A 72,089-nucleotide genomic window follows, 5' to 3' on the forward strand; every position below is an offset into this window, starting at 1 on the left:
ATCTTTAACGTGCGTATTTGATCTTCTACTTGCAAGTATACACACGAAGGAGGTTCAGGCAGAAGCAGGTCTGCACATTTGTTGACCTGGGAGATCGGAAAAATCTCCACCCTTTATCCACCAGGCGCCGTTACCGAGATTCAAACCCGGGACCATCAGATTGAAAGTCCAACGCTTTAACCACTCGGCTGTTGCGTCCGTCATTTTAGTATCCTAAACTCTGGAACCTGTACAAATGGATTTTTTCCCCCGCGCGTTCTGCAATGCAGGCGTAAGGGAAATGACATATAGCGGGTGATGAAGGGTTCGGATTGAAAACGACGGAACGTGACTCATAACTATGAACACGAATCGCCCTTGTCGACTCAAGGCACCATGTTTTGTTTACATTTGCATGGTTTGGGGACCAAACAATTGAAAGATCGGCTCTCAGATTGGCACAAACCGAGTAAGCGCGTCATTGCAGCCGATTTTTGACTCACTTGTGTAAACAAAGTGAGTCTATGTTTTAACCCGTGTTCGGTTGTCTGTGTGTCTGTGTGGCCGTGGTAAACTTTAACATTGACATTTTCTCTGCAACTACTTGTCAGTTGACACCAAATTTGGCATAAAAATAGGAAAAATCCAGTTCTTTCCAGTCATCTTGTTTAAAACAATATTGCGCTTCTGGGATTGGCACAAAAAAATAAAGAATGAAGCCTAATTATATGCAAACTGCATTTACTGTTATATTTATATTTTTTGTATTCTCTAAACTTGGCACTTTGATCTGATATTCGACCCAACAGCTAGAGCAGTCATTATTATCATTTTTTGTTCAAACAGGAACTTCTTTTGCTAAGCATGGAATTTTTATTTATTTTGCAAACGCTTTGGTGCAGATAGTAAAAAGGGGAAATTACTCTGTAATGCTAGTGGAGTTAATTTGCTTTAAACTGATCTTTCTCATCTTAAACATTACATTTTGAAACAAGAGAGGCAAGGCCTTCAAGACTCACTTGTGATGCACTTTTTTTTAAAAAAATCCAAGCTTTTTATGTATTGAGTATAATTTCAAAATGTAATGTTTAAGATGAGAAAGATCAGTTTAAAGCAAACTAAGTTCCCCAGCAGAGTAATTTCCCTTGTTCTGCTATCTACACCAAAGCGTTTGCAATAAATAAAACTTCCATGCTTAGCAAAATAAGTTCCTGTTTGAACAAAAAATGATAATAATGACAGATCCTTTGTTGGGTCGAATGTCAGATCAAAGTGCCAAGTTTAGAGAATACAAAAAATATAAATATAACAGTAAATGCATTATACTCAATACATAAAAACATGGATTTTTTTAAAAAGTGTATCACAAGTGAGTCTTGAAGGCCTTGCCTTTCTTCTTTGTTTTGTTTTGTTGTTGTTGTTGACGACCTGGGAAGTTGGCTGTTCATTAGGATATGGTCTGAATATTTACTGAACCCAAAGCAGGCTGGACTAATCAGACACCAGGTGGACATCAGATGAAGGTCTCTGTGGGGGAAACAAAGGGGGAAGACTACTCGTTCCCAGTGAAATGATGGGGTGGCTGTGTGAGAACGACAGTGATGAATAGCGCTGATTTCCCAATCCGATAGGTGTGATTACAATTACAATAAGGCATATGAAAACCACAATGACAGACTATCCAGTTACAGCGTCCAATGCATACGACCTTACCCGTGGTTTAAAAAATAATAGAAGTCAGTATAAAACTATGTCACGATGAACTAAAGCCATCTACCAAAAACTAGCCCATGTGTGTTTGTCGGCTTAAGCGTGGTTTACCAAATAGCAACTCAGTGTATAGTATGTTCTGAAGAATGAAAAGTGGCCTCTTTACCTGAAACAGGCCACGGTGTTACACAGCGTTTTACTCAGTGTATAGTATGTCCCGAAGAATGAAACATGGCCTCTTTATCTGAAACAGGCCATGGTGTTAGTGTTTTACTCAGTGTATAGTATGTCCCGAAGAATGAAAGGTGGCCTCTTTACCTGAAACAGGCCATGGTGTTACACTGTTTCACACAGTGTATAGTATGTCCCGAAGAATTAAAGGTGGCCTCTTTACCTGAAACAGGCCATGGTGTTACACAGTGTTTTACTCAGTGTATAGTATGTCCCGAGAATGAAAGGTGGCCTCTTTACCTGAAACAGGCCACGGTGTTACACAGTGTTTTACTCAGTGTATAGTATGTCCCGAAGAATGAAAGGTGACCTCTATCTGAAACAGGCCATGGTGTTAGTGTTTTACTCAGTGTATAGTATGTCCCGAAGAATGAAACGTGGCCTCTTTATCTGAAACAGGCCATGGTGTTAGTGTTTTACTCAGTGTATAGTATGTCCCGAAGAATTAAAGGTGGCCTCTTAACCTGAAACAGGCCATGGTGTTACACAGTGTTTTACTCAGTGTATAGTATGTCCCGAATAATGAAAGGTGACCTCTTTATCTGAAACAGGCCATGGTGTTAGTGTTTTACTCCGTGTATAGTATGTCCCGAAGAATGAAACGTGGCCTCTTTATCTGAAACCGGCCATGGTGTTAGTGTTTTACTCAGTGTATAGTATGTCCCGAAGAATGAAACGTGGCCTCTTTATCTGAAACCGGCCATGGTGTTAGTGTTTTACTCAGTGTATAGTATGTCCCGAAGAATGAAACGTGGCCTCTTTATCTGAAACCGGCCATGGTGTTAGTGTTTTACTCAGTGTATAGTATGTCCCGAAGAATGAAACGTGGCCTCTTTATCTGAAACCGGCCATGGTGTTAGTGTTTTACTCAGTGTATAGTATGTCCCGAACAATGAAACGTGGCCTCTTTATCTGAAACCGGCCATGGTGTTAGTGTTTTACTCAGTGTATAGTATGTCCCGAAGAATGAAACGTGGCCTCTTTATCTGAAACCGGCCATGGTGTTAGTGTTTTACTCAGTGTATAGTATGTCCCGAAGAATTAAAGGTGGCCTCTTTACCTGAAACAGGCCATGGTGTTACACAGTGTTTTACTCAGTGTATAGTATGTCCCGAAGAATTAAAGGTGGCCTCTTAACCTGAAACAGGCAATGGTGTTACACAGTGTTTCACACAGTGTATAGTATGTTATTAAGAATGAAAGGTGGCGTCTTTAAACAAGCCATGGTGTTACATAGAGTTTTACTCAGTTTCAGTTTCAAGGTGGTGTCACAAGTGTGCTGACTACTCCAATCTGCAATACATCTGCGAGGGGAAAAAAAAGCAGATATCTGCCTGACTTACGCATAAACTCCAACGCGCTGGTCAGGACTTCAAAGCCAACCCCAGGTTTGCATCAAATGGATAAAAAAAGGAATGAAAAAAAGAAAGGTGAATACATATAAATATAAACCAAAATTACGGTGAAGGCGAACGATCAAAATTAAATAAGAAAAAAAAAAGTGGCCACGTCCAGCGAACGGTTGACGATCTCAAGACCCTGAAGCACACTTGAGGTTCCATTCAGAGACAAGGCCAGAGCAGACAAGAGTGGTGGTTCTTTGTTGCTGACCCTACACGTTCTTGTTGCTTACAGTCCAGCCGACCGCGCGGGCCATATCAGGACTGTCAAACCATACAAATGTTCAACCGTGTCAACACAATACTGCCAAATCTACAAAATAAACAAAAAAAACAATAAAACAGAAACAAACTCACAAAACACAGTTCATGATACAGTATCCGAACCATTTAGCTCCACATGAAAAATAAGACTAGGCCATGCTCAGGACGCCAGCCATTCCACTTAATTTATCATCCCAAGATTACAAAGAATCGTAAAAAAGGAAAAAAAAAACAACAACAAAAAACAAACCAACAACAACAAAACAAACAAACAAACAAACAAACAAAACAAAACAACAACAACAAAACAATACTTCAAAGCCAAAGAAAAAATACATAAAAAGGCCATACAGGCAAATAATCCAGTGTTTACATCTCACTACCTAATCGCCAGAGCAAAACAGCACATGTAGTACATCATAGACTGTGGAAGAGAGAAGAAAGTGTTAAGGCATGCTTGAAAAAAAAAAAAAAAAAAAAGAAAGGGGAAAGAACTGGGAAGGCAGAAGAACGAGACAACAGTGAAGAAAGAAAAAAGGCAGAAACAAAGAGAGCGATAGAAAAATAATTTTCTAGCACATAATTCCCAGAAGGTGGTGATGCTATTTATTCTGAAAGACCCCTGACATCCCCACAGAGGCTGACCCAACAGGCCAGATGGCATGAGGGACAATAAGTACGTACGTACGTTCAGCGAACTTGTCCACACACACACACACACACACACACACAAAGGTGCACGTGCAACAGTTTTGGCAGTCCCACAGACGCCCAGGTCCAAGCAGTGTCATACTGACCGGAATGGGTGAAGACGTTAGACCAGGACCTTTCGCAGAGGAATCACGTCGTCGATGGTTCACCCAAGTTGTCTGAACATCGTCCCCTCTCTGCCCACTTTTATAGAATACATTGAGGGGGAGGGAGGTGAGGAAGGTTCTTCCACGTGACTGTCACTGGCCAATCCCAGCGGTGAAGTGTCGTGTGCAAAATTGTAATTTGCGGATAATTATGAATAATGTTGTTTTTTTTCCCTGGAGATCGGCACTTTCCTGCTGTTTATTTACTGCGTTATTTTCGGTCCAAAGTAATGGCCTCCGAAACCAGTCCTGGAATGGCCCTTCGCCGTCAGCTGGACTATAAGCAACCTGATTTGATGTGACCTCCAAAACGTTTCGCTTATACACTTGAGCGCGCGTGCGCTCGCACCCACACAAACACACACACACACACACACACACATATATATATATATATATATATATATATATATATATATATATGTGTGTGTGTGTGTGTGTGTGTGTGTGTGTGTGTGTAATATATATATATATATATATATATATATATATGTGTGTGTGTGTGTGTGTGTATTCGCATGCACGTGGTCACAAATACACACATACACACACACTCTCTCTCATTCGTGCTCTCTCTCTCTATCTGTCTGTCTCTATGTAAGACAGAAATTGTTAGGAAACAACTGACAGAAATTTGTATTGAGTATCGGAAAGGATACGTTGAGTTTAAAAGGAAAAAAACGAGGTTTTAAAGAAGTAAGAATTAAGAAATTGTGTTCATGACCCCATGGTATTCTGGTTAACAAACTGGCCGTTGAGACATCTAAGAAGGACAGACATTGAATCCAGATGATACCTGGGGCAGCACAATTGGTTTGGATGCTATTTCCTGATTATATTGTTCTTGTGTCCGTTACAAAATTAAGTCAATGTCCTCAAACATGAAACAGAGAGACTATCTATCGTTAACTCTACGTAATTCGTAATGGCAAGTACAGGTAAACCCTCCACCTGCCATAAAATGACGTTAACTCACTCAGTACGGCCAGTCCTCTCTTCTCCTCTACACAGACTCCTCGAATGTCCAGTGGGCGTCTGAATGACCCAACCTTTAGCTTCCGTCGTCAGAATTGTGGTATTCTTTGTCAATATTCACTTCTTCAGTATAAGAGCCTTCCGCTTGCAATATTTTGATGATGATAATTGGGGTGAAACGCTGTTAACGTTGTCTCTTTCGCCGTTCGTATGGAGAGAGTTAACAGTAAATCTCGACAAGACCAATGTTATACTTTAGCAAAGGAGGTCCAGATGATACCTTGGTCATATGGAAATAAAAGTAGACAATACATATGAATATTTAGGAATGTTATTTACAACGAAATTGAGTCTGTTGTCTGCGTGGAATGAAACGAGCAGAAAAGGTGTAATCGAAATTATAAAACCCCTCAGATACTACGTTCGGCTGATGCGCATGTTTTCTTGAAATTTTTGGATGCACAAATTGAATCAGTCCTGGAAAATGGAGCTGAATCATGGGGACTATCAATAAATAAGTAGAAAAAGTACATATTTTTGCAATAAAGAGCTGATTTGGTGTCTTCATGTTTATCAAAAACAAATATTGTATGGCAAATTTTGCAGGTATCCATTTGTGAATTGCATGAAATATTCTCTCAGTGACAAGGCTGCCAACATCAAGATTATGTAAGCAAGCATACGGATGCTGCTGCTGCAAGAGGAGAAGGGCGAACAGAACTGGGTATTTCTTGTCAAGAAAACCACAGAACATGGAATCGGATTTCTTTTTTTTTCACCAACTTTTTTCAAGGTCAAGGTGGACTCATTTTCATCAGGTGTAGATAACACTGCAATTTTCAACAAATAACAGACATCATACTTAGCATCAGCATAGAATTAAGGACACATTGTGATTCGGACTTGTTTGTAGTGTGCCAAAGAGTAGGATCCGAGAACGGGTTTAGTGATAAGAAACTCTAGCGAGAGCTGGACAGCACAAGGTCTTCAGCGAAGAAGCCCCCATCAGTCAAGTCTCGGCCCTTAACTCCTTACACTCTATGGGGGCAGTGCTGCACCCAGGTCACGACTCCTGATGCCCTTGTATTGCCGCCTTTTTTTCTTTTCTTCCCCCCCCCCCTCCCGCCGCCCCTCACAAACCCTCTTGCACCAATCTCTATGGCGAGGACTTTGGCTTGGAAGCCAGCTTCTCTCAGGCTGCTGGCTAGACTAGTTTACTTCTCGGTTTCGGTTTATATCGGAATCTAAAGATAGAATAATAGCATGTTTCAAACAAAACTAGCATGGAGAAATGGAATGCTACGATAGATATAATTGGTTCTATTCATCCAAATCAGTATTCAAATAGTCCATTAAAATCATAACAAAATATATGATATAAAAGCTGCAGTGTTAGGCCTATATTGAGAGCACTTGGACTGATTGCTAACAAACGATGGTTCTTCTTCTGCGTTCACTCGTATGCACACGAGTGGGCTTTTACGTGTATGACCGTTTTTACCCCGCCATGTAGGCAGCCATACTCCATTTTCGGGGGTGTGCATGCTGGGTATGTTCTTGTTTCCATAACCCACCGAACGTTGACATGGATTACAGGATCTTTAACGTGCGTATTTGATCTTCTGCTTGCATATACACACGAAGGGGGTTCAGGCACTAGCAGGTCTGCACATATGTTGACCTGGGAGATCCTAAAAATCTCCACCCTTTACCCACCAGGCGCCGTCACCGTAATTCGAACCCGGGACCCTCAGATTGACAGTCCAACGCTTTAACCACTCGGCTATTGCGCCCGTCAAACGATGGTTCGATACAGACATTGCAGCAATATCTCCTTGTCCAGTGTGTGGCGAAATCCCAGCAGATGAAAAACACTTCCTGTTTATCTGCAAGGATACGAAGGAGATGCGAAAAAACCAAAAAAAAAAAAAAAAAAAACAAAAAAAAAAAAACAGACAAAAAGAATTGTAAAACTGTATTCAATACAGCTTCAGCACAGAGAAAAGATCTGCTCAGTATATTGAGGGTAGAGAAAGAAGATATGAACTCTCACTTCAGAAAATTAATATGTCTGATAATATACGCCAAATGTTAATTGTATCTCGAAATACTCATTAATCAATAAAAAATCAAGAATTCGTGCGGATTCTAAGAGAGAAAAAAAAGTAATGGTGACATTTGGACGGTCAGTTTGGTTTATTTATTTATTTATCTATTCATTCTGATATCTATGTGTGCCTCTGGTACGTGTTAAAATGCAGGCTTTTAGATAATATGTAGTTTGTTTTCCGTGTATTGTTCAAACTTTGGTGTCGAATGACTTGAGAAGAGGGATGTACCTCCATGCCACATGGACGTTTTTGGTAAAGACAGTGAAGTATCAAAATCTCTCTCTCACACACACACACACACACACACACAGAGAGAGAGAGAGAGAGAGAGAAAGAATCACTTGCCCCACCAGAGCGACACAGCTGCTTGTTGACGTTAATCTGTTGCGTGTTCTATAAACCTAAAATCGCACACACACATAAAACGTTTCATTTATCGTTTTCCGTTTTCAGTGTCATTGGCGGAACGATACAAGCTTGGTTATTTTGCTGATGATGCTGGCTCTGTCCTCATCAGTGATGGCAAATCACAGAGATCATTTCGTACAGATGAAACAGAAAACACCCGACACATAGCCTAGATTTCTCATCTTTTCTTTTTCCCTGTTCAGAATAAACCAGCCAGACTGAAAGATGGGCAAACACTTCGAAAGTTTTAGTATTAATGAATTCAGGTATCGAAGTTCGCGCGCGTGTGTGTGTGTGCGCGCGGCCATCACGGAGCGACAGGGGAGATAAAAAGGTCCAATGACACAAATCACCTTGATTGCAACAGTCCATTCTGTCGTGTCAAGTCGTGTGGGCTCTCCTATGGCAAAAGCTAATAAATCACAATGTGAGTGGTTGGATTTTGAACGTTATTCATAAGAAGGCAAAGTCATGTGTGCAATGGAATAATAAGAGTGGGGTGAAGCAAGGTGAAAATTTATCTCCTTTTTTATTTGCTGTGTACCTTAACGATATGAAATAAATTCTTTCAGAAAAAATGAGTGGTTTGAGTAGTGTACGAGAGATGGGCACCATGTATACTGAATTTTATGACAGACAAATTGACATTTTATATAAGACGTTTATTTTGCTTTATGCAGATGACACTGTTTCTAGCTGAATCAGCCAAAGATCTGCGAAAAGCATCAGATGCCTTATCAGATTATTGTAGCCTACGGAAACTAAAGGTAAATCCTTCGAAAATTAAAGTTGTAATATTTCCAAAAGTCCGTAAAGTGCCAACATTTGAATATAATGGTGAAACTCTTGAGATAGCTTATGATTTACGGTATCTTGGGATGAAATTCAGTTGTAATAACGCTTTCAATCCAGCACAGAAATATTTGTATGAGCGCAAGGGTAATGTTTGTTTATTAAAGAAATGTTGCAAGTTAATGTTACATATTGATGTTCATTTAGAATTGTTTGAGCAAACTATTGTACCAAGTATTTTATACGGCTCGGAGATATGGTGCCCTAAATGTGTGAACTAGCCAATAAGCTCCTGATTCAATTTTATAAGATTATTTTGAAATCAAGGAAGGCTACTCTTACACGAATGGTCTTAGGTGAACTTGGACAGTATCCTCTTATACTTACAGCAAAATGCCGACTACTTAATTTTTTTTTATACAAGCTGACAGACCAAGAAAACAGTAAAACCTCTCGAGTGTGATTTTCATTTCAGTTAACAGTCGTAGTAAAGCAAACATTGAGAGACCACAATATGCTGACTTCGAGTGCAGAAATGAATAAAACTGAAATGCATTATAACTACAGAATATACAAGAACAATTTTCAGTTTGAAAAATACATTACAATTCTCCCAGATAATCACAGAACTATATCTATGAAGTTTAGAACGCTAGATCACAATTTACTCATCCAGGAAGGCAGATTCTTTGGTGTTTACAGTAATGAGAGAGTTTGTAGAAAGTAATTCAGGTGATTTGGGAGTCGAATTCCATTACATCTGTGGGAGCTCGTACTTTTCAGACACCAGAAAAGCATTCACGAAACAATTTTATTATAAACGGTCCAATACAACTAATTTTAGTACACTTTTTGTGTTTTTAGAAAGAAGAAAAAAAGTGTTGAAGCTGGATTTTTTTTGGTTTTTTTGTTGGTTTTGTTTTGTTTTGAAAATTATTATTAAATCTGTACGATATTTTGATGTTCTTAGTCTTTTTCTTTTTTTTTATTGAGCAGGATAACGGTACTAAAACTCTACAAGTAATACATTTCAAGGCTCTCCTTTTTGTTACGTTTTTCCATACATTCAGTGGAGGATTATTTATTTGCGTGTGCACTGATGTGTCTTGCAGGTTTACGTTTATAGGGCTTCACGGTGTTTGTTTATGTGGTGGTATTCGTGTTGTCATGATCGCGCAGTGGTGCGCAGTCGATTGTGCGCTTTGTCACGTTTGTATGACCTTTTTGCTTCTCGTTTTTCGTTGTTTCTTCTTCTTCTTCTTCTTCTTCATCGTGCGATTGCATGTCTCGAGGAAGTGGACCTGTATTTTCTTTTTTGTGTTTCCAAGTACCCAAATCGGGTTTCTCGACTTAAATGTTTGAACCTTAAAAGCATGGGATACTTGTGCCATGCATTCAATTACTTCCTTTTCCCAGAGAACACGATGAGGATCATAGAAATATTTTGACCTTCTTCAGTGTTTGACAGAACTAACCAAACATATTTTAACAAAATCAAACACACTAGTGGTCACTTCGTGGCAAAGCAAAGAAAGCAACACAGAATCTGTCGATCGTAACATATCACATGCATGAAACATTGCAGTGTATCGTAATTACACTTGACGGGCGCAATAGCCGAGTGGTTAACTGAAGTGTTGGACTGTCAATCTGAGGGTCCCGGGTTCGAATCACGGTGACGGCGCCTGGTGGGTAAAGGGTGGAGATTTTTACGATCTCCCAGGTCAACATATGTGCAGACCTGCTAGTGCCTGAACCCCCTTCGTGTGTATATGCAAGCAGAAGATCAAATACGCACGTTAAAGATCCTGTAATCCATGTCAGCGTTCGGTGGGTTATGGAAGCAAGAACATACCCAGCATGCACACCCCCGAAAACGGAGTATGGCTGCCTATATGGCGGGGTAAAAACGGTCATACACATAAAAGCCTACTCGTGTGTATACGAGTGAACGCAGAAGAAGAAGAAGAATTACTCTTTTGTCACAAATAACTGCTTTGCCCCGGGAGAGCGCGTCGCTACAGTGCGGCCGGCAACACCCGTTTTTATTATCATTATCATTTTTTTCTGTTGCAGAGATACATCCTGATAATGATGTTCATTTTACAACAAGTGAGTGTATCGTGGCGCAGTTTTTCTACGATCTTCTTGTTTCTGGGTTTAACTCACTCAGTACGGCCAGTCCTCTCTCCTCCTCTACACAGACCCCTCGGATGTCCAGTGGGTGTCTGAATGACCCAACCTTTAGCTTCCGTCGTCAGAATTGTGGTATTCTTTGTCAACATTCACCTCTTCAGTATAAGAGCCTTCCGCTTGCAATATTTTGATGATGGTAATTGGGGTGAAACGCTGTTAACGTCGTCTCTTTCGCCGTTCGTATGGAGAGAGTTAAGCTGCAGTACACATGTACTTTTATCGTACACGTTGGGAGTGCTTCTGATGCTCTCCAACCTGCCCACCTTCCTGTATGAAGTCATGCACTTTGACATACAGTCGGTAAGTCGTTGGTCGCAATGAAGAATATCATATCAATAACCGTTGGTTGGGATTGTTCATAATAGACGCAATAGCTGAATGGTTAAAAAGCGTTGGACTTTCTCTGAGGATCCCGGATTCGAATCTCGGTAACGGCGCCTGGTGGGTAAAGGGTGGACATTTATCCGATCTACCAGGTCAACATATGTGCAGACCTGCTAATGCCTGCGTACACGCACGCAGATCAAATACGCACGATAAAGATCCTGTAATCCATGTCAGTGTTCGGTGGGTTATGGAAACAAGAACATACCCAGCATGCACCGAAAACCGAGTATAGCTGCCTACATGGCGGGGTAAATGAATACAACGGTCATGCACGTAAAATATTACATGTCTGTATGAGTGTGTTTGTGTGCATGACTGAAACCTGACTGAATGACACAGGAAACGAATGATGAGCGCCCAACAGCAGCTGTCAGTCGGCTGTACCCAGGTAGGCAGCCTGTTGCGCAAATGGCACCGTGTTCGTAAAGCGCTTGGAGCTTGGTCTCCGACTGAGGATATGCGCTATATAAGTATATATCCATATCAAATCAAATACTGATTGCGAATTTCTTCTTCATTTCAGAAATTTGGCAGGATTTAGTGTATACATTAGAGGTGTGCTTTGTTTACAGAATTTCCTATCCAAAAGCTGTGCAAGACAGTGAACGTGAAAAGTCTGACAGGTCAAGAAAAATAAGCAAAGGCGGAGGTGGCACAGGCAGATGTCTACGAAGAAATAAAACCAGTTGATCTCTTTCCTCGGTTTCTTTTAACTGTAAATTCTGACACGACCACAACCCCCACCCTGATGAACTGTGTGCAGATGTATACTGCTGGTGATTGGAAACAGAAATATGGTCTTTTGTGAACCCGTTTTTACAGATTTGTACGAGCCTATTGTATTTTCATTGTTTTGAAAACTTACATTTTCTGTTGATTCTACTGGTTTGGTTTCTAAACAAGCACGGGGAACTTTTCTCTGAGATTAATTGTTGCCTTGTGTTAGTTCTGGTCTGTTTCTCTGCCGGGGATGCCATCGAACCCTTCCAGCGCGGACGCTTTCTGGATCCCGATCCTCACCCGCCTGTATGTCTTCAGTGTGTGTGTGTGTGGGTGAATCGAGTTACACGTCCGTCGTCAGTATTGTTCCTGTTTTGTTTGAGTGTTTGAGTCTGTTGTCTGTCTCTAGGAGGAAGGTGGCAGAATGGTTAAGACGCTCAGCTGCCAATACAGAGAGTCCGTGAGGGTGTGGGTTCGAATCCCGCTCTCGCCCTTTCTCCTAAGTTTGACTGGAAAATCAAACTGAGCGTCTAGTCTTTCGGATGAGACGATAAACCGAGGTCCCGTGTGCAGCACGCACTTGGCGCACTGAAAAAGAACCCATGGCAACGAGAGTGTTGTCCTCTGGCGAAATTACGTAAAATGAAATCCACTTTCATAGGTACACAAATATGTAAGCATGCACTCAAGGCCTGACTAAGCGCGTTGGGTTATGCTGCTGGTCAGGCATCTGCTCAACAGATGTGGTGTAGCGTGTATGGATTTGTCCGAACGCAGTGACGCCTCCTTGAGAAAGTGAAAGTGAAAGTGTCTGTCTCTCATTTTGTCCAAGGTCAGTTGTGGTGTCGTTGACAGTCTGTTCGTTCAATGTTGTGTTTTCTATTTGTTGTTGTTGTCTGTCTGTTCAAAACCGATAATCGGTTGGGGTTTTTTTTTTTTTTTTTTCTGCAGTGAGGCTGCACACTGGGTCCCGAGCTTTGTGCCCGTTGTTCAGACACTGTCTGTAGTACTGTGGGTTTGGGCAGTCAGCTGCTGTGTGCCCGTTGTTCAGAAACTGTAGTACTGTGGGTTTGGGCAGTCCGCTGCTGTGTGCCCGTTGTTCAGACACTGTCTGTAGTACTGTGGGTTTGGGCAGTCCGCTGCTGTGTGCCCGTTGTTCAGAAACTGTAGTACTGTGGGTTTGGGCAGTCCGCTGCTGTGTGCCCGTTGTTCAGAAACTGTCTGTAGTACTGTGGGTTTGGGCAGTCCGCTGCTGTGTGCCCGTTGTTCACACACTGTCTGTAGTACTGTGGGTTTGGGCAGTCCGCTGCTGTGTGCCCGTTGTTCACACACTGTCTGCACTTCTGTGGGTTTGGGCAGTCCGCTGCTGTGTGCCCGTTCTACAGGCATCGCTGACACTCTGTTTCCGGTTGTTGCTGAAGGGTCTTCCACCTGGTACTGACTGACTGTAGAAGAGCCAATGTCCACATCTCTTGGCAGAGGGACGTCTGGAACTTGTATGTACTGGGCATTTCTGCCTGTCCTGATTGTCTTGCCATTCTTGTCCCTGTCCCTCTTCTGCAGTCGGTTTTAGTGTGAATGGTAACTCCCATCTGCTTGAGAAAGAGAGAGGGATTTGTATTTGTATTTCTTTTTATCACAACAGATTTCTCTGTGTGAAATTCGGGCTGCTCTCCCCAGGGAGAGCGCGTCGCTACACTGCAGCGCCACCCATTTTAAAAAAATATTTTCCTGCATGCAGTTTTATTTGTTTTTCCTATCGATGTGGATTTTTCTACAGAATTTTGCCAGGAACAACCCTTTTGTTGCTGTGGGTTCTTTTACGTGCGCTAAGTGCATGCTGCACATGGGACCTCGGTTTATCGTCTCATCCGAATGACTAGCGTCCAGACCTCCACTCAAGGTCTAGTGGAGGAGGAGAAAATATCGGCGGCTGAACCGTCATTCGAACCAGCGCGCTCAGATTCTCTCGCTTCCTAGGCGGACGCGTTACCTCTAGGCCATCACTCCACTGATGCTATCAGTGACCAGCTTTGTTAAAGGGGACTGCTCCTCCTTTCTGAGGAATCATTTGAGTTGGGAGGTCTCACCACAAACAGCTTTTGGTCTTTGACAGCCGCTTGTATGCCTTTAGTTCTCAGAGCAAAACCTCAGATAAATAGCTTATGTCTTGCGTCTTTTTGTCGTGGATTCTTCTTCTTCTTCTTCGTTCGTGGGCTGCAACTCCCACGTTCACTCGTATGTAACCGAGTGGGCTTTTACGTGTATGACCGTTTTTACCCCGCCATGTAGTCAGCCATACTCCGTTTTCGGGGGTGTGCATGCTGGGTATGTTCTTGTTTCCATAACCCACCGAACACTGACATAGATTACAGAATCTTTAACCTGCGTATTTGATCTGCTTGCGTACACACACGAAGGGGGTTCAGGCACAAGCAGGTCTGCACATATGTTGACCTGGGAGATTGGAACAATCTCCACCCTTTACCTACCAGGCGCCATTACCGAGATTCAAACCCAGGATCCTCAGATTGTAAGTCCAACACTCGGCTACTGCGCCCGTCTGTCGTGGATAAATTCTCCAGTGTCCCCTTGTGTGTTGGGCCCCTGCTAAAGAATTATAGCCTGAAACGTTTTCTGCGGCAGCGAACAGTTCCGAAGAAGTGAATTATTTATTTATTTATTTATGAAAACCCTGCAGTTCATTGTTTACCACAAAAACTGGTAAAATACGCTAATCTCCTGCATCAATGCCTGTCACCATTGTTAACATGTGGTGTATGTAGCAGATACAGGGGGAAAAAAACACGAAACAACAGAATTTGTTTTAGAAGAACAAAAAAAGCCATAAGAAATACTGACACAAAACACAGCTGCAAACCAAGAACAAAAAATTAAAATACAAAGGCATCCAGCAGTCATGACCTGGATGCGACCCGGCCCCCTTAGAGTGTAAGGAGTTAAGGGCTGAAACACTTGACTGAGGGGGGGGGGGGGGGGGGGGGGGGCTTCTTCTCTGAAGACCTTGTACTGTCCAGCTCTCCCTGGAGTTTGTTATCACCAAAAGAAAAGAAGGAAATCGTGAGTCAGTACTCCTGGGTTGGAGATCGCACGAAATCATGTCCAGTCGACTTGGACGTGAACACTGTTCTCCATAATTGAGACAATCAATGACAATAACAACACAGTCTACTTTATGGGAGAAACATCAAGACCAAGAGATCCTGTAAATTCACAAAAAAAGGATGTAGCATGAATAATGTTATACCACACATGTATAAAAAATCTTTTTAAAATTTTTAAAAAAAAGTTTTCTTTTTAGCATTTTAATATTTGATGTGATCGGTTATATCCCATATGCTGCTTAGAATATTGTGCTGCTTAAAATAAAGTAGACAGATATCATTAGCATGTTGTTTATTCACCTTTTTGTGTGAAAATGTTTCAAAAGACTAAACTTGCAACACACACACACACAGAAAAGACAAAAGGTAAAAGCACACAAATGACAAACATTCTGTTGAAATGGCACTGATCTTTATTATATTTTTTCAGGTCTTTCTTTTTTTTCTTTTTGAGAAGACAAACTACCAAAATAAATCATCTGCATAAACACCTCACTGAGGAAAAATACATGGAAAATCTCTTCGTAATATTTCACACATATGCACCAATACACATACACAACATATATATAAACATACAACAAACACACACACACATGCATACACAACACACATGCGCATACACACACACACACACACAACACATTCATAATACACATACACAGATTTATGGTTTCACATACAACATACACAACAACAAATGAAGTCAGTTTTCAGCACCACAACCGTATGCAACATATATTTCATTTGTACATCAATTTTGTGCATCAGGAATTCGACCATATTTATCATCACTGTCAGATCACTGCTGATTCTGCTTTTTAACAGAACACACTATTATGCATCCATGGGCATGTTCAAAAGGTGCACAACAGCAGGGCAAGCAAACACTATCACTTAATAAACAAGAAAAAAAAAAATCATATAAATAAATGAATGAATTGATAGATATAATAAAACAAAAAAGAAGAGGAAAAAAAGGGAGACAAACAGTTCTAAAGGTATATCATCGTTTCCCCAAGTGCTTTCCTCTACATTTTCAACAAATTATCTGTGACATCAATGGCTACAGCTGCACCTATAGCTGAAGTCTTTCACTCACATCACATACTCACATATTATGCATCAGAGCTGGTTGTATGAGTAATCTCTGCAGTACCAAGTTTGTTTGACATTAAACATTTTCTGGTCTTTGCCAACCCCATAGACCTGGGAAAATTCCTAATGCTAAGCAAATTTAGCACTGGTAAGTCTGCTTAAGCCAGCCAGCCCATGCCCTGTGCATTATTTGTGAAAGTCCAGGGAAAAGCCCAGCATAATTGCTGATCTGAAAGTACTTGGTCGAGAGGATCAATATTGAAACGATAAAACTTTCCGTTTGGGCCCAATGGATTTCTAGCAATGGAATTCATATTTGACAGAGTTGATGTGGGAAGCATGTTTCGAGAGAGTGGCGTTTCAGCCCAATGGATTTCTAGCAATGGAATTCATATTTGACAGAGTTGATGTGGGAAGCATGTTTTGAGAGAGTGGCAATAGCCAACATCCTCTCTCAATGTCATCCCCCAAACCCCATTTCCTCCCCCTTTCTATTTTTAATGAAGCTATGTGTGGATCTACAACAACAGAAACAATGTTTTTTTCTGTCCAGCAAAATCAGAAAACTGTTTAACCCATTCAACCCTGGGGAATTCACAGCCTCAGCAGCCTTCCATGCCACACTGACGCGTGGAAAAAAATGCAGAAAATATACTGTTTTTCCTCCAGATCATGTGTAGACACATCCAGAAATACTGTAGAAGAAGTAAGTTCCCTTTTCCTAATGGTTTATGAATAATTATGAAGAAAAACGTGAAAATTGTTTTAATGAGATGACTACTGATGCCAGAGCAATGCTCGGGCAGCAGGGCTGAATGAGTTAAAAGCTGTGTGTGGATCCACAACAACAGTGACAATGTTTTCTTTTCTGTCCAGCATAACAAGAAAACTGTCTCGGCTTTGATAACGTCTTTTGCAAGTAAAATAAGACTAAAGCACTTACACACACACACACACACACATGAGAACCATCACCATGGTCTACTGTATGTCCATTTCACCTGTGGTAGCTTAGTCATGCTGCTGCACTGCCATGATATGCTGTTATCCACACTGGCCAGAGGGAAGGTGGCACAGTGGTTAAGACCCTTCCTGTGCCAATACAGTGTCTGTGAGGGTTGGGGTTCAATGTCTGTGAGGGTTGGGGTTCAATGTCTGTGAGGGTTGGGGTTGAATGTGTGTCTTCATGTTTTACATTTATTTGCTTATTTATCATCATTGTTGTCTTATTTATTTATTTATTATTATTATTTTATTATTAGTATTATTATTATTACTACTATCTTTTTTATATTATAATTATTATTTATTTATTTATGTAAGCTTATCGATTATTTATTCACCTTTCTTTTTTTTTTTCCCCCCAAGGCCTGACTAAGCGCGTTGGGTTACGCTGCTGGTCAGGCATCTGCTTGGCAGATGTGGTGTAGCGTATATGGATTTGTCCGAACGCAGTGACGCCTCCTTGAGCTACTGACACTGAAACTGAAACTGGGGTTCAATTTCCAGTCTTGTCCCTTTTTTTTTTTGGTAGGTTTGACTGGAAAACCAAAACTGAGCGTCTCGTCATTCAGACGAGATGTCAAACTGAGATCCTGTGTGCAGCACGCACACGGTGCACTGAAAAAGAACCCGTGGAAAACATCAGGGTTGTCCGCTGGCAAAATTCTGCAGAAGAAATCCAGTCTGATAGGTACACAAATATATATATATGCATGCACTATAGGCTTGATTAGCACATTGGGTAAAGCTGCTGTAAGGCATTTGCATAGCAGATGTGTAGCATCTCTCTCTCTCTCTATATATATATATGTATATATACATGTGTGTGTGTGTGGATTTGTCTGAATGCAGTCTCCTTGAGAAAGTGAAACTGAAACCACCCTTGCCAACAATGTAATTATCATGACTGAATTTTCCATTCATTTTCCTTTCAGAAAACAAATATGCTTTAACAAGCAATTCTGCCTTTTTCTTTCTTTCTTTTCTTTGGGGGAGGGGCGGTGGAGGGGGGTCAGGAGGTGGGGGGGGGGAGAAAGGTTGTGGGGGTGGGGGAGGGGGGTATCGGGGAGGGGGGGGGGTAGGTGTACAGGTACTATTTGTTGGAAAAGAGTTCTGACTGTCAAAGAATCAATGTTTAATTCTGAGAGCTCACTGTAAAACTCATGATTTTATATTCTAGACACATTCTACACACAGATCAAAACATTTCATAGTTCTTGATAATTATCTACTCTGTAATAGACCCTGACACAGTAAAGTGGTCTGAGCTGGCATGTGACTGAGATATTTTGATATGTGTCCAGTAAAAACAAAACGCAAGGCGCAAGTCAAATGGCACGCTCCAATGAACACATGACGAACGAAAGCAACACATGTAGATCTAAGTCTGAAGCAAATCAGTCTGCCATGAGCGCGTTACAACACCTTCCACCTGCTGTTGACTCTGAGTCAAAGAGTCCCCTCAGTCAGGTCAGAGTCCCTTTGGTCAGCCCAGACCAAGAAGTGGAAGTGAACACATCCACTGTAGGGAAACGACTTCACACAGCAGAAAAATGAAGACACAATAACAGATGAACAAAACAGAAGTTGGGGAGAAAAAAAAAAGAAAAGAAAAAAAGATCCAGACTGGCTCTTCTCAAGGCACAAAATGAAGTACTGTAGCCATTTTTTTTTCTGGAAAGGTATCTTTGATCGGAGAGGCAGGTGTTGATTGGTCCGTCAGTCTACTACACCTCTTCTGACCCGCCAATCATAAATTTGCCAAAAAAAAAAAAAAAAAAAAAAAAAGTGACTTGTCCAGACTGATCACGTGCAAAAATGTGTTTGGTGATTTAAGGAAGCAGGACAGTAACAATGAAGACTGGACCAGTCTGAAAGATTGAAAGATTATAAACTGATCGTAAAACAGTAAAATGTCAATCGATGTATCGTGCTTAAGTTAAAACAGCTCCTTTTCCAGCACATGTTTGACAAACACTCGTTTCTGATAGTGAGCAAAAAACATCATTTGAATTGTTATGTATGTATTAGTAACCACCCTCTCCCGTCTCTTATCCCCCCCTCCACCACCCCCATTCTTTACAGTTTTGTTGTTGAACAACAGGAATCACACAGGTGAGCCATAAAGGCTTTGCCTCTTGTTTTAAACAGTTTTGTCCAGCTTCTGTTGGACTTCAGTAGTTGTTGTTTTTTTTCTGAAGCAATTCCTTTTCTTTCACAATGCCTCTCCACATTCACAACTTGGTTTTACCCCCTGAAAACAGAGTGTGGTTGTGGCCTCTATGGCAGCATAAAAACAGTCATGTAAGAAAAGACTCCCTGATTTGAGCTGGCTCTAAGGCCTCTGAAACGAAGCTGACAACTGACGACAGTTGCAGGATCAGGCGATACAGGAGATTTTTCTCCCCTTTGTGTTTGACAGAGGGGACATAACCCCCCTCTGCTCCTATATTTTCTATATTTGGATTCTTCTGCCCGAAGACCAAATATTTGAGTCAGACTGAGGTTTCCCGACGTCTACCGATGGTTTCGTACGCGTTTTCTTTCTGCTCTTGGCTGCCACTTTCCACACTGGTAACGGTTACTGGTTCCCGAGAGCTCTCTGTGAGTGAGGTTTCACATCTACGTCCTGTCATGGACGTACAGCCATCTGAGGACTTGACTGCTGCACCGCTGCTTGTCCCTGAGAACCGTACAGGTTCGTATCTAGGCCCCGTCACCCCTTCTTCTCTTGCCTCCTTCACTGTCTCTTGCTTGTCTGTACGTTTACTACAGTCAGCATCTGTGCTGTGGTCTGATTCATCAATAGATTCGTAGTTGTGCTCCTTCTCCAGGGTTGGACTGGCTGTTGGTTTGGATGTCACTTGTTCCGGCAACACTTCCTTCTTTTTGTATTTGTTCTTCAGCTCCTTCACCACAACTGGACTGGCTGCTGGTTTGGAAACCGCATGTTTCTGCATTTCCAAAGTTTCGTACTTGTTCTTCAGCTCTTTCACTTTTGATGCACCAGCTGTTGGTTTGGCAACCACATGTTTCTGCAACATTTCCTGAGTTTCGTTCTTGTTCTTCAACTCTTTCACTTTTGATGCACCAGCTGTTGGTTTGGCAACTGCATGTTTCTGCAACATTTCCTGTGTTTCGTTCTTGTTTTTCAAGTCTTTCTCCACAGGTAAACCAGACACTGGTTCGGAAACCACCTGTTTCGGCAGCACTTCCATAGTTTCATACTCGTCATTCTCTTCCTTCCCTGCACTGGAACTGGCTGTCGGTTTGGACACCACACCCTGTCCCGGCATCCCCATAGTTAAATACTTGCTCATCTCTGCATTCTCCTTGTTGACTGCTGCTGCGTCGTTGAACGGAACGTTACCGTAAACCAGAACTTCAGGTCTGCACACGTCTTTCTCCGGGCCCTCAGCAGACACTGCAGACACCTGCTCTTCTTCCTCGCTTCTCTCGGGGAAGTCCACAGACTCGTACACACTGTCCACCATGGCGTCCTGAATGGCCGCCGCGTTTGCGTACTCCCCCTCCTTCACCGTCGCGCTCTCCTTCTCCGACTCCGACATGCTCCGGAGCAGCAGTTCCTGGCAGCCGACGGGAAAGGTCAGGGTCACGTCAAGGTTCTGGAAGTAGTGCTTCAGGTTGACGTGGCGATGTCGCAGCACCAGCTGGTCCACGGACTCGAACACGGCCAGCGCGGCGTTGAACCCGTAGCCCCGCCCACTGGGCCGCACGACGTAGCAGTGCTGGACCATTCGGGGCTCGCTCTCCCCTGAGATCCTGTGTGTGTGTGGTGAGAAGCATGTAGTTGATGACATTAGTCAGGATTGCAAGATAAAAAAATTAACAAAAAAACTTTGTCCTCACACACACATACACATGTATATATCTTAAAAACTTAGATTGAAAACAACAACAACAAATAAACAAACAACACAACAACAAAACCCCTACAGAAACCAACCTAAACACAAAGATATAATAACTTCTAGCAACAACTGTATTAATTGTCAGCACCCTCTTAGCAACAGTTACGTGTTTTTGGTTTCTGACTGCATGAGTCACAACACTAGACATACACAAAAATATGACACTATATTCACACAACGACACAACATGCAAGCATACACTGACATGACACAGCACTTACACAATGGACATCACAAAAGGCAGGTGGCACTGGTCTGACTCGAAGACACAAAAATGTGTTAACACGCACACTGAGCACAACACAGCACTAACCCACTGACACGACACAGCACTTACACAATGGACAGCACAAAAGGCTGGTGGTGCTGGTCTGATATGAAGACACAATAATGTGTTAACACGCACAATGAGCACAACACGTGCAGCAGTTACATGACACAGCACTTAATTACTCATTGAGAGGACACAGCACCCACACAATGAACAGCACAAAAGGCCAGTGGCGCTGGTCTGACACGAAGAAACAACAATGTGTTAACTCGCACACTGAGCACAACAACAGCACATACACATCGACACAACACAATGCAATGAGACTGCGCTAAACACACTGACACTCTGCTCGCACAATGACAACGTGCTCACGCACGATGACAACGCATTCACACAACAACAAGGCACTGCACTGACACGAAGAAACAACAATGTGTTAACACGCACGCTGAGCACAACACAGCACTGACACAGTGACATGACACTGCTTTCACACAGTGAAATGAGACTGCACTTAAAACCGGATACGACACTTTGCTCACACAATGCCGATGCATTTACACAATGACAAGGCACTTCACTTACACAATGGCAAGGCACTGCACTGACTTGACACAACGATGTGTTAACACGTACAGTGCGCACAACAACACAGCACTTGATTACACACTGACACGCCACTACATTCACACAACTACATGACACTGCAATAACACAACGACACGACATGAAGCACGCGCTGACACAAAGACACAATTACAATGTGTTAACGCACTGAGCACAACAACACAGCACTTAGTTACACATTGACACTACACAGCACTCACACAATAGACAGCACGGAAGGCTGGTGGCGCCGGCCTGACACAAAGACACAACAATGTGATAAGCACAACACGTAAAGCACTTACACACTGACACGACACAGCACTTAAACACTGACACGACACAGCACTTAAACACTGACATGACACAGCATTTACACACTGACATGACACACTGAAATGACAAAGCACTTACACGCAATACAACATTTACACACGGAAATACAACACAGCACTTACACACTGAAACATGACACAGCACTTACACACTGAAACATAACACATAACTTGCACACTGAAACATGACACAGCACTCACACACTGAAATACGAAACAGCACCTACACACTGAAATACGACACAGCACCTACAAACTGAAACACGACACAGCACTTACAACCTGAAACACGACACAATCCTTACATACTGAAACATGACATTACACTTACACACTGAAACACGGCACAGCACTTTCACACTGAAACACTACACAACACTTACACACTGAAATACTACACACCTTTTACACACTGAAACACGACACAGCACTTTAACACATAACCATGACACACCATTTACACACTGACACAACACTGCACTGACACACTGACAAGATGAAATAGCTGTGTTAAAACACTGAGCACAACATGCACTACACAACACGTACACACTGAAACATGACACAGCACCTGCACGCCGAGACACGACACAGCACTCACACGATGGACAGCACAAAGGGCAGGTGGCGCTGCTCTTTGCGGCGCAGCAGGAAGGCCCCGTGAGGCAGTCCCTCCAGAAGGGACACGGCATCCTCACGAGAGCAGTCCCGCTGCCAGGTGCTGCGGTCAAACTCCCGGGTGGCCACCCGCGGCTCCAGCACCCGGTCCAGGTACTCCCTCTGGCAGCCCATGGCCACCATCTGCCTGCATGTGTTAGTTTCAGTTTCAGTTTCAGTAGCTCAAGGAAGGTGTCACTGCGTTCGGACAAATCCATATACGCTACATACACCACATCTGCCAAGCTAGATGCCTGACCAGCAGCGTAACCCAACATTTGCTTAGTCAGGCCTTGAGAAAAAAAAAGAAGAAAAAAAAAGGGTGAATAAATAATAGATAAATACATAAAAAAAGGAACTACTACTACTAATAATAATATGTATAAGACGTAAAAACTTGATGAAATCAACTATAAGTGTACATAAATAAATAAATCATTAAAGATAGTGATGATGATGATAATGATATGACTACTACTGTTAATGATAGTGATGATGATGATGATAATAATATCAATAACAATGATAATGATAATAATGACTATAATGATAATGATAGTAAGAACAATAACAACAACAACAACAACACTACTACTACTATTACTAATGATAATGTTAATACTGTTACTAATACAACTCCTTCTACTAAGAATAAGAATATTAACAATTTAAAAAAAAGTCATCATCATCATCAACATGATCATCTTCAAGAAGAAGAAGAAAAAGTAGTAGTAGTAGTAACTAGCAGCAGCAGCAGCAGTAGCAGTAGTAGTAGTAGTAGTAGTAGTAGCAGTATGAATGAATGCTTAAAGACAGCTAAGATAATGTACAAAAGAAAATGCACATAAAATGTACATAATAAAAAGAAAATGTCTGGAAATGTATGACTTTTTGAGAGAGGAAGAGAGACAGAGGGAGAGATAGATAAATAGAGAGAGAGGGGGAGGAGAGACTGAGAGTCAGACTCACACACACACACACACACACACACACACACACACACACACACACAGAAGGAGAAGAGGAAGAAGGAGAAGACGACAAAGAAGAAGAAGGAGAAGCGGAAGAAGGAGAAGACGACAAAGAAGAAGACAAAGAAGAAGAAGCAGAAGCCAAAGCTGAAAAAGAAGGCAACCAAGAAAAAGAAGATGACAATGACAAAGAAGAAACAGAACAAAAAGATAAAGAAGATGAAGGAGACGACGATGAACAAGAAGAAGAAGAAGAAATAGACGACAACGAAGAAGACGACAACGAAGAAGAAGAAGAAGATGAAGACGACAATAAAGAAGAAGATGAAGGAGACGACGACGAACAAGAAGAAGAAGAAGCAGGAGACGACAACGAAGAAGAAGAAGAAGAAGAAGAAGAAGACGACAATGAAGAAGACGACGAAGGAGACGACAACGAAGAAGAAGAAGACGAAAATGAAGAAGACAAAGGAGACGACAACGAAGAAAAAGAAGACGACAATGAAGAAGAAGAAGAAGGAGACGACAACGAAGAAGGAGACGACAACGAAGAAGAAGAAGGAGATGACAACGAAGAAGGAGACGACAACGAAGAAGAAGAAGGAGACGACAACGAAGAAGAAGAAGGAGACGACAACGAAGAAGGAGACGACAACGAAGAAGAAGAAGGAGACGACAACGAAGAAGAAGAAGGAGACGACAACGAAGAAGAAGACGACAACGAAGAAGAAGAAGACGACAATGAAGAAGAAGAAGGAGATGACAATGAAGAAGAAGACGACAACGAAAAAGAAGAAGACGACAATGAAGAAGAAGAAGACAACAATGAAGAAGGAGACGACAATGAAGAAGAAGAAGGAGACGACAACGAAGAAGGAGACGACAACGAAGAAGAAGAAGGAGATGACAATGAAGAAGAAGAAGAAGGAAATGACAACGAAGAAGGAGACGACAACGAAGAAGAAGAAGGAGATGACAATGAAGAAGAAGAAGAAGGAAATGAAGAAGGAGACGACAATGAAGAAGAAGAAGCAGGAGACGACAACGAAGAAGAAGGAGACGACAACGAAGAAGAAGGAGACGACAATGAAGAAGAAGAAGACAACAATGAAGAAGGAGACGACAATGAAGAAGGAGATGACAATGAAGAAGAAGAAGAAGGAGACGACAATGAAGAAGAAGAAGAAGGAGACGACAATGAAGAAGAAGAAGAAGGAGATGACAACGAAGAAGGAGACGACAACGAAGAAGAAGAAGAAGAAGGAGATGACAATGAAGAAGAAGAAGAAGGAGACGACAATGAAGAAGAAGAAGAAGAAGACGACAATGAAGAAGAAGAAGAAGGAGATGACAATGAAGAAGAAGAAGAAGAAGACGACAATGAAGAAGAAGAAGAAGAAGACGACAATGAAGAAGAAGAAGGAGATGACAACGAAGAAGAAGAAGACGACAATGAAGAAGACAAAGGAGACGACAATGAAGAAGAAGAAGACGACAATGAAGAAGAAGACGACAATGAAGAAGAAGACGACAATGAAGAAGACGACGACAATGAAGAAGAAGACGACAATGAAGAAGAAGAAGACGACAATGAAGAAGACGACGACAATGAAGAAGAAGACGACAATGAAGAAGAAGACGACAATGAAGAAGAAGAAGACGACAATGAAGAAGACGACGACAATGAAGAAGAAGAAGAAGACGACAATGAAGAAGAAGAAGACGACAATGAAGAAGAAGACGACAATGAAGAAGAAGACGACAATGAAGAAGACGACGACAATGAAGAAGAAGACGACAATGAAGAAGAAGAAGACGACAATGAAGAAGACGACGACAATGAAGAAGAAGACGACAATGAAGAAGAAGACGACAATGAAGAAGAAGAAGAAGACGACAACGAAGAAGAAGAAGAAGAAGACGACAATGAAGAAGAAGACGACAATGAAGAAGAAGAAGAAGAAGACGACAACGAAGAAGAAGAAGACAACAAAGAAGAAGAAGAAGAAGACGACAACGAAGAAGAAGAAGACGACAATGATGAAGACGATGACAATGAAGAAGAAGAAGACGACAATGAAGAAGAAGAAGACGACAATGAAGAAGACGACGACAATGAAGAAGAAGAAGACGACGACAATGAAGAAGAAGAAGACGACGACAATGAAGAAGAAGACAACAATGAAGAAGACGACGACAATGAAGAAGAAGACAACAATGAAGAAGACGACGACAATGAAGAAGACGACGACAATGAAGAAGAAGAAGAAGAAGACGACAATGAAGAAGACGAAGTCTTATCAGGACTTTAAGTATTAAAAAGAAAAGTAAACATTTTTTTGTACAATCGCTGGGATGGTTTTGCAATGGTTGTGTTTTGTTCTATGCTATTTTTGGTTTGTCCTTAACACTATGTATGGAAGATACGTGTATGGGCTGGCAGGTTCAATCCGCTGTTCTTTCCGATGTCTGGCTGTGTACATGTTCTGCATGCAGCAATGAGAGTGTGACCTTAGCATTTGTTTCTTTAACGTTATTATTTCGTTTTTGAATCGTCCAATATTTCTGAGCTGAAATTGTACTTTAAATGCCATGCTAATGGTAGGGCAAGCAGTTTTCAAATGATATTTATTTTATAATTCATAACCATTAAAAATGGAATTTTTACACAGCTTGTGGCAGAGCCTGGATGATGAACACCCTCCATGCATCATATTTTTGTTTGCCTCTGCGTGTTTTGAAATGCTGTCAGAGAAAGGAGAGAGAAAGGAGAAAGGTGGCAGAATGGTTAAGACGCTCAGCTGCCAACACAGAGAGTCCGTGAAGGTGTGGGTTCGAATCCCGCTCTCGCCCTTACTCCTAGGTTTGACTGGAAAATCAAACTGAGCGTCTAGTCTTTCGGATGAGACGATAAACCGAGGTCCCGTGTGCAGCACGCACTTGGCGCACTGAAAAAGAACCCATGGCAACGAGAGTGTTGTCCTCTGGCGAAATTACGTAAAATGAAATCCACTTTCATAGGTACACAAATATGTAAGCATGCACTCAAGGTCTGACTAAGCGCGTTGGGTTATGCTGCTGGTCAGGCATCTGCTCAACAGATGTGGTGTAGCGTGTATGGATTTGTCCGAACGCAGTGACGCCTCCTTGAGAAAGTGAAACTGAAACTGAAACTGTCAGAATACCACTCTTTTTGTTTTTCGGAGCAAAATGAGAGCAGTACTTTGGCCAAAAGTGGCTTGCCTTCCTGTGTTGTGTGGGTAAAATAAAAAGACAAAAAAGACCCATGTGCTGACATGGGTCCTTTTCAGCAAAACAAAACACGGTATAGTTGGTGTCTTTTGCTTTTTTGCAGACCTTCTTTATAAGAAGTCTTTTTCTAAATATATGGTTTTGGAATAATTCCAGACACTGTCCTTGTGTCCCTGAAGGACATGAGATTGTTATTTCAGACATGTTGGTCTTGGAACAAAAGAGTTACATGTTATGTTAGATGTCTGTGCCCCCTGTTTTTTTGTTTTGTTTTTTTCATCCCACGATACACAGCGAGGATCATGTCCTGCTCACCTTGCATTCTCCAAGGGTATTCCTAATGTGTTCACTGCAGCAACGTTGAGAGGGTTAAACTGATCACGGGGTGCTTACTGGTTTTGCTTGCATTTGCACATACGTGATGTGTGATATGTGTATATGTGGTCTTCACATGGGGATGTAAATACAATCAATGTGTTGTCTCATGTCACTCTGTGAAAAGACATGAAATCGATGAACAACAACAAAAACAGTTATTACATCATCGAATATCACTTTCTGTGAAAAGGCATATAATCGATGAACAGCAACAATCAATGTCCACTTGAAGAAGTAACTGATATATCTGCTGATGTCTTTTGTGCACATTTCTACATGCGGATATATTGAATACATCATTTTGAATTGTTCATGAATGAATTTATGAATATACATGCATATCTATCTATCTGTCTATTGATCTATCTGTATAGATAAATAGATAGATAGATAAAGATGGATGGATGGATGGATGGATAGGACATGTACTGAAAAAACAACAACAACAGCATTGAGTGACTGTCTTCATGTGCTGAAACACAAATGGAGATGACAAGTACTTATATGTATGCTTTTGATGAAAGTTTGGGTGAATTGTGTGTGTATTCATGAAGGAGGGAGTGCAGAACTTTGCTATGGTGTTATGTCTGCCCACTGTGTGGGTGGTAAAAGAGAAAGTACACATTCTATTCAAATGTCTCAGGGGGTGAAACAGTAGTGTGTGTGTGTGTGTGTGTGTGTGTGTTATGCATGCTTGCATATCAGAATATTTGAGTTTGTGAATGACATGCAAGTGGATTCAAAACCCAGAGAAATCAAACGTTTTGGTTTGAAGATAATTTTATGGGGTCTTTTCCAGTAAACAGTTAATATTTTGTCAGTTCATGAAGTTTCAACCTCTTGAGCAAAAAATGCTTATTTGAAGGCTTTGGATACATTATGCCTCTGCCAAAATTGTTTTGAAACATTTTCAAAGCAAAGTTGTTGTTTTTTTTATAGTTTAATCATACCCTTCCCCTTCCTAGAAAAATGGTTTTCTATTGTTTAAAAAAATATCCCTTTGTTTGAAGTAGGTTCAGGATCAGGAGCCCGAATGGCTATCATCATATGGACATGAATTAAGAATCTGATTTTCCTTTCCTTGAATGAAGAGACTGATCTGTCCAACTGTGCACACTGATGCAAGTTTCAGGGCAAGAAATTCCAAGTTTGGTGTTTTGTTTCTTTCAGGATTGTGTGTGTGTGTGTGTGTGTGTGTGTGTGTGTGTGTGTGTGTGTGTGTTTTAAATGCATTTCATTATTCCAGTTTCTGGAACAGCAATACACCGATCACATGTTTATGTTTGTGACGAATTTCACTTCAGTTTTGTTTTGTGCCGAGTCCACAGGGACAGATTCTGATCAGTCTTTTTCTTCTTCTTCGTTTATACAGATTCAACACATTTTCGTTTTTGGTGACAAAAATTGTATTCATTCCATGGCCAGAGATTTCATATCAGCAGGATGACTGTTGTACATGTTGACTAATGTATGTATCATAATGCAACAATGATTAAGACTGCTCATTGGCCGACGTCTGAAGCAGTGTGTTATTATTTTTATTTTTTTTATTTATTTTTTTTTTTGCTGCCCCATCATCTGCACCGTTTCAGTGGCATTACTTCCACGCCGCTCATTTAAATTCCCCCATAGACGGCCACACCCGGGTTCGTCCATCACAGTTCCAGCGTCGGCAGTCCACAGGGAACCATCGATGTTAGGTCGCCAGGAGGCCACACACCAGAAGTCTGAATAAACACCAGAGGAGACGCTGCACTGCTGCTGAGTCACTTCGGTGGTGTACAGTGGTGCCTGTTCTGATTTAACGTACGTAGGACACCGCCTAGTAAGCCCCCTACTAACGACAATAATGGCCTAGGGGACCATTAACCTTAACCTTTACATGAAAGTCGTGGTGAAAAAACAAGTGCAGATAAAAAATCAAACAGCCCTTCTAGATGTCATTTAAAAAAAGTGACTTTGTGCAAAGAATAGAAAGGTAAATGCAATAATGGCTTAGTCGCGGAGCCAGACAGAGTGAGCGTCCCTCTGTGTGTTAATGTTATTATCAACATTGTGTACATCCCTGGGACCATGATGTCTGTGATATTTTATCTAACTGCAAGGAAAAATAACAAAAGACAAAGATAAATAAAAAACAAAGGCCCAGAAAATATTCATTATAAACATGCTCACGCTTGCCAAAAATTAATTCTAAAAAAAAAAAAAAGGAAAGAAAGAAGTGGTCAATATTGTTTTCATCACAGCGGAAATATGAAAAAAAAGTGAAATAAAACGTGAAATTTGCAGTTTGTGTTTGTGACAATATCTTGTGTGTGTTTGTTATCGTTGTGGAGGAAAGGGGAATTGTGGTCAGTTCGTTACACTTTTGGTCCAAGAAAGGAGAGAGAGAGAGAGAGAGAAGCAGCTCTGCTTGAATCTAGATTGAAATACATACTGTTTTGCCATTCTTTGAAATGAGCCTTCTCTCTTACTGTTGATTCTGTTTTCAATCATTTTTCATTATCTATTTTTGCCCACAGTTGGACTTCATAGTGGAAACTAATCAATAATGGGAAGTTTCACAAGAATTTTGATCATCTTCGCAGTTATTGTTCTGGACATCATTTTATCACATTTCTCTGCACACACACACACGCACACACACAAAACCACTCAAATGACAAAACATTCTGTAAAAAAAAAAAAAAAAAAAAAAAAAAAATATATATATATATATATATATATAATAAAACAAAGTTGAAAAACACCTATTTTGTTAAACAAAAAAATAAAATCTGAATTTTCGCTGCCACCTGGTACCTTGGTCACAGACAACACTAAGATGACGTAATGCTTTTTTTTATTATTATTTTTTTTTTTACATCTTTCTGACCTTACATGACGTCTTCTGCTACGTAATGTTCTAAATGTTCCTTAAGTTGTCTATGTACACATCACTCTTTTTCACTCACACTCTCTCTCTGTGTATCCCAGTGATCGTATGTGATATATATATATGTGTGTGTGTGTGTGTGTGTGTGTGTGTGACCGGGAGAACCAGTAAAAACAGTCACATAGTCTGCACATCGCTTTATTGACAATTGTTCTACATGACACGTTTCAAAAAGCATGACAATCAAACTGTAGCAGACATTTTTGTTTTTTTAAACAGAAGTTTCAGATCTTTCTGGAGAACAAGTGAGGAAGTGACGTCACTCAGAGTTTGACAATTCGCGTGGTAGTCTTCAAACTCCTTCCGGGTCCTCCCACCTGCTCCATCCCCATTCTGACCACGTTCTGCATGGCGTTCTCCTCAAACTTGTTGAAGATGAAGATCTGCAACGTACAGCAAGTTACAGGGTGTTTTTTTTTTTTTTTTTTTTTTACACAATGAACATTCATGTCCACACATTTTGTAATAGGCCCATGGGCATGATTTTGACAGTCTATAATACATGTCAGTTCACTGCTATGAATAATGTCCCCATCTTCTTTCGTGACCATCCAAATCTGTCCTGTCTCGACTGTCTGACTGCTTGTCTGGTTATTACGACGAAAGTGTGAACGCCGTAATGGCAAGTGTCCAATGATTTAGATCCGGTAATCCTGCAGTTTAGAATACTAAACTCAGGGGCCGTTAAAATGAAAAAGTAGAAGGTGTTTTAGACTGACTTCGATGCGCTGAGTCGAATGCAACCCTCAGCTAAGCTCTAAGACCACTCCTTTTGCCACGAAACTGGATCAAATGCACGGTAAGTAGTACTCCTTCCCGACCTGCACGCCATTTTGACTGAAATTGATGACGTAAACACCACGTCACCAGCAATCAAAATGGCTCGCCGATAGTTGCTCGGGAAGTGACCGACTGAGTTTACTATTTATTATGTCTCTGTTTCATTGACAAGGAGTGGCCGTAGAGCTTAGCTGAGGGTTGCATTCGACTCAGCGCATCAAGGTCAGTCTAAAACAACCTCTATTTTTTCATTTGAACGGCCCCCTGAGTTTAGTATTCTAAACTGCAGGATTACCTTTAGATCCATATTTCTCCACACAAAGAAACACGACGGGTATACTAACTTTATGTCAAACTCCGTCTTCTTAATGTAAAAGATTCTCCAACAGTTTTGCTTCGTACTCTCTGCCTCTCTTGCACACACACACACACAGCAGTTTTCAAGACACGCTAAACACGTCACGAACACTTTTAAGTCATGATTCCAGCAAACACGTCACGAACACTTTTACGTCATGATTCCAGCAAACACGTCACGAACATCAGGACTGGCATACCTTTCTGCAGTACTCTTTGTCATATGTTATGGCCGCCTCACCACCCAATCCCATCCAGGATAGCATCCTCTCTCTTTTCTACTTCAGTACCAATACATTAATTTTAACAGAGGCTGCATGTGTGCGTGTGTGTGTGTGTCTGTGTGTGTGTGCGCGCGCGTGTGTGTGTTCATAACCCTTCTGGAACTGCGTTAAAAACTAGAATTAAACAAGACTGTTATTTTCTTTCAAATGAGAGCCCTTCTACTCCCAAGAAAACAGACGTTTCTCATCGAGGCATCTAAGTAGATCTCTCACCCTGGGGGGATAGGCAGCAAGGGCAGCGTACGACACGGGTTTGACCAAGGCGTGTGTCTCTGTATACTTCCTTGCCCAGTCAGCCATCTCTCGCTCATACTGCGTCAGGCACTGGGTCTCTGGAACCATGGAGCAGTTTGAAATATTATGTACCCCCCGTAAATGGAGTATGGCATGTCTGCCTACATGGCGGGGTAAAAGCGGTCATACACGTAAAAGCCCACTCGTGTACATGTGCGAGTGAACATGGGAGTTGCAGCCCATGAACAAAGAAGAAGAAGAAACGTACATGTGATAGCCAGACGAACACGATATTTTGTTTAAAAGTACAATTCAAAACATTGCTCAGAATGAAAACTACGTGTATGTTGAAATTCGATCTGAAATACACACTTATGAAAAAAGGGGGGAAAAAAAGAAAAAAAAAAAGGAAGAAAAAAAATGAACATAGTTTTGGCCATACAAGACAGATTGATGGAACGTACGTTTGGTCAGATACCGAGAGACAGAAAGACGGGAAAGATGTAGAAATACAAGAATCGATCACCTGGCTGCAGGAAGGTCCAATCATGGACCAGCAGAACGGTATCGGGCAGCACATCATCAGCATCAGTCTCGTTCCAGGCTGATTGTACACCAAACATGGCCATGAACTCGCTGGTGTGGACCACTGCATGTTGGGTCACCACAGAGCCTGCCGGGAAGTTGAGGTTACGTAGTGCGGCTGTGTCGTTGCTGAGAATCACTGATGACAACAGGAGGTTGAACAGTCAGCATCCTTAATATGGCATGGCATCTCTCTCTCTCTCTCTCTCTCTCTCTCTCTCTCACACACACACACACACACACACACACACACACAGGGATATATATATATCAATATCAACAACAGTAGGCTCTGCATGTCTTTAAAACTTGTATTCTAAAAAAGCAGCAAATTTTCGCTGTAAAAACAGCTTCTTCCCTGTCTTTATCTTGCCTGAAGAAGCTGTTTTTTTACAGCGAAAATTTGCTGCTTTTTACGAATACAAGTTTTAAAGACATGCAGAGCCCACTGTTGTTGATATTTTTATATTTCACCGGTCTCGGTATTTACCTCAGTGCTTTCTGCAAGGAGCGGAGCCCAGGACACGAAGAGTGTTCTCTCTCTCTCTCTCTCTCTCTCTCTCTCTCTCTCTCTCTCTCTCTCTCTCTCTCTCTCTCTTTCTCTGTGCGTGTGTGTGTGTGTGTGTGTGTGTGTGTGTGTGTGTTCCTCCAACATATTACCAACAGTCAGCATTTAAGGCTTATGATGCTTTTGACATTTACAAAAATGAAAACGTTATTCGACATCTTGTATTGTATTTATACAAGTCCTGCAAAAGAAGGTCCGCCTTGTCAAGAGCTATTAAAATATGTGTGCATGCATTATGTGTGGTTGACATGTGTTGTTCGTGCATCATGTTTATTACAAATTACCCCCTTCGACACACACGGGGCCATGGCCATTCCTTGAATAAATCATTTTTTTTTATCGTTGCCATGTCCCTTTCTCCATCCCTCCTTGTTTGAAGACGCTGTTAATGGAGCCCTATCTCCATGTAAAAAACCTGGCAAGCATTCTACGACATGAATGTGTTTATCGTGTGGGGAGATACACAATTCCACAAGAAATTTCTACAATGATTTAAGAGGACGAGTATATTTTGAAAAGTGCGATACAAATACGTCCCTCTGAATGTTGATGAAACTGAAGGCTTTTCATACGGTGATCAATTACACACCATTGGTACGATGATGAAGATGGTGACACCGAAAAGTGCAAAATGTTTTTACTGAGACTTTGGAGCGAGGGTCTCTGACAATGAACATGAAGTTGAACGGAACGTTTATACACAACAGAATACATCTGCAACCGAAAACTTACTGTAGCATATAGACAATATGAATTTATCAGTGTCTTGAGGAAAAATAGATGAGCAATAGATTTCAAAGAATTGGAATGCCGTGCAAATTGTCATTGAAAAAAAAAAAAGAAGAAAAAATCCATATTTCATATTTTCATCCACTTCAGTCTCCCGTTCAGTTAAGACAAGTTGTACCAATGTGCACACTGTAAGCTTGCTGGGCCTCTGTGAAAACAACAGCTAGGACTGAAAATAAATGCCGTCATACATGTAAACATGGAACATGTTTATTAGAAAAGAAGGAGTGGGTGGGATGAACACACACACTCACACACACACACACACACACTCACACACACACACACACACACACACACACTCACACACACACACACACACACACACAGAGTAGCATAACTGTGTTAAAACAACAAGGTTTAAAGATACTTACCAAACATGTATTTGTTCTCTCCAATTACCTGCACACACACACACACACACACACACACACACACACACACACACACACACACACACACACAAAAGAATTAGTCGTTTACCTCACTCATAATTGCCGTGGCCAAATCTATTATTCAAAGGACTATTGAAACATTCATGTAACCGCGGTCATGCAGCTTATATTTAGAAAATACGGAGAGAAAAAAATCAAAAGACAATAAAACTATTACGAACCGACTTTCCAACCCGACTGACTGTCACTATGTAACCATGATATGAAAATTACAAACGATGCTAAGATCCGTCTGAAAATACATATGATATTATGTGAAAGGACGCTTAAAAGCGAAAAGAAAAACGAAGACAGACAAAAAGAAAGAACAGTTTCTACACGATCTGAATTTCCAAATTTATCTCGGCCTTCTCTGGGTCACAGACACACAGGAATGTGTTGGTAAGTGAGCTCTTGTCCTAGATTTCCACATTGACAGGATCCTATTGCAGACAGACAAAGACGCGAAAGAATATGTGAAATGACAGGGAATAAAACAACAGCACTGTGTTTTCTGACTGTGGGCCTGTCTGTCCGTATCTTTACACTGTTTTGCAGTCCACATAAAAAAACAACAACAACAAAAAAACCTGCACACACACACACACACACACACACACACACACACACACACACACATATATAATTATTTCTCCCTATCCATCATACACACACGCACACACACACGCACACACACACAAGAAGATATCTAACCGTTTCTTTTAAAAGTTCAATGGCGTGAAGAACCGATTTAGAATAATACAAAATAGAATCTGAAATAAAGCTTTCGGAAAGGGTATCATAAAATCTAACGCCATTAGAATTGCTATGAGTTCAGCTGTGAAGATGGACTTATTCTTTCCCAGATGAAATGAGTCTTGAAAGTCTGGAATAACGAAAGCAGCACTGGCTCTATTATTTACAACGGGGTCCGTCTGTAAAAATGTTTAGTTGATTGACGGGCGCAATAGCCGAGCGGTTAAAGCGTTGGACTGTCAATCTGAGGGTCCCGGTTTCGAATCACGGTGACGGCGCCTGGTGGGTAAAGGGTGGAGATTTTTCCGATCTCCCAGGTCAACATATGTGCAGACCTGCTAGTGCCTGAACCCCCTTCGTGTGTATATGCAAGCAGAAGATCAAATACGCACGTTAAAGATCCTGTAATCCATGTCAGCGTTCGGTGGGTTATGGAAACAAGAACATACCCAGCATGCACACCCCCGAAAACGGAGTATGGCTGCCTACATGGCGGGGTAGAAACGGTCATACACGTAAAAGCCCACTCGTGTGCATACGAGTGAACGCAGGAGAAGAAGAAGTTTAGATGATTAAGGTATTTCTCTTCAAAATGAATTGGTACATGCGATGTAAGTAAATTTATGTTGTCATCTTTAGTCAGATCAGTATGATCGATATCAAACTGCGCTCATACGGTTAGGTATGAACTCATTTTTGGAATCAACCATTTGATTCACGAACTCTTCCTAAGAGGCTCTTATAAATTATAACCTTTTGCTGGTTTCCTTCCCATTGCGGTTTTTACTGTAATTTCATAGGAGGCAAATCATTTCTCTAATCTGCAGATGGAAAATGAATTGTTCTAAGACCAAGTATTAGTCAGTAATGTTTCTTGCATCTGTGGTGCTCACATAACAGCCTATCATATACTAGCTTGCCATATGATAAAATCTCACATCCCTGAGCTGAAATCATCTTCAGTGTTGATAATCTTCAGAAGTCCATTGCTATGACTTTTTTAAAATCCTTGTTAAATAGTCCAGTTGGTTCACTGTTATAGTTGTTAGTTTTTCATTAGAAAGATGTTATATTGTTATGCTTTTCTTTTTTCTTTTTTTCTTTTTTTTCCCTTTTTTTTAACAAAACTTAAATCATTTTCCGCATGTCACACACACACACACACACACACACACACACACACACACACACACACAGAGACGTACACACACTTTCACTTACTCACATGCGTACACAGTAATTTCTTCCCCGCCCCCCACGCCCTCCCCCCTCCCCCCACACACGAACATACTTCTCCCTATCCCTCATACACACACACACACATGCACACACACACGCACGCGCGCGTACACACACACGCACGCACGTATGAAGATATCTAACCGTTTCTTTTAAAAAGTTCAATAGCACACACTTTCACTTACTCGCATGCGTACACAGTAATTTCTACTCCCCCCCCCCCCCTCCGCCCCTCCAATACCCCCCTCCTTGATTGTTTTCCTACTCTCGTGTAATACCAATTAGTGAAGAAACGTTACACTAAAGAACGAACACGAAGATATCTCTCCCTGTCCCCCCTCACCCCCCCCCCCTCCACACACACACACACACACACACACACGCGCGCACACACACACACACGAATATATCTCTCTCTATCCCTCACACACACACACACACACACACACACACACACACACACACGAATATATCTCTCCCTATCCCTCACACACACACACGCACACACACACACACACGAAGATATCTCTCCTCATCTCTGACATACACACACAACACACAAACACGAAGATATCTCTACCTATCCCTCACACACACACACACACACACACACACACACACACACACACGAATATATCTCTCCCTATCACACACACACACACACACACACACACACACGAAGATATCTCTCCTTATCTCTGACATACACACACAACACACACACACGAAGATATCTCTACCTATCCCTCACACACACACACACACACACACACACACACGAAGATATCTCTCGTTATCTCTGACATACACACAAACACACATGCACACACACACACACACACACACACACACACACACACACACACACACACGCACACACACACACACGAGCCATCACCTTGAAGCTATGACGAGGGTTGAAAGAAGCGACAGCCCCCTGGACGTCCGCAACAGCCGCGTCAGAAATGACGTCAAACAAGTAGAGGTGTTCTTTGAAAGGAGCCAGCTGGAGGTTGTCACTGATTGAATCGGCCTGTGTCGTCATGGCCACAGCCGTCAGCAGCAGCAGGGAAGCCACAGTGTGCATGATGGAACGGGGAGCTCGGAACAGCTGGTGCAGTCTGATGATAGTGATGGAATCGTGAATATTATGGGGTTAATTTCTTGGTATACTTCTTCGCTCGTGGGCTGCAACACCAACGTTCACTCCTATGTGCACAAGAGGGTATTTTCGTGTATGACCGTTTTTACCCCGCCATGCAGGCAGTCTTACTCCGTTTTCGGGGGTGTGCATGCTGGATATGTTCTGGTTTCCATAACCTGCCGAATGCTGACATGGATTACAGGACCCTTAACGTGCGTATTTGATCTTCTATTTGCAAGTATACACACGAAGGAGGTTCAGGCAGAAGCAGGTCTGCACATATGTTGACCTGGGAGATCGGAAAAATCTCCACCCTTTATCCACCAAGCGCCGTTACCGAGATTCGAACCCGGGACCATCAGATTGAAAGTCCAACGCTTTAACCACTCGGCTATTGCGCCCGTCATTTTAGTATCCTAAACTCTGGAACCTGTACAAATGGATTTTTTCCCCCGCGCGTTCTACAATGCAGGCGAAAGAGAAATGACAGGAAGCGGGTGATGAAGGGTTCCGATGGAAAACGACGCGACGTGACTCATAACCATGAACACGAATCGCCCTTGACTCATGGCACCATGTTTCGTTTACATTTGCATGGTTTGGGGCCCAAAAACTGGAGAAAGATCGGCTCTCAGATTGGCACAAACCGAGTAAGCGCGTCATTGCAGCCGATTTTTTTTTTTTTTTTTTGTTGTTGTTGTTGACCTGGGAAGTTGGCTGTTCATTAGTATATGGACTGAATATGTTTTGAACCCAAAGTAGGCTGGACAAATCAGACACCAGATGAAGGTCTCTGTGGGGGAAACAATGGGAGAAGACTGCCCGTTCCCAGTGAAATGATGGGGTGGCTGTGTGAGAAAGACCGTGATGAATGATTTCCCAATCCGATAGGTGTGATTACAATTACAACAAGAGAGGCAAGGCCTTCAAGACTCACTTGTGATAAATTAAGTCCCCTAGCATTAATTACAGAGTAATTTCCCTTTTTTACTATCTGCACCAAAACGTTTGCAAAATAAATAAAAATTCCATGCTTAGCAAAAAGAAGTCCCTGTTTGAACAAAAAATGATAATAATGACTGCTCTTGTTGTTGTGTCAAAGTGCCAAGTTCAGAGAATACAAAAAATATAACAGTAAATGCAGTTTGCATATAATTAGGCTTCTTTTTATATTTTTTTGTGCCCATCCCATAGGTGCAATATTGTTTTAAACAAGATGACTGGAAAGAACTGAATTTTTCCTATTTTTATGCCAAATTTGGTGTCAACTGACAAAGTATTTGCAGAGAAAATGTCAATGTTAAAGTTTACCACGGACACACAGACACACGGACACACACACACACACACACACACACACACACACACACACACACAGACAACCGAACACCGGGTTAAAACATAGACTCACTTTGTTTACACAAGTGAGTCAATAAAGCATAAGAAAACCACAATGACAGACTATCCAGTTACGGCGTCCAATGCATACAACCTTACCCGTGGTTTAAAAAATAATTGAAGTCAGTATAAAACTGTCATGATGAACTAAAGCCATCTACCAAAAACTAGCCCATGTGTGTCAGCTTAAGCATGGTTTACCAAATAACAACTCAGTGTATAGTATGTCCCGAATAATGAAAGGTGGCCTCTTAACCTGAAACAGGCCACGGTGTTAGTGTTTTACTCAGTGTATAGTATGTCCCGAAGAATGAAAGGTGGCCTCTTTACCTGAAACAGGCCATGGTGTTAGTGTTTTACTCAGTGTATAGTATGCCTGCTACCTGAAACAGGCCACGGTGTTACACAGTGTTTTACTCAGTTTCAGTTTCAAGGAGGTGTCACAAGTGTGCTGACTACTCCAATCTGCAATACATCTGCGAGGGAAAAAAAAGAAGCAGATATCTGCCTGACTTACGCATAAACTCCAACGCGCTGGTCAGGACTTCAAAGCCAACCCCAGGTTTGCATCAAATGGATGAAAAAGGAATGAAAAAAAGAAAGAAGGTGAATACATATAAATATAAACCCAAAATTTACAATGAAGGCGAACGATCAAAACTGAATAAGAAAAAAAAGTGGCCACGTCCAGCGAACGGCTGACGAACTCAAGACCCTGAAGCACACTTGAGGTTCCAGTCAGAGACAAGGCCAGAATAGACAAGAGTGGTGGTTCTTTGTTGCTGACCCTACACGTTCTTGTTGCTTACAGTCCAGCCGACCGCGCGGGCCATATCAGGACTGTCAAACCATACAAATGTTCAACCGCGTCAACACAATACTGCCAAATCTACAAAATAAACAAAAAAACAATAAAACAGAAACAAACTCACAAAACACAGTTCATGATACAGTATCCGAACCATTTAGCTCCACATGGAAAATAAGACAAGGCCATGCTCAGGACGCCAGCCATTCCGCTTAATTTATCATCCCAAGATTACAAAGAATCGTAAAAAAGGAGAAAAAACAAACAAACAAAAAAACAACAACAAAACAATACTTCAAAGCCAAAGAAAAAATACATAAAAAGGCCATACAGGCAAATAATCCAGTGTTTACATCTCACTACCTAATCGCCAGAGCAAAACAGCACATGTAGTACATCACAGACTGTGGAAGAGAGAAGAAAGTGTTAAGGCATGCTTGAAAAAAAAAGAAAAGAAAGGGGAAAGAACTGGGAAGGCAGAAGAACGAGACAACAGTGAAGAAAGAAAAAAGGCATAAACAAAGAGAGCGATAGAAAAATAATTTTCTAGCACATAATTCCCAGAAAGTGGTGATGCTATTTATACTGGAAGACCCCCCGACATCCCCACAGAGGCTGACCCAACATGCCAGATGGCATGATGGACAATAAGTACGTACGTACGTTCAGCGAACTTGTCCACACACACACACACACACACACACACACACACACACACAAAAAGACGCACGTGCAACCGTTTTGACAGTCCCACAGACGCCCAGGTCCAAGTAGTGTCATACTGACCGGAATGGGTGAAGACGTTAGACCAGGACCTTTCGCAGAGGAATCACGTCGTCGATGGTTCACCCAAGTTGTCTGAACATCGTCCCCTCTCTGCCCACTTTTATAAAATACATTTAGGGGGAGGGAGGTGAGGAAGGTTCTTCCACGTGACTGTCACTGGCCAATCCCAGCGGTGAAGTGTCGTGTGCAAAATTGTAATTTGCGGATAATGTTCGCCGGGAAACACGTTGCAACATTATGAATAATGTTGTTGCTATTTTTTCCCTGGAGATCGGCACTTTCCTGCTGTTTATTTACTGCGTTATTTTCGGTCCAAAGTAATGGCCTCCGAAACCAGTCCTGGAATGGCCCTTCGCCGTCAGCTGCACTATAAGCAACCTGATTTGATGTGACCTCCAAAACGTTTTGCTTATACACTTGAGCGCGCGTGCGCTCACACCCACACTAACATACACACACACACACATATATGTGTGTATAATATATATGTATATATATATATGTGTGTGTGTGTGTGTGTGTGTGTGTGTGTTCGCATGCACGTGGTCACAAATACACACATACACACACACTCTCTCTCATTCGTGCTCTCTCTCTCTCTCTAGCTGTCTGTCTCTATGTGAGACAGAAATTGTTAGGAAACAACTGATAGAAATTTGTATTGAGTATCGGAAAGGATACGTTGAGTTTAAAAGGAAAAAAACGAGGTTTTAAAGAAGTAAGAATTAAGAAATTGTGTTCATGACCCCAGGGTATTCTGGTCAATAATAGGACCAGTTAACAAACTGGCCGTTGAGACATCTAAGAAGGACAGACATCGAATCCAGATGATACCTGGGGCAGCACAATTGGTTTGGATGCTATTTCCTGATTATATTGTTCTTGTTTCCGTTACAAAATTAAGTCAATGTCCTCAAACATGAAACAGAGAGACTATCGTTAACTCTACGTAATTCGTAATGGCAAGTACAGGTAAACCCTCCACCTGCCATAAAATGACGTTAACTCACTCAGTACGGCCAGTCCTCTCTTCTCCTCTACACAGACTCCTCGAATGTCCAGTGGGCGTCTGAATGACCCAACCTTTAGCTTCCGTCGTCAGAATTGTGGTATTCTTTGTCAATATTCACTTCTTCAGTATAAGAGCCTTCCGCTTGCAATATTTTGATGATGATAATTGGGGTGAAACGCTGTTAACGTTGTCTCTTTCGCCGTTCGTATGGAGAGAGTTAACAGTAAATCTCGACAAGACCAATGTTATACTTTAGCAAAGGAGGTCCAGATGATACCTTGGTCATATGGAAATAAAAGTAGACAATACATATGAATATTTAGGAATGTTATTTACAACGAAATTGAGTCTGTTGTCTGCGTGGAATGAAACGAGCAGAAAAGATGTAATCAAAATTATAAAACCCCTCGGCTGATGCGCATGTTTTCTTGAAATTTTTGGATGCACAAATTGAATCAGTCCTGGAAAATGGAGCTGAATCATGGGGACTATCAATAAATAACTAAGTAGAAAAAGTACATATTTTTGCAATAAAGAGCTGATGTGGTGTCTTCATGTTTATCAAAAACAAATATTGTATGGCAAAATTTACAGGTATCCATTTGTGAATTGCATGAAATATTCTCTCAAAGTGACAAGGCTGCCAACATCAAGATTATGCAAGCAAGCATACGGATGCTGCTGCTGCAAGAGGAGAAGGGCGAACAGAACTGGGTATTTCTTGTCAAGAAAACCACAGAACATGGAATCGGACTTTTTTTTCTTTTTTTTTAACAACTTTTTTCAAGGTCAAGGTGGACTCATTTTCATCAGGTGTAGATAACACTGCAATTTTCAACAAATAATAGACATCATACTTAGCATCAGCATAGAATTAAGGACACATTGTGATTCGGACTTGTTTGTAGTGTGCCAAAGAGTAGGATCCGAGAACGGGTTTAGTGATAAGAAACTCTAGCGAGAGCTGGACAGCACAAGGTCTTCAGCGAAGAAGCCCCCATCAGTCAAGAGTCTCGGCCCTTAACTCACTCAGTACGGCCAGTCCTCTCTTCTCTTCTACACAGACACCTCGGATGTCCAGTGGGTGTCTCAATGACCCAACCTTTAGCTTCCGTCGTCAGAAATGTGGTATTCTTTGTCAACATTCACCTCTTCAGTATAAGAGCGTTCCACCTGCAATATTTTGATGATGGTAATTGGGGTGAAACGCTGTTAACGTCGTCTCTTTCGCCGTTCGTATGGAGAGAGTTAACTCCTTACACTCTATGGGGGCCGTGCTGCACCCAGGTCACGACTCCTGATGCCCTTGTATTGCCGCCTTTTTTTCTTTTCTCCCCCCCACCCCCTCCCGCCGCCCCTCACAAACCCTCTTGCACCAATCTCTATGGCGAGGACATTGGCTTGGAAGCCAGCTTCTCTCAGGCTGCTGGCTAGACTAGTTTACTTCTCGGTTTCGGTTTATATCGGAATCTAAAGATAGAATAATAGCATGTTTCAAACAAAACTAGCATGGAGAAATGGAATGCTACGATAGATATAATTGGTTCTATTCATTCAAATCAGTATTCAAATAGTCCATTAAAATCATAACAAAATATATGATATAAAAGCTGCAGTGTTAGGCCTATATTGAGAGCACTTGGACTGACTGCTAACAAACGATGGTTCTTCTTCTGCGTTCACTCGTATGCACACGAGTGGGCTTTTACGTGTATGACCGTTTTTACCCCGCCATGTAGGCAGCCATACTCCGTTTTCGGGGGTGTGCATGCTGGGTATGTTCTTGTTTCCATAACCCACCGAACGTTGACATGGATTACAGGATCTTTAACGTGCGTATTTGATCTTCTGCTTGCATATACACACGAAGGGGGTTCAGGCACTAGCAGGTCTGCACATATGTTGACCTGGGAGATCGTAAAAATCTCCACCCTTTACCCACCAGGCGCCGTCACCGTAATTCGAACCCGGGACCCTCTGATTGACAGTCCAACGCTTTAACCACTCGGCTATTGCGCCCGTCAAACGATGGTTCGATACAGACATTGCAGCAATATCTCCTTGTCCAGTGCGTGGCGAAATCCCAGCAGATGAAAAACACTTCCTGTTTATCTGCAAGGATACGAAGGAGATGCGAAAAAACCCAAACAAAAAAAAACAAACAAACAAAAAAACAGACAAAAAGAATTGTAAAACTGTATTCAATACAGTTTCAGCACAGAGAAAAGATCTGCTCAGTATATTGAGGGTAGAGAAAGAAGATATTCACTCTCACTTCAGAAATATGTCTCTGAGGCAATAAATATATGCCAAATGTTAATTGTATCTCGAAATACTCATTAATATAAAAAAAAAAAAAAAAAATTAAAAAAATAAAAAAAAAAATCAAGAATTCGTGCGGATTCTAAGAGAGAAAAAAAAAGTAATGGTGACATTTGGACGGTCAGTTTGGTTTATTTATTTATTTATCTATTCATTCTGATATCTATGTGTGCCTCTGGTACGTGTTAAAATGCAGGCTTTTAGATAATATGTAGTTTGTTTTCCGTGTATTGTTCAAACTTTGGTGTCGAATGACTTGAGAAGAGGGATGTATCTCCATGCCACATGGACGTTTTTGGTAAAGACAGTGAAGTATCAAAATCTCTCTCTCACACACACACACACACACACACACACACACACACAGAGAATCACTTGCCCCACCAGAGCGACACAGCTGCTTGTTGACGTTAATCTGTTGCGTGTTCTATAAACCTAAAATCGCACACACACATAAAACGTTTCATTTATCGTTTTCCGTTTTCAGTGTCATTGGCGGAACGATACAAGCTTGGTTATTTTGCTGATGATGCTGGCTCTGTCCTCATCAGTGATGGCAAATCACAGAGATCATTTCGTACAAATGTAAACAGAAAACACCCGACACATAGCCTAGATTTCTCATCTGTTCTTTTTCCCTGTTCAGAATAAACCAGCCAGATTGAAAGATGGAAAAACACTTCGAAAGTTTTAGTATGAATGAATTCAGGTATCGAAGTTCGCGCGCGCGTGTGTGTGTGTGCGCGGCCATCGCGGAGCTTCAGGGGAGATAAAAAGGTGCAATGACACAAATCACCTTCCTTGATTGCAACAGTCCATTCTGTCGTGTCAAGTCGTGTGGGCTCTCCTATGGCAAAAGCTAATAAATCACAATGTGAGTGGTTGGATTTTGAACGTTATTCATAAGAAGGCAAAGTCATGTGTGCAATGGAATAATAACAATTCAGATTTCTTTGGCTGTAAGAGTGGGGTGAAGCAACGTGAAAATTTATCTCCTTTTTTATTTGCTGTATACCTTAACGATATGAAATAAATTCTTTCAGAAAAAAATGAGTGGTTTGAGTAGTGTCGGAGAGATGGGCACCATGTATACTGAATTTTATGACAGACAAATTGACATTTTATATAAGACGTTTATTTCGCTTTACGCAGATGACACTGTTTTGCTGAGTAAGCTGATTCACCCAAAGATCTGCGAAAAGCATCAGACGCCTGATCAGATTATTGTAGCCTTCGGAAACTAAAGGTAAATCCTTCGAAAATTAAAGTTGTAATATTTCCAAAAGTCCGTAAAGTGCCAACATTTGAATATAATGGTGAAACTCTTGAGATAGCTTATGATTTACGGTATCTTGGGATGAAATTCAGTTGTAATAACACTTTCAAGCCAGCACAGAAATATTTGTATGAGCGCAAGGGTAATGTTTTGTTTATTAAAGAAATGTTGCAAGTTAATGTTACATATTGATGTTCATTTAGAATTGTTTGAGCAAACTATTGTACCAAATATTTTATACGGCTCGGAGATATGGTGCCCTAAATGTGTGAACTAGCCAATAAGCTCCTGATTCAATTTTATAAGATTATTTTGAAATCAAGGAAGGCTACTCTTACACGAATGGTCTTAGGTGAACTTGGACAGTATCCTCTTATACTTACAGCAAAATGCCGACTACTTAATTTTTTTTATACAAGCTGACAGACCAAGAAAACAGTAAAACCTCTCGAGTGTGATTTTCATTTCAGTTAACAGTCGTAGTAAAGCAAAGATTGAGAGACCACTATATGCTGACTTGGAGTGCAGAAATGAATAAAAATGAAATGCATTATAACTACAGAATATACAAGGACAATTTTCAGTTTGAAAAATACATTACAATTCTCCCAGATAATCACAGCACTATATCTATGAAGTTTAGAACGCTAGATCACAATTTACTCATCCAGGAAGGGAGATTCTTTGGTGTTTACAGTAATGAGAGAGTTTGTAGAAAGTGTAATTCAGGTGATTTGGGAGACGAATTCCATTACATCTGTGGGAGCTCGTACTTTTCAGACACCAGAAAAGCATTCACGAAACAATTTTATTATAAACGGTCCAATACAATTAATTTTAGTACACTTTTTGTGTTTTTAGAAAGAAGAAAAAAGTGTTGAAGCTGGATTTTTTTTGGTTTTTTTGTTTTGTTTTGTTTTGAAAATTATTATTAAATCTGTACGATATTTTGATGTTCTTAGTCTTTTTTTTTTTTTTTTTTATTGAGCAGGATAACGGTACTAAAACTCTACAAGTAATACATTTCAAGGCTCTCCTTTTTGTTACGTTTTTCCATACATTCAGTGGAGGATTATTTATTTGCGTGTGCACTGATGTGTCTTGCAGGTTTACGTTTATAGGGCTTCACGGTGTTTGTTTATGTGGTGGTATTCGTGTTGTCATGATCGCGCAGTGGTGCGCAGTCGATTGTGCGCTTTGTCACGTTTGCATGACCTTTTTGCTTCTCGTTTTTCGTTTTTTTTTTTTTTTTTTTTGGTCCCCCCCTGCCCCCCCCCCCCCCCCCCCTCCCCCCCCCTTCTTCTTCATCGTGCGATTGCATGTCTCGAGGAAGTGGACCTGTATTTTCTTTTTTGTGTTTCCAAGTACCCAAATCGGGTTTCTCGACTTAAATGTTTGAACCTTAAAAGCATGGGATACTTGTGCCATGCATTTAATTACTTCCTTTTCCCAGAGAACACGATGAGGATCATAGAAATATTTTGACCTTCTTCAGTGTTTGACAGAACTAACCAAACATATTTTAACAAAATCAAACACACTAGTGGTCACTTCGTGGCAAAGCAAAGAAAGCAACACAGAATCTGTCGATCGTAACATATCACATGCATGAAACATTGCAGTGTATCGTAATTACACTTGACGGGCGCAATAGCCGAGTGGTTAACTGAAGTGTTGGACTGTCAATCTGAGGGTCCCGGGTTCGAATCACGGTGACGGCGCCTGGTGGGTAAAGGGTGGAGATTTTTACGATCTCCCAGGTCAACATATGTGCAGACCTGCTAGTGCCTGAACCCCCTTCGTGTGTATATGCAAGCAGAAGATCAAATACGCACGTTAAAGATCCTGTAATCCATGTCAGCGTTCGGTGGGTTATGGAAGCAAGAACATACCCAGCATGCACACCCCCGAAAACGGAGTATGGCTGCCTATATGGCGGGGTAAAAACGGTCATACACATAAAAGCCTACTCGTGTGTATACGAGTGAACGCAGAAGAAGAAGAAGAATTACTCTTTTGTCACAAATAACTGCTTTGCCCCGGGAGAGCGCGTCGCTACAGTGCGGCCGGCAACACCCGTTTTTATTATCATTATCATTTTTTTCTGTTGCAGAGATACATCCTGATAATGATGTTCATTTTACAACAAGTGAGTGTATCGTGGCGCAGTTTTTCTACGATCTTCTTGTTTCTGGGTTTAACTCACTCAGTACGGCCAGTCCTCTCTCCTCCTCTACACAGACCCCTCGGATGTCCAGTGGGTGTCTGAATGACCCAACCTTTAGCTTCCGTCGTCAGAATTGTGGTATTCTTTGTCAACATTCACCTCTTCAGTATAAGAGCCTTCCGCTTGCAATATTTTGATGATGGTAATTGGGGTGAAACGCTGTTAACGTCGTCTCTTTCGCCGTTCGTATGGAGAGAGTTAAGCTGCAGTACACATGTACTTTTATCGTACACGTTGGGAGTGCTTCTGATGCTCTCCAACCTGCCCACCTTCCTGTATGAAGTCATGCACTTTGACATACAGTCGGTAAGTCGTTGGTCGCAATGAAGAATATCATATCAATAACCGTTGGTTGGGATTGTTCATAATAGACGCAATAGCTGAATGGTTAAAAAGCGTTGGACTTTCTCTGAGGATCCCGGATTCGAATCTCGGTAACGGCGCCTGGTGGGTAAAGGGTGGACATTTATCCGATCTACCAGGTCAACATATGTGCAGACCTGCTAATGCCTGCGTACACGCACGCAGATCAAATACGCACGATAAAGATCCTGTAATCCATGTCAGTGTTCGGTGGGTTATGGAAACAAGAACATACCCAGCATGCACCGAAAACCGAGTATAGCTGCCTACATGGCGGGGTAAATGAATACAACGGTCATGCACGTAAAATATTACATGTCTGTATGAGTGTGTTTGTGTGCATGACTGAAACCTGACTGAATGACACAGGAAACGAATGATGAGCGCCCAACAGCAGCTGTCAGTCGGCTGTACCCAGGTAGGCAGCCTGTTGCGCAAATGGCACCGTGTTCGTAAAGCGCTTGGAGCTTGGTCTCCGACTGAGGATATGCGCTATATAAGTATATATCCATATCAAATCAAATACTGATTGCGAATTTCTTCTTCATTTCAGAAATTTGGCAGGATTTAGTGTATACATTAGAGGTGTGCTTTGTTTACAGAATTTCCTATCCAAAAGCTGTGCAAGACAGTGAACGTGAAAAGTCTGACAGGTCAAGAAAAATAAGCAAAGGCGGAGGTGGCACAGGCAGATGTCTACGAAGAAATAAAACCAGTTGATCTCTTTCCTCGGTTTCTTTTAACTGTAAATTCTGACACGACCACAACCCCCACCCTGATGAACTGTGTGCAGATGTATACTGCTGGTGATTGGAAACAGAAATATGGTCTTTTGTGAACCCGTTTTTACAGATTTGTACGAGCCTATTGTATTTTCATTGTTTTGAAAACTTACATTTTCTGTTGATTCTACTGGTTTGGTTTCTAAACAAGCACGGGGAACTTTTCTCTGAGATTAATTGTTGCCTTGTGTTAGTTCTGGTCTGTTTCTCTGCCGGGGATGCCATCGAACCCTTCCAGCGCGGACGCTTTCTGGATCCCGATCCTCACCCGCCTGTATGTCTTCAGTGTGTGTGTGTGTGGGTGAATCGAGTTACACGTCCGTCGTCAGTATTGTTCCTGTTTTGTTTGAGTGTTTGAGTCTGTTGTCTGTCTCTAGGAGGAAGGTGGCAGAATGGTTAAGACGCTCAGCTGCCAATACAGAGAGTCCGTGAGGGTGTGGGTTCGAATCCCGCTCTCGCCCTTTCTCCTAAGTTTGACTGGAAAATCAAACTGAGCGTCTAGTCTTTCGGATGAGACGATAAACCGAGGTCCCGTGTGCAGCACGCACTTGGCGCACTGAAAAAGAACCCATGGCAACGAGAGTGTTGTCCTCTGGCGAAATTACGTAAAATGAAATCCACTTTCATAGGTACACAAATATGTAAGCATGCACTCAAGGCCTGACTAAGCGCGTTGGGTTATGCTGCTGGTCAGGCATCTGCTCAACAGATGTGGTGTAGCGTGTATGGATTTGTCCGAACGCAGTGACGCCTCCTTGAGAAAGTGAAAGTGTCTGTCTCTCATTTTGTCCAAGGTCAGTTGTGGTGTCGTTGACAGTCTGTTCGTTCAATGTTGTGTTTTCTATTTGTTGTTGTTGTCTGTCTGTTCAAAACCGATAATCGGTTGGGTTTTTTTTTTTTTTTTTTTCTGCAGTGAGGCTGCACACTGGGTCCCGAGCTTTGTGCCCGTTGTTCAGACACTGTCTGTAGTACTGTGGGTTTGGGCAGTCAGCTGCTGTGTGCCCGTTGTTCACACACTGTCTGTAGTACTGTGGGTTTGGGCAGTCCGCTGCTGTGTGCCCGTTGTTCACACACTGTCTGTAGCACTGTGTGGGTTTGGGCAGTCAGCTGCTGTGTGCCCGTTGTTCACACACTGTCTGTAGTACTGTGGGTTTGGGCAGTCCGCTGCTGTGTGCCCGTTGTTCACACACTGTCTGTAGTACTGTGGGTTTGGGCAGTCCGCTGCTGTGTGCCCGTTGTTCAGACACTGTCTGTAGCACTGTGGGTTTGGGCAGTCCGCTGCTGTGTGCCCGTTGTTCAGAAACTGTAGTACTGTGGGTGTGGGCAGTCCGCTGCTGTGTGCCCGTTGTTCAGAAACTGTAGTACTGTGGGTGTGGGCAGTCCGCTGCTGTGTGCCCGTTGTTCAGAAACTGTAGTACTGTGGGTTTGGGCAGTCCGCTGCTGTGTGCCCGTTGTTCAGAAACTGTAGTACTGTGGGTGTGGGCAGTCCGCTGCTGTGTGCCCGTTGTTCAGAAACTGTAGTACTGTGGGTTTGGGCAGTCCGCTGCTGTGTGCCCGTTGTTCACAAACTGTAGTACTGTGGGTTTGGGCAGTCCGCTGCTGTGTGCCCGTTGTTCAGACACTGTCTGTAGTACTGTGGGTTTGGGCAGTCAGCTGCTGTGTGCCCGTTGTTCACACACTGTCTGTAGTACTGTGGGTTTGGGCAGTCCGCTGCTGTGTGCCCGTTGTTCAGACACTGTCTGTAGCACTGTGGGTTTGGGCAGTCCGCTGCTGTGTGCCCGTTGTTCAGAAACTGTAGTACTGTGTGGGTTTGAGCAGTCCGCTGCTGTGTGCCCGTTGTTCAGAAACTGTAGTACTGTGTGGGTTTGAGCAGTCCGCTGCTGTGTGCCCGTTGTTCAGACACTGTCTGTAGCACTGTGTGTTTGGGCAGTCCGCTGCTGTGTGCCCGTTGTTCAGACACTGTCTGTAGTACTGTGGGTTTGGGCAGTCCGCTGCTGTGTGCCCGTTGTTCACACACTGTCTGTAGTACTGTGGGTTTGGGCAGTCCGCTGCTGTGTGCCCGTTGTTCACACACTGTCTGTAGTACTGTGGGTTTGGGCAGTCCGCTGCTGTGTGCCCGTTGTTCACACACTGTCTGTAGTACTGTGGGTTTGGGCAGTCCGCTGCTGTGTGCCCGTTGTTCAGAAACTGTAGTACTGTGGGTTTGGGCAGTCAGCTGCTGTGTGCCCGTTGTTCAGAAACTGTAGTACTGTGGGTTTGGGCAGTCCGCTGCTGTGTGCCCGTTGTTCACAAACTGTAGTACTGTGGGTTTGGGCAGTCCGCTGCTGTGTGCCCGTTGTTCAGACACTGTCTGTAGTACTGTGGGTTTGGGCAGTCCGCTGCTGTGTGCCCGTTGTTCAGAAACTGTCTGAAGTACTGTGGGTTTGGGCAGTCCGCTGCTGTGTGCCCGTTGTTCAGACACTGTCTGTAGCACTGTGTGTTTGGGCAGTCCGCTGCTGTGTGCCCGTTGTTCAGAAACTGTAGTACTGTGTGGGTTTGAGCAGTCCGCTGCTGTGTGCCCGTTGTTCAGAAACTGTAGTACTGTGTGGGTTTGAGCAGTCCGCTGCTGTGTGCCCGTTGTTCAGACACTGTCTGTAGCACTGTGTGTTTGGGCAGTCCGCTGCTGTGTGCCCGTTGTTCAGACACTGTCTGTAGTACTGTGGGTTTGGGCAGTCCGCTGCTGTGTGCCCGTTGTTCACACACTGTCTGTAGTACTGTGGGTTTGGGCAGTCCGCTGCTGTGTGCCCGTTGTTCACACACTGTCTGTAGTACTGTGGGTTTGGGCAGTCCGCTGCTGTGTGCCCGTTGTTCACACACTGTCTGTAGTACTGTGGGTTTGGGCAGTCCGCTGCTGTGTGCCCGTTGTTCAGAAACTGTAGTACTGTGGGTTTGGGCAGTCAGCTGCTGTGTGCCCGTTGTTCAGACACTGTCTGTAGTACTGTGTGGGTTTGGGCAGTCCGCTGCTGTGTGTCCCTTCAACAGGCATCGCTGACACTCCGTTTCCGGTTATTGCTGAAGGGTCTTCCACCTGGTATTGACTGACTGTAGAAGGGCCAATGTCCACATCTCTTGGCAGTGGGAAGTCTGGAACTTGTATGTACCTGGCATTTCTGCCTGTCCTGATTGTCTTGCCATTCTTGTCCCTGTCCCTCTTCTGCAGCCGGTTTTAGTGTGAATGGTAACTCCCATCTGCTTGAGAAAGAGAGAGGGATTTGTATTTGTATTTCTTTTTATCACAACAGATTTCTCTGTGTGAAATTCGGGCTGCTCTCCCCAGGGAGAGCGCGTCGCTACACTACAGCGCCACCCATTTAAAAAAAAATTTTTTCCTGCATGCAGTTTTATTTGTTTTTCCTATCGATGTGGATTTTTCTACAGAATTTTGCCAGGAACAACCCTTTTGTTGCTGTGGGTTCTTTTACGTGCGCTAAGTGCATGCTGCACATGGGACCTCGGTTTATCGTCTCATCCGAATGACTAGCGTCCAGACCTCCACTCAAGGTCTAGTGGAGGAGGAGAAAATATCGGCGGCTGAACCGTGATTCGAACCAGCGCGCTCAGATTCTCTCGCTTCCTAGGCGGACGCGTTACCTCTAGGCCATCACTCCACTGATGCTATCAGTGACCAGCTTTGTTAAAGGGGACTGCTCCTCCTTTCTGTCTGAATCATTTGAGTTGGGAGGTCTCACCACAAACAGCTTTTGGTCTTTGACAGCCGCTTGTATGCCTTTAGTTCTCAGAGCAAAACCTCAGATAAATAGCTTATGTCTTGCGTCTTTTTGTCGTGGATTCTTCTTCTTCTTCGTTCGTGGGCTGCAACTCCCACGTTCACTCGTATGTAACCGAGTGGGCTTTTACGTGTATGACCATTTTTACCCCGCCATGTAGTCAGCCATACTCCGTTTTCGGGGGTGTGCATGCTGGGTATGTTCTTATTTCCATAACCCGCCAAACGCTGACATTGATTAGAGAATCTTTAACGTGCGTATTTGATCTGCTTGCGTATACACACGAAGGGGGTTCAGGCACAAGCAGGTCTGCACATATGTTGACCTGGGAGATTGGAACAATCTCCACCCTTTACCTACCAGATTACCGAGATTCGAACCCAGGATCCTCAGATTGTATGTCCAACACTCGGCTACTGCACCCATCTGTCGTGGATAAATTCTCCAGTGTCCCCCTGTGTGTTGGGCCTCTGCTAAAGAATTATAGCCTGAAACGTTTTCTGCGGCAGCGAACAGTTCCGAAGAAGTGATTTATTTATTCATTTATTAATGAAAACCCTGCAGTTCATTGTTTACCACAAAAACTGGTAAAATACGCTAATCTCCTGCATCAATGCCTGTCACCATTGTTAACATGTGGTGTATGTAGCAGACACAGGGAAAAAAAAAAAGAAACAACAGAATTTGTTTTAGAAGAACAAAAAAAGCCATAAGAAATACTGACACAAAACACAGCTGCAAACCAAGAACAAAAAATTAAAATACAAAGGCATCCAGCAGTCATGACCTGGATGCGACCCGGCCCCCCTTAGAGTGTAAGGAGTTAAGGGCTGAAACACTTGACTGAGGGGGGGGGGGGGGGGGGGGGCTTCTTCTCTGAAGACCTTGTACTGTCCAGCTCTCCCTGGAGTTTGTTATCACCAAAAGAAAAGAAGGAAATCGTGAGTCAGTACTCCTGGGTTGGAGATCGCACGAAATCATGTCCAGTTGACTTGGACGTGAACACTGTTCTCCATAATTGAGACAATCAATGACAATAACAACACAGTCTACTTTATGGGAGAAACATCAAGACCAAGAGATCCTGTAAATTCACAAAAAAAGGATGTAGCACGAATAATGTTATACCACACATGTATAAAAAATCTTTTAAAAATTTTTTTAAAAAAGTTTTCTTTTTAGCATTTTAATATTTGATGTGATCGGTTATATCCCATATGCTGCTTAGAATATTGTGCTGTTTAAAAAAAAAAGTAGACAGATATCATTAGCATGTTGTTTATTCACCTTTTTGTGTACAAATGTTTCAAAAGACTAAACTTGCAACACACACACACACACACACACACACACATACACAGAGAGAAAAGACAAAAGGTAAAAGCACACAAATGACAAACATTCTGTTGAAATGGCACTGATCTTTATTATATTTTTTCAGGTCTTTCTTTTTTTTCTTTTTGAGAAGACAAACTACCAAAATAAATCATCTGCATAAACACCTCACTGAGGAAAAATACATGGAAAATCTCTTCGTAATATTTCACACATATGCACCAATACACATACACAACATATATATAAACATACAACAAACACACACACACATGCATACACAACACACATGCGCATACACACACACACACAACACACTCATAATACACATACACAGATTTATGGTTTCACATACAACATACACAACAACAGGTCAGGTCACTAGATCTGCTACTGGTAACCTGAAATCCAGTACAACCTGTTCAGGGTCGGATTGCCGGCGACTAAACCGGCACTCTCACCACTCCCTTCCGGGACTGGTGAGGCGGGTGGCTAGACACCCTTATGGAATTAAAAACGAGATCCATAAAAGGGCGTCGGCTCAGGAGAGCCACCGACGGCCATCTAGCTCCACCGTGCTGTGTGCATGCCACACACACAGTTGGCCCCCGGGGTGTGTCTACCCATGCATGCGAAGTCTGGATCCGGTAGAATCTGCGGAAGAAACCTAACGGTTCAACGGAGAGGAAGGCGGATACAGCAACGCACTGTGGAGTGCAGAGAGCAAGATGAGACACCGAAAGGATATCTTGGTCATCCACTGCATCCGTGCTCATCCTCCAGTTGTCTCGACTTAGTCTTGCCACTGGAAATTGGTGGACCCGGACGAGAGAGTGAGGTCGACGTTGCGCAACTCCTCTTCACTTTAAACAAACTCATCGCGCAAGTCATCAGTCATCCATACTGACCTTTCATCCTTCATCATTTCATCACCCCCAAGTCCTGTGGCGACAGGCGAGCGACGAAACGACAGGTGTGGGTACACTGGCAGTCGCAGCCGCAGACCTGCACGCAGGCGGTTCAGGCCATAGGGTCGTTCTTCATCGACAGGAGCAGCGATGGAGCTCGGCAGCCGTCTGAGCGTCTGAGCAGCCCTCTTTAGGAATGCACTGCTCACCTCCCTGGCATGAGGAAGGGGCTAGAAAAGGTGCCCTAAAAATTGCCTGCTCCATATCGCCCTGGCCAGCATACCGCGGCTGGCGGGGACCCTACATCAGCGGTCGAAACAAAGAGAAAGAAAAGAAAAAAACAAGGATCGTTCCTCTCACCATTGGTGCCTGGAACATAAGGACTCTCCTGGACAGAGATAACGTGGACAGACCCCAAAGGAGAACGGCACTAGTTGCATCCGAACTCGCCAGATACAACATCGACATCGCAGCCTTGAGTGAGACTCGGCTTGCAGGCGAAGGTGAGCTCTGTGAACGGGGATCTGGTTACACCTTCTTCTGGAGTGGACGAGGAAGCGAAGAGCGACGTGAGGCTGGCGTTGGTTTTGCAGTAAAAACAGCACTTGTCAGCAAGCTAGCAGGAATCCCAAAGGGAGTCAACGATAGGCTTATGACCATGAAACTCCCACTGGCATCTGGCCAGAAGCACCTCACCATTGTCAGTGCCTACGCCCCAACCATGACCAACCCGGATGAAGTGAAGGCGAAGTTCTACGAGGACCTTCACTCTGTCATTGCTGCTATCCCTAAAGCAGACAAGCTCATCATTCTTGGGGACTTCAATGCTAGAGTTGGCTCTGACTACATCTCCTGGGATGGAGTGATTGGAAAGCATGGTGTGGGCCACTGTAACCCAAATGGATTGCTTTTGCTTCAGACCTGTGCAGAGCACGAACTGCTGATAACCAACACAGTTTTCTGCCTCCCTACCCGTAACAGGACGTCATGGATGCACCCTCGCTCAAAGCATTGGCATCTCATCGATTACGTCATCGTCAGGAAAAGGGATAGGCAAGATGTACGTGTGACAAAGACCATGTGCGGCGCCGAGTGTTGGACAGACCATCGCCTTGTAGTCTCGAAGCTGAATATTCGAATCCAGCCCAAGAGACGCCCCCAAGGCCAGAAGGCTCCAAAACGGCTCAACATTGCTCAGCTGAAAAACATCACCATCAAACAGACCTTTGTGGAGCTGCTGGAAGATCGTCTGGAATCCGCCTCTCTGGACAACCAGAATGTGGAATCTGACTGGAGGACCTTGCGCGAGATGATCTATAGTACAGCTTCAGAGACCCTGGGACCCATGACCAGAAAGCACAAAGACTGGTTTGATGAAAACTGTGAGGAAATCAAGCAGCTTCTGGATGAGAAACGCCGTCTGCATCAAGCCCACCTGAGCAACCCAAAGTCCACATCAAAAAAGGATGCGTACAATGCCATCCGCAGGACTGTTCAGCAAAAGTTACGTCAGATGCAGGATAAGTGGTTGAGCGACAAAGCCGATGAGATCCAGGGATATGCTGACAGGCACGATATGAAGAGGTTCTATGATGCCTTAAAAGAAGTCTACGGTCCCACATCCTCAGGATCATCCCCCCTCCTCAGTGCAGATGGGAATACCTTGATCACCGAGAAGGAGAAAATTCTCAAACGCTGGGCTGAGCACTTCAACAGTGTCTTAAATCGCCCTTCCTCCATAAATGATGAAGCCATAGACCGGCTCCCACAAGTCCCCATTAACGAAGCACTGGACGATCCGCCAACACTTCTTGAGACCCAGAAAGCAATCCGTCTGCTATCCAGTGGCAAAGCACCTGGCTCAGACTCCATACCAGCAGAGGTCTACAAGGATGGAGGCACTGTGCTGACTGAGAAGCTCCATCAGCTGTACTCACTCATGTGGAAAGAAGAGACGATCCCCCAGGATTTCAAAGATGCATCTATCATTCACCTGTACAAGCGAAAGGGGAACCGGCAAGCCTGTGATAACCATCGGGGCATTTCCTTGCTCTCTATCGCAGGCAAGATACTTGCCAGGATCTTACTAAACCGCCTCACAGCACACCTTGACCAAGGTCATTTGCCTGAGAGCCAATGTGGATTCCGGAAAGAGCGCGGAACCACCGACATGGTGTTTGCTGCAAGGCAGCTGCAAGAGAAATGTCAGGAGCAAAATGCTGCTCTGTTCTCCACCTATGTTGACCTCACTAAAGCCTTCGACACCGTGAGTAGAGAGGGACTGTGGAAGATCATGGCCAAGTACGGATGCCCTCGGAAATTTATTTCCTTGGTCAGCCAATTCCATGAAGGCATGCAGGCTCGAGTCCAGGACAATGGTGAAACATCTGCTGCTTTTCCTGTCACAAATGGTGTCAAGCAAGGCTGCGTCCTGGCTCCAACACTGTTCAGCCTCATGTTCTCTGCAATGCTTACTGATGCCTTCAGAGATGGCGATGTTGGAATTGGCCTAAAGTACCGAACAGATGGCAAGCTGTTTAACCTCAGAAGGCTTCAAGCAAAAACGAAGGTCATGACAGACATCATCAGAGACTTTTTGTTTGCTGATGATTGTGCCCTCAACGCTGGATCTGAAGCTGACATGCAACTCAGCGTGGACAAATTTGCCACTGCCAGCAGGAACTTCGGCCTTACCATCAGCACGAGGAAAACTGAAGTTCTCCATCAGCCAGCCCCAGGGAAACCCTACGTTGAGCCCAACATCACAGTCAACGGTCAGAGACTCAGTGTGGTGGAGCGGTTCACATACCTTGGCAGCACATTGTCACAAAATGCGACCATTGACGATGAAGTGAACGTCAGGATTGCAAGAGCAAGCGCAACTTTTGGTAGACTCTATGCAAATGTCTGGAACAGAAGAGGCATTGGTCTTGAGACCAAACTAAAGGTGTACAGAGCAGTAGTTCTCCCCACACTACTGTACGCCTGCGAAACTTGGACAGTGTACCAACGACATGCCAAGAAGCTGAACCACTTCCACACAACATGCCTAAGGAAGCTACTGAACATCAAGTGGCAAGACAGGACCCCAGACACGGAGGTGCTTGCAAAAGCCACCCTTCCCAGCATCTTCACCATCCTGATGCAGTCCCAGCTTCGCTGGGCTGGACACGTGGCGCGCATGCCAGACCATCGGCTGCCCAAAAGGCTCTTCTATGGCGAGCTGCAACAAGGGAAGAGATCACACGGAGGTCAGAAGAAGCGCTTCAGAGATACTCTGAAAGTCTCTCTGAAAGCGTTTGATATCAACCCTGACTCCTGGGAGGAATCTGCAGCGGACCGTGACAAATGGCGCACTGCTGTGCACAAAGGTGCCAAGTTGTGCGAGGCCAACAGGACTGCTGCAGCTGTTCAGAAGAGGCAGGCCAGAAAGTCACGGGCAAACAAGCTCCCTGACAATGATATGCCTGTTCTTGTCTGCCCCAACTGTCAGCGAACATTTCGTGCGCAGATTGGACTATTCAGCCATCTGCGCACTCACAGATAGATTCATGAGCATCCCCCCCCCCACCACCCTCCCCCCATCCCCCAGCTGGATGACAACGATGGTCATCATCGATCTCGATGGACACACACCACACAACAACAAATGAAGTCAGTTTTCAGCACCACAACCGTATGCAACATATATTTCATTTGTACATCAATTTTGTGCATCAGGAATTCGACCATATTTTATCATCACTGTCAGATCACTGCTGATTCTGCTTCTTAACAGAAAGGAGGAGTTTGTATTATACTCCATGTTTGGTGTTTACATATACTTACCATGTCAAACTGATGCAAACTAGGCCTATGGTTTGCTCTGTTTGGCCAAATTTCGCGCGGCTAACGGTGAAAAGACGCCCCTCTTAGTCTGGCCCGCTCTTAGCCAATCAAACGCCTCTAACACACTATTATGCATCCATGGGCATGTTCAAAAGGTGCACAACAGCAGGGCAAGCAAACACTATCACTTAATAAACAAGAAAAAAAAATCATATAAATAAATGAATGAATTGATAGATATAATAAAACAAAAAAGAAGAGGAAAAAAAAGGGAGACAAACAGTTCTAAAGGTATATCATCGTTTCCCCAAGTGCTTTCCTCTACATTTTCAACAAATTATCTGTGACATCAATGGCTACAGCTGCACCTATAGCTGAAGTCTTTCACTCACATCACATACTCACATATTATGCATCAGAGCTGGTTGTATGAGTAATCTCTGCAGTACCAAGTTTGTTTGACATTAAACATTTTCCGGTCTTTGCTAACCCCATAGACCTGGGAAAATTCCTAATGCTAAGCAAATTTAGCACTGGTAAGTCTGCTTAAGCCAGCCAGCCCATGCCCTGTGCATTATTTGTGAAAGTCCAGGGAAAAGCCCGGCATAATTGCTGATCTTCTGAAAGTACTTGGCCGAGAGGATCAATATTGAAACGATAAAACTTTCCGTTTTGGCCCAATGGATTTCTAGCAATGGAATTCATATTTGACAGAGTTGATGTGGGAAGCATGTTTCGAGAGAGTGGCGTTTCAGCCTAATGGATTTCTAGCAATGGAATTCATATTTGACAGAGTTGATGTGGGAAGCATATTTTGAGAGAGTGGCAATAACCAACATTTTCTCTCGATGTCATCCCCCAAACCCCATTTCCTCCCCCTTTCTATTTTTAATGAAGCTATGTGTGGATCGACAGAAACAACAGAAACAATGTTTTTCTGTCCAGCCAAATCAGAAAACTGTTTAACCCATTCAACCCTGGGGAATTCATAGCCTCAGCAGCCTTCCATGCCACACTGCCGTGTGGAAAAAATGCAGAAAATATACTGTTTTTCCTCCAGATCATGTGCAGACACATCCAGAAATACTGTAGAAGAAGTAAGTTCCCTTTCCTAATGGTTTATGCATAATTATGAAGAAAAACGTGAAAATTGTTTTAATGAGATGACTACTGATGCCAGAGCAATGCTCGGGCAGCAGGGCTGAATGAGTTAAAAGCTGTGTGTGGATCCACAACAACAGTGACAATGTTTTCTTTTCTGTCCAGCATAACAAGAAAACTGTCTCGGCTTTGATAACGTCTTTTGCAAGTAAAATAAGACTAAAGCACTTACACACACACACACACACACACACACACACATGAGAACCATCACCATGGTCTACTGTATGTCCATTACACCTGTGCTAGCTTAGTCATGCTGCTGCACTGCCATGATATGCTGTTATCCACACTGGCCAGAGGGAAGGTGGCACAGTGGTTAAGACCCTTCCTGTGCCAATACAGTGTCTGTGAGGGTTAGGGGTTCAATGTCTGTGAGGGTTGGGGTTCAATGTCTGTGAGGGTTGGGGTTCAATGTCTGTGAGGGTTGGGGTTCAATGTGTGTCTTCATGTTTTACATTTATTTGCTTATTTATCATCATTGTTGTCTTATTTATTTATTTATTTATTATTATTATTTTATTATTAGTATTATTATTATTACTACTATCTTTTTTATATTATAATTATTATTTATTTATTTATGTAAGCTTATCGATTATTTATTCACCTTTCTTTTCTTTCCCCCCCCCCCCCCCCCAAGGCCTGACTAAGCGCGTTGGGTTACGCTGCTGGTCAGGCATCTGCTTGGCAGATGTGGTGTAGCGTATATGGATTTGTCCGAACGCAGTGACGCCTCCTTGAGCTACTGAAACTGAAACTGAAACTGGGGTTCAATTTCCAGTCTTGTCCCTTTTTTTTTTGGTAGGTTTGACTGGAAAACCAAAACTGAGCGTCTCGCCATTCAGACGAGATGTCAAACTGAGATCCTGTGTGCAGCACGCACACGGTGCACTGAAAAAGAACCCGTGGAAAACATCAGCGATGTCCGCTGGCAAAATTCTGCAGAAGAAATCCAGTCTGATAGGTACACAAATATATATATATGCATGCACTATAGGCTTGATTAGCACATTGGGTAAAGCTGCTGTAAGGCATTTGCATAGCAGATGTGTAGCATCTCTCTCTCTCTATATATATATATATATACATGTATATATACATGTGTGTGTGTGTGGATTTGTCTGAATGCAGTCTCCTTGAGAAAGTGAAACTGAAACCACCCTTGCCAACAATGTAATTATCATGACTGAATTTTCCATTCATTTTCCTTTCAGAAAACAAATATGCTTTAACAAGCAATTCTGCCTTTTTCTTTCTTTCTTTTCTTTGGGGGAGGGGCGGTGGAGGGGGTCAGGAGGGGGGGGGTGGGGAGAAAGGTTGTGGGGGTGGGGGAGGGGGGTATCGGGGAGGGGGGGGGGGGGTTAGGTGTACAGGTACTATTTGTTGGAAAAGAGTTCTGACTGTCAAAGAATCAATGTTTAATTCTGAGAGCTCACTGTAAAACTCATGATTTTATATTCTAGACACATTCTACACACAGATCAAAACATTTCATAGTTCTTGATAATTATCTACTCTGTAATAGACCCTGACACAGTAAAGTGGTCTGAGCTGGCATGTGACTGAGATATTTTGATATGTGTCCAGTAAAAACAAAACGCAAGGCGCAAGTCAAATGGCACGCTCCAATGAACACATGACGAACGAAAGCAACACATGTAGATCTAAGTTTGAAGCAAATCAGTCTGCCATGAGTGCGTTACAACACCTTCCACCTGCTGTTGACTCTGTCAAGAGTCCCCTCAGTCAGGTCAGAGTCCCTTTGGTCAGCCCAGACCAAGAAGTGGAAGTGAACACATCCACTGTAGGGAAACGACTTCACACAGCAGAAAAATGAAGACACAATAACAGATGAACAAAACAGAAGTTGGGGGAGAAAAAAAAAGAAAAGAAAAAAAGATCCAGACTGGCTCTTCTCAAGGCACAAAATGAAGTACTGTAGCCATTTTCTTTCTGGAAAGGTATCTTTGATCGGAGAGGCAGGTGTTGATTGGTCCGTCAGTCTACTACACCTCTTCTGACCCGCCAATCATAAATTTGCCAAAAAACAACAACAAAAAATGTGACTTGTCCAGACTGATCACGTGCAAAAATGTGTTTGGTGATTTAAGGAAGCAGGAAAGTAACAATAAAGACTGGACCAGTCTGAAAGATTGAAAGATTATAAACTGATCGTAAAACAGTAAAATGTCAATCGATGTATCGTGCTTCAGTTAAAACAGCTCCTTTTCCAGCACATGTTTGACAAACACTCGTTTCTGATAGTGAGCAAGAAACATCATTTGAATTGTTATGTATGTATTAGTAACCACCCTCTCCCGTCTCTTATCCCCCCCTCCACCACCCCCATTCTTTACAGTTTTGTTGTTGAACAACAGGAATCACACAGGTGAGGCATAAAGGCTTTGCCTCTTGTTTTAAACAGTTTTGTCCAGCTTCTGTTGGACTTCAGTAGTTGTTGTTTTTTTTCTGAAGCAATTCCTTTTCTTTCACAATGCCTCTCCACATTCACAACTTGGTTTTACCCCCTGAAAACAGAGTGTGGTTGTGGCCTCTATGGCAGCATAAAAACAGTCATGTAAGAAAAGACTCCCTGATTTGAGCTGGCTCTAAGGCCTCTGAAACGAAGCTGACAACTGACGACAGTTGCAGGATCAGGCGATACAGGAGATTTTTCTCCCGTTTGTGTTTGACAGAGGGGACATAACCCCCCTCTGCTCCTATATTTTCTATATTTGGAGTCTTCTGCCCGAAGACCAAATATTTGAGTCAGACCGAGGTTTCCCGACGTCTACCGATGGTTTCGTACGCGTTTTCTTTCTGCTCTTGGCTGCCACTTTCCACACTGGTAACGGTTACTGGTTCCTGAGAGCTCTCTGTGAGTGAGGTTTCACATTTACGTCCTGTCATGGACTTACAGCCATCTGAGGACTTGACTGCTGCACCACTGCTTGTCCCTGAGAACCGTACAGGTTCGTATCTAGGCCCCGTCACCCCTTCTTCTCTTGCCTCCTTCACTGTCTCTTGCTTGTCTGTACGTTTACTACAGTCAGCATCTGTGCTGTGGTCTGATTCATCAATAGATTCGTAGTTGTGCTCCTTCTCCAGGGTTGGACTGGCTGTCGGTTTGAATGTCACTTGTTTCGGCAACACTTCCTTCTTTTTGTATTTGTTCTTCAGCTCCTTCACCACAACTGGACTGGCTGCTGGTTTGGAAACCGCATGTTTCTGCATTTCCAAAGTTTCGTACTTGTTCTTCAGCTCTTTCACTTTTGATGCACCAGCTGTCGGTTTGGCAACCGCATGTTTCTGCAACATTTCCTGAGTTTCGTTCTTGTTCTTCAACTCTTTCACTTTTGATGCACCAGCTGTTGGTTTGGCAACCGCATGTTTCTGCAACATTTCCTGAGTTTCGTTCTTGTTCTTCAACTCTTTCACTTTTGATGCACCGGCTGTTGGTTTGGCAACTGCATGTTTCTGCAACATTTCCTGTGTTTCGTTCTTGTTTTTCAAGTCTTTCTCCACAGGTAAACCAGACTCTGGTTCGGAAACCACCTGTTTTGGCAGCACTTCCATAGTTTCATACTCGTCATTCTCTTCCTTCCCTGCACTGGAACTGGCTGTCGGTTTGGACGCCACACCCTGTCCCGGCATCCCCATAGTTAAATACTTGCTCATCTCTGCACTCTCCTTGTTGACTGCTGCTGCGTCGTTGAACGGAACGTTACCGTAAACCAGAACTTCAGGTCTGCACACGTCTTTCTCCGGGCCCTCAGCAGACACTGCAGACACCTGCTCTTCTTCCTCGCTTCTCTCGGGGAAGTCCACAGACTCGTACACACTGTCCACCATGGCGTCCTGAATGGCCGCCGCGTTCGCGTACTCCCCCTCCTTCACCGTCGCGCTCTCCTTCTCCGACTCCGACATGCTCCGGAGCAGCAGTTCCTGGCAGCCGACGGGAAAGGTCAGGGTCACGTCCAGGTCCTTGAAGTAGTGCTTCAGGTTGACGTGGCGATGCCGCAGCACCAGCTGGTCCACGGACTCGAACACGGCCAGTGCGGCGTTGAACCCGTAGCCCCGCCCGCTGGGCCGCACGACGTAGCAGTGCTGGACCATTCGGGGCTCGCTCTCCCCTGAGATCCTGTGTGTGTGTGTGGTGAGAAGCATGTAGTTGATGACATTAGTCAGGATTGCAAGATAAAAAAATTAACAAAAAAACTTTGTCCTCACACACACATACACATGTATATATCTTAAAAACTTAGATTGAAAACAACAACAACAAATAAATAAACAACACAACAACAAAACCCCTACAGAAACCAACCTAAACACAAAGATATAATAACTTCTAGCAACAACTGTATTAATTGTCAGCACCCTCTTAGCAACAGTTACGTGTTTTTGGTTTCTGACTGCATGAGTCACAACACTAGACATACACAAAAATATGACACTATATTCACACAACGACACAACATGCAAGCATACACTGACATGACACAGCACTTACACAATGGACATCACAAAAGGCAGGTGGCACTGGTCTGACTCGAAGACACAAAAATGTGTTAACACGCACACTGAACACAACACAGCACTAACCCACTGACACAACACAGCACTTACACAATGGACAGCACAAAAGGCTGGTGGTGCTGGTCTAACATGAAGACACAATAATGTGTTAACACGCACACTGAGCACAACACGTGCAGCAATTACATGACACAGGACTTAATTACATATTGAGAGGACACAGCACCCACACAATGAACAGCACAAAAGGCCAGTGGCGCTGGTCTGACACGAAGAAACAACAATGTGTTAACTCGCACACTGAGCACAACAACAGCACATACACATCGACACAACACAATGCAATGAGACTGCGCTAAACACACTGACACTCTGCTCGCACAATGACAACGTGCTCACGCACGATGACAACGCATTCACACAACAACAAGGCACTGCACTGACACGAAGAAACAACAATGTGTTAACACGCACGCTGAGCACAACACAGCACTGACACAGTGACATGACACTGCTTTCACACAATGAAATGAGACTGCACTCAAAACCGGATATGACACTTTGCTCACACAATGCCAATGCATTTACACAATGACAAGGCACTGCACTGACACAAAAAGAAACAACGATGTGTTAACACGTACAGTGCGCACAACAACACAGCACTTGATTACACACTGACACGCCACTACATTCACACAACTACATGACACTGCAATAACACAAAGACACGACATCAAGCACGTGCTGACACAAAGACACAATTACAATGTGTTAATGCACTGAGCACAACAACACAGCACTTAATTACACATTGACACTACACAGCACTCGCACAATAGACAGCACGAAAGGCTGGTGGCGCCGGCCTGACACAAAGACACAACAATGTGATAAGCACAACACGTAAAGCACTTACACGACACAGCACTTAAACACTGACACGACACAGCACTTAAACACCGACATGACACAGCGCTTAAACACTGACATGACACAGCACTTACACACTGACATGACACAGCACTTACACACTGACACGACACACTGAAATGACAAAGCACTTAGACACAATACAACATTTACACACTGAAATACAACACAGCACTTACACACTGAAACATGACACAGCACTTACACACTGAAACATAACACATAACTTGCACACTGAAACATGACACAGCACTCACACACTGAAATACGACACAGCACCTACAAACTGAAACACGACACAGCACTTACAACCTGAAACACGACACAATCCTTACATACTGAAACATGACACTACACTTACACACTGAAACACGACACAACACTTACACACTGAAACACGACACACCTTTTACACACTGAAACACAACACAGCACTTTAACACATAACCATGACACACCATTCACACACTGACACAACACTGCACTGACAAGATGAAATAGCTGTGTTAAAACACTGAGCACAACATGCACAACACTTAACACTACACAACACTTACACACTGAAACATGACACAGCACCTACACGCCGAGACACGACACAGCACTCACACGATGGACAGCACAAAGGGCAGGTGGCGCTGCTCTTTGCGGCGCAGCAGGAAGGCCCCGTGCGGCAGTCCCTCCAGAAGGGACACGGCGTCCTCACGAGAGCAGTCCCGCTGCCAGGTGCTGCGGTCAAACTCCCGGGTGGCCACCCGCGGCTCCAGCACCCGGTCCAGGTACTCCCTCTGGCAGCCCATGGCCACCATCTGCCTGCAGGTGTTAGTTTCAGTTTCAGTTTCAGTAGCTCAAGGAAGGTGTCACTGCGTTCGGACAAATCCATATACGCTACATACACCACATCTGCCAAGCTAGATGCCTGACCAGCAGCGTAACCCAACGCGCTTAGTCAGGCCTTGAGAAAAAAAAAGGAAAAGAAAAAAAAGGGTAAATAAATAATAGATAAATACATAAAAAAAAGAACTACTACTACTACTACTAATAATATGTATAAGGCGCAAAAACGACAACGAAGAAGAAGATGAAGGAGATGACAATGAAGAAGAAGACGACAATGAAGAAGACGACGAAGGAGACGACAACGAAGAATAAGAAGAGGACGACGGCGAAGAAGCAAGTTACCTGACCAGCTCCTCCTGCCTCTCCCTCATGAGCAGCAGCTTCCTCTCCACGCTCTGCATCTCGGCCTCCAGGTCCTGCAGCCGGACAGAGTCCACGTCCAGGTTGGACTTGAAGCTGTGCAGCTTGTCCGACATGGCCGTGTGGCGCGTCAGCAGCAGCCGTGTGTTCACCGTGACGCTGTGAGACAGAGAGAGAGAGAGAGAGTATGAGAGATGGAGAGAGATAGAGTGAGAGAGGGGGAGAGGAAGAGTAAGAGAGAGAGAGAGATGGAGAGAGAGAGGGGGGGAGAGGGAGAGTAAGAGAGAGAGATGGAGAGAGAGTGAGAGAGGGGGAGAGGGAGAGTAAGAGAGAGATGGAGAGAGAGTGAGAGAAGGGGAGAGGGAGAGTAAGAGAGCGAGAGATGGAGAGAGAGTGAGAGAGGGGGAGAGGGAGAGTAAGAGAGAGAGAGAGATGGAGAGAGAGTGAGAGAGGGGGAGAATGAATGAATGAATGAATCTTTATTTTCCAACGGTGAAAATATTAGCATTTTGGCCGACTTACACATCTGCCGTTGTCTCTAAGAGACACTCAAACATGTACGCATATAAATGTAGTTATACTGAATACTTAATACATGTATAATGTACGAGTATAACACAGCGTCAAACTGAGAGACACAACATCGCTCACATCTGTACGGAACGGAAGCGAGTAACACACACATAGAGAGAGAGTATGTGAGAGTGAGTGAGTGAGAGATGGAGAGAGATAGAGAGAGTGAGAGAGGGGGAGAGGGAGAGTAAGAGAGAGAGAGAGAGAGAGAGAGAGAGAGAGATGGAGAGAGAGTGAGAGAGGGGGTGAGGGAGAGTAAGACAGAGAGAGAGAGATGGAGAGAAGAGAGAGTGTGTGAGAGAAAGATACAGAGAGAGGGAAAGAGAGAGAGAGAAAAAAAGAGAGAGAGAGAAAGAGAGAGATAGAGAGAGTGGGAGACAGAGAGAGGTAGAATGAACGAATGAACAATCAAACTATTCAAAATGAGGAAGTGGAATAAGCATGCCTTAGGGCAAAGAGAAATTAAATCAAAATATTCACATAGAGAGAGAGAGGGGGAGAGAGAGAGAGAGACAGAGGTAGCCAGATAGAGAGACAGACAGACAGACACACACACACACAGATCGAGAGAGGGAGAGAGAGGGAGAGTGAGAGAGGGAGAGAGAGAGAGAGAGAGAGAGAGAGAGAGAGAGAGAAGTAAAATGAACAAACATTTTTAATGAGGGAAGTGGAATAAGTATGCATATGCTTTTTTTTTAATGTTTACATCCAGCCCCCAGGGCAAAGAAAAATGAAATCAAAATATTCACATAAACAGAGAGAGGGAGAGAGAGACAGAGAGAGAGAGAGAGAGAGAGAGAGAGAGAGAGAGAGAGAGAGAGACGGACACACACACACACACACACACACACACACACACACAGCAGTATTTATCTGTCCTTTGTCACTCTCTGTCTGAGAGAGAAAAAAGACAGACAGAGAGTGAGATAAATACTGCTATAATGATGAAAATGATCATAATGATCATAATAACAATAACGATCATGCTATTATGATAACAGTATAATAATGATAAGAATAATAACTGTGATTATCATCATCATGATCATCAACAACATACTAATAATAGCAACAAAAAAATAACAATAAAAATATATGGAAACAGATAAATACTTATGTAACAAAAAACACCAACAACGACAATAAAAAAAACAAAACAACAACAACAATACTACTACTACTAAAGATAATGATAAACAATAATGTTCATTATAACAATAACAGAAATCCCACAAACAATTTAAAAAAAAAAGCACAAAAAGCATACAAATACATACTGTTATAATGACAGTAAAATATTACCACAATGACAACTATTACAAATAACAACACAGCAATACTACTGCTAGTAATGATGATAATGATGATGATGATGATGATGGTGATAATAATAATAACAATGACAGTACTACAAACAACAACAATAACAGCAATGGGTGTTCATGAAGCTCTCTACATCTAAAGCACATGGGAACTGAGTGGGCCAATCAACCTCAAAAGGCGAAACAAAATGTTACAAAAATCAACAGAGGGCACTGTAATTCTTTTTGTTTCGTCTTAATAGTTAGAATGAACGTTGTTATTTTACACAACCTGGTTTGTTTTAATGTTACTGACAGTTACTGTGTGTGTGCGTACAGTGTTACCCTTTGGGCGTGCCCTTTTAACTGCGTTCTAACCCTGCGTTCTAACTGCGTTACAAATGACTCATCATTCACTTATTACCATCTGAGAATTCTTCACCAGACAGACAGTTTGAGTTTGAGTTTGTTTATTCCCATTAACTCTTTTGAGTCACAGAGAAACAAGGAAACATGACAATAACAGGATGACGGCCACAGAGGAAGAGTCACAGAGAAACAAGGAAACATGACAATAACAGGATGACGGCCACAGAGGAAGAGTCATAGAGAAACAAGGAAACATGACAATAACAGGATGACGGCCACAGAGGAAGAGTCACAGAGAAACAAGGAAACATGACAATAACAGGATGACGGCCACAGAGGAAGAGCGAAGATAATTTAAAAAGAATAAACAAAAGGGGGGATAATACAAATGGGGGAAAATTAAAATGAAATAAAAGGCCAAATGTCATCAGTCTGGTACAATGCAATAGGAATAGACAGATGCACAGATCGCAACTTAGATTTACAATACAGCTATGTATCTGACTAGTTGAGCCTGAACTGGGAACTGGGGGGTTAGTTGGAGTACAGCATGTGGCATGTTCACATCATCAAGGGCAATAACCAGCACAGGAAGCAGAGAAGGAATGAGTGTTAGCTGACACCAACAATGGATTTTGAAGAGAGAAAAAAAAAAAAAGAGAATGAAAGGCAAACATAACACTGATACATGTACATTTTGTTTGGACTGTGTTGCACTGCAACCTATTATTTTGAAACACACTGTACTGAATTACACTGTGTTGCACTGCAACCTATTATTTTGAAACACACTGTACTGAATTACATTGTGTTGCATTGCAACAGATTATTTTGAAACACACTGTACTGAATTACATTGTGTTGCATTGCAACAGATTATTTTGAAACACACTGTACTGAATTACACTGTGTTGCACTGCAACCTATTATTTTGAAACACACTGTACTGAATTACATTGTGTTGCATTGCAACAGATTATTTTGAAACACACTGTACTGAATTACACTGTGTTGCACTGCAACCTATTATTTTGAAACACACTGTACTGAATTACATTGTGTTGCATTGCAACAGATTATTTTGAAACACACTGTACTGAATTACATTGTGTTGCATTGCAACAGATTATTTTGAAACACACTGTACTGAATTACACTGTGTTGCACTGCAACCTATTATTTTGAAACACACTGTACTGAATTACACTGTGTTGCATTGCAACAAATTTTTTTGAGACATGCTGTACTGAATTACACTGTGTTGCATTGCAACAGATTTTTTTGAGACATGCTGTACTGAATTACACTGTGTTGCATTGCAACAGATTTTTTTGAGACATGCTGTACTGAATTACACTGTGTTGCATTGCAACAGATTTTTTTGAGACATGCTGTACTGAATTACACTGTGTTGCATTGCAACAGATTTTTTTGAGACATGCTGTACTGAATTACACTGTGCTGCACTGCACTGTATTGTATATTGTATTGAACTGTATTATACTGAATTGTATAATGTTGTATTGTTTTGTACTGCATTGTATAGTACTGCATGATATTGTACTGCAATACAATGTACTGCACTATACTGTGCTGCATTGCACTGTATTGCATTGCAACACACTGCATTGTACTGCACTACACTGCATTGCATTGTATTGTACTGAACTGTATTGCACTGAACTGAACTGTACTGCACTGAAACTCACAGTACGTCGCACCGCCTCATTAAACATGAGGTGAAAAACAAACGAACTCACAAACGCTTGTACCTTTTCTCCTCGTCTTTGGAAAGCCTGTGCCCCATGCCTTCCCCCTCAGAACTGCCACTGTCCGCGGTGCTGACCACGTCCGTCTTGAGGCGATCGCAGTCCTCCGATTCTCCCGACACCTCCGAGCCGTCGTCCGCCATCACAGCCATCACTGGGGGTATGGGCGCTGATTTCTCCTGCAGCTGCATGCTTTCGTAGTACATCTGCTGCACTGTGCGTAGTGCTGGCACCATCATCTCAAACAGTTTGACCTTCTGCAAGGCGGAAATGAAACCGAAAGGAAAAGGAATGTTTATTCGGGTTTTAAGGTTTAGACCCCTTCTGAAAGGGGTTACACACAAACAATATTAATCATGAACACACACACACACACACGCGCGCACACACAGGGTTCAGATTTCATGTCAGTCATCGGACACTTATGCATACAATTTTGAAATGACCCATCAAACATGGCAGCCAGTAAGTCACTTTACTTCTTTTTTTTTTGTTTGTTTGTAAAATTGGTAATGCTAAAAAGGATTTTATAGATTTCTTTTATTCTCCTGTAAAACAATAGCTGTTGCAACTTCAAACTGAAAAAAAGACAACAAAAAAAAACAAACAACAATTGATACTATGGTTGCTCTGCAGTTTAACACAGAGTAGACAAACATAGTCTAAAAAACTAAAAACTTGTACTGATCTGGTGTAACATCCCAAATGCCCCCCCCCCTCCCCCCACCTCCCATTCCGCAGGTCCCTTGAGGGATGTTTGGATGAATCCTGAAACATTTCTCAGGGGGACATCAGGGGACACCATGGGACGTTCCCCCCCCCCCCTCCCAACATGCTGCATCTGAACTCTTCTGATTTCACCGAAGTACTCATCCCAAGACGTCCCCCCACTAAATCCCCACTAAATTTTGTTTCTCATTTTCGCACGCTTAGCTTGCACTACCCCTGTTCCCACCCACTACGGGCTATGATATGAGGAAAAATGAGCAAAGAATTTTTGCTTGGCTTGTACTGACATGTGGGATATAAGAGAAAGGGTGTTTCTAGGGGACAGTGGACTTTCATCATTAGGCTTGACGGGCGCCATAGCCGAATGGTTAAAGCGTTGGACTTTCGATCTGAGGGTGCCAGGTTCGAATCACGGTGATGGCGCCTGGTGGGTAAAGGGTGGAGATTTTTACGATCTCCCAGGTCAACATATGTGCAGACCTGCCAGTGCCTGAACCCCCTTCGTGTGTATACGCAAGCATAAGATCAAATACGCACGTTAAAGATCCTGTAATCCATGTCAGCGTTTGGTGGGTTATGGAAACAAGAGCATACCCAGCATGCACACCCCCGAAAGCGGAGTATGGCTGCCTACATGGCAGGGTAAAAACGGTCATACACGTAAAAAGCCCACTCGTGTATATACGAGTGAACATGGGAGTTGAAGCCCATGAACGCAGAAGAAAAAGAAGAAATCATCAGGGATTTAGCTGCCTGGACTTTTGCCACCACTTTCACCTCTCACTACCTCACTTCTTTCAGGGGCAGCTTTCATTTTCAGGCTTCAGGAACTTTCTCTGTTGAAGGACGAGAGTGTACAACCTTCCTCTTCACTAGGATCACTGGGGTTTGAATCTCAACTGGGGGAGGTGAGGTCAGATCTGACCAGGCCAAAT

General features: G+C 42.9%; 3 protein-coding genes across 3 annotated transcripts in view; all 3 read right to left on the reverse strand.

Annotated features, from left to right (window-relative positions):
* Positions 1-18,340: 18,340 nt before the first annotated feature.
* On the reverse strand, positions 18,341-23,194 carry LOC143294634 (uncharacterized). Its single transcript, XM_076606011.1, has 2 exons — positions 23,004-23,194; positions 18,341-21,038 (listed from the first exon to the last, which is right to left on the reverse strand). Exons 1-2 carry the CDS (start codon positions 23,192-23,194, stop codon positions 19,751-19,753), a joined length of 1,479 nt encoding a protein of 492 aa, XP_076462126.1. The 3' UTR covers positions 18,341-19,750.
* Positions 23,195-30,717: 7,523 nt separating this feature from the next.
* Positions 30,718-37,754, reverse strand: LOC143295191 (uncharacterized). Its single transcript, XM_076606764.1, has 5 exons — positions 37,520-37,754; positions 34,567-34,594; positions 32,777-32,974; positions 32,230-32,348; positions 30,718-30,978 (listed from the first exon to the last, which is right to left on the reverse strand). The coding sequence occupies exons 1-5, from the start codon at positions 37,706-37,708 to the stop codon at positions 30,859-30,861; spliced, it is 654 nt and encodes a 217-aa protein (XP_076462879.1). The 5' UTR covers positions 37,709-37,754; the 3' UTR covers positions 30,718-30,858.
* Positions 37,755-61,103: 23,349 nt separating this feature from the next.
* The window catches only part of LOC143295102 (uncharacterized), a 27,115-nt gene continuing 16,129 nt past the window's right edge, over positions 61,104-72,089 (reverse strand). The window contains exons 6-9 of the mRNA XM_076606665.1: positions 70,429-70,682; positions 66,396-66,572; positions 65,823-66,026; positions 61,104-63,882 (exon numbers count right to left, since the gene is read on the reverse strand). Coding sequence (XP_076462780.1) covers positions 62,511-63,882; positions 65,823-66,026; positions 66,396-66,572; positions 70,429-70,682 — 2,007 coding nt within the window. The 3' untranslated portion in view covers positions 61,104-62,510. The remainder of the gene's footprint in view (positions 63,883-65,822; positions 66,027-66,395; positions 66,573-70,428; positions 70,683-72,089) is intronic.

Source organism: Babylonia areolata, chromosome 20 (assembly GCF_041734735.1).
Source record: "Babylonia areolata isolate BAREFJ2019XMU chromosome 20, ASM4173473v1, whole genome shotgun sequence".
NCBI lineage: Eukaryota > Metazoa > Mollusca > Gastropoda > Neogastropoda > Buccinidae > Babylonia > Babylonia areolata.

Excerpts from the sequence above, each read along its gene's own strand:
- LOC143294634 (XM_076606011.1), bottom strand. The coding sequence starts at position 23,194 with ATGGGCTGCCAGAGGGAGTACCTGGACCGGGTGCTGGAGCCGCGGGTG. Across the intron at positions 21,039-23,003 it reads CCCTTTGTGCTGTCCATCGT|GATCTCAGGGGAGAGCGAGC; the intron begins GTGAGTGCTGTG and ends ACACACACACAG.
- LOC143295191 (XM_076606764.1), bottom strand. The coding sequence starts at position 37,708 with ATGCACACTGTGGCTTCCCTGCTGCTGCTGACGGCTGTGGCCATGACG. Across the intron at positions 32,975-34,566 it reads AGAGAACAAATACATGTTTG|TGATTCTCAGCAACGACACA; the intron begins GTAAGTATCTTT and ends TGTTGTCATCAG. Across the intron at positions 30,979-32,229 it reads TTGCTGCCTATCCCCCCAGG|ATCTTCATCTTCAACAAGTT; the intron begins GTGAGAGATCTA and ends TGTACGTTGCAG.